Source organism: Hyperolius riggenbachi, chromosome 1 (genome assembly GCF_040937935.1).
Source record: "Hyperolius riggenbachi isolate aHypRig1 chromosome 1, aHypRig1.pri, whole genome shotgun sequence".
NCBI lineage: Eukaryota > Metazoa > Chordata > Amphibia > Anura > Hyperoliidae > Hyperolius > Hyperolius riggenbachi.
Genome location: NC_090646.1, coordinates 514,874,222 through 514,946,310, shown reverse-complemented (window position 1 = coordinate 514,946,310; position 72,089 = coordinate 514,874,222). Strand labels below are relative to the sequence as shown.

The window sequence follows — 72,089 nt, the reverse complement described above, 5'->3', positions numbered from 1 at the left end:
TAAACCGCGAGGAGTAGTCTAGAAAACAAATGCTTCAAAATGACCTGTGAATAGGACGTTGGGCCCCTTAGCGCACCTAGGCTGCAAAAAAGTGTCACACATGTGGTACCGCCGTACTCAGGAAAAGTAGTATAATGTGTTTTGGGGTGTATTTTTACACATACCCATGCTGGGTGGGAGAAATTTCTATGTAAATGGACAATTGTGTGTAAAAAAATCAAACAATTGTCATTTACAGAGATATTTCTCCCACTTAGCATGGGTATGTGTAAAAATACACCCCAAAACGCATTATACTACTTCTCCTGAGTACAGCGGTACCACATGTGTGGCACTTTTTTACACCCTAAGTACGCTAAGGGGCCCAAAGTCCAATGAGTACCTTTAGGATTTCACAGGTCATTTTGCGACATTTGGTTTCAAGACTACTCCTCACGGTTTAGGGCCCCTAAAATGCCAGGGCAGTATAGGAACCCCACAAATGACCCCATTCTAGAAAGAAGACACCCAAAGGTATTCCGTACGGAGTATGGTGAGTTCATAGAAGATTTTATTTTTTGTCACAAGTTAGCGGAAAATGACACTTTGTGAAAAAAAACTATTAAAATCAATTTCCGCTAACTTGTGACAAAAAAATAAAAACTTCTATGAACTCACCATACTCCTAACGGAATACCTTGGGGTGTCTTCTTTCTAAAATGGGGTCATTAGTGGGGTTCCTATACTGCCCTGGCATTTTAGGGGCCCTAAACCGTGAGGAGTAGTCTTGAAACAAAAATGACCTGTGAAATCCTAAAGGTACTCATTGGACTTTGGGCCCCTTAGTGCAGTTAGGGTGCAAAAAAGTGCCACACATGTGGTATCGCCGTACTCGGGAGAAGTAGTACAATGTGTTTTGGGGTGTATTTTTACACATACCCATGCTGGGTGGGAGAAATACCTCTGTAAATGACAATCTTGATTTTTTTACACACAATTGTCCATTTACAGAGATATTTCTCCCACCCAGCATGGGTATGTGTAAAAATACACCCCAAAACACATTGTACTACTTCTCCCGAGTATGGCGATACCACATGTGTGGCACTTTTTTGCACCCTAACTGCGCTAAAGGGCCCAAAGTCCAATGAGTACCTTTAGGATTTCACAGGTCATTTTGAGAAATTTCGTTTCAAGACTACTCCTCACGGTTTAGGGCCCCTAAAATGCCAGGGCAGTATAGGAACCCCACAAATGACCCCATTTTAGAAAGAAGACACCCCAAGGTATTCCGTTAGGAGTATGGTGAGTTCATAGAAGATTTTATTTTTTGTCAAAAGTTAGCGGAAATTGATTTTAATTGTGTTTTTTCACAAAGTGTCATTTTCCGCTAACTTGTGACAAAAAATAAAATCTTCTATGAACTCGCCATACTACTAACGGAATACCTTGGGGTGTCTTCTTTCTAAAATGGGGTCATTTGTGGGGTTCCTATACTGCCCTGGCATTTTAGGGGCCCTAAACCGTGAGGAGTAGTCTTGAAACGAAATTTCTCAAAATGACCTGTGAAATCCTAAAGGTACTCATTGGACTTTGGGCCCTTTAGCGCAGTTAGGGTGCAAAAAAGTGCCACACGTGGTATCGCCGTACTCAGGAGAAGTAGTATAATGTGTTTTGTGGTGTATTTTTACACATACCCATGCTGAGTGGGAGAAATATCTCTGTAAATGGACAATTGTGTGTAAAAAAAATTAACAAATTGTCATTTACAGAGATATTTCTCCCACCCAGCATGGGTATGTGTAAAAATACACCCCAAAACACATTATACTACTTCTCCTGAGTACGGCAATACCACATGTGTGGCACTTTTTTGCAGCCTAACTGCGCTAAGGGGTCCAAAGTCCAATGAGCACCTTTAGGCTTTACAGGGGTGCTTACAATTTAGCACCCCCCAAAATGTCAGGACAGTAAACACACCCCACAAATGATCCCATTTTGGAAAGTAGACCCTTCAAGGTATTCAGAGAGGGGCATGGTGAGTCCGTGGCAGATTTCATTTTTTTTTGTCGCAAGTTAGAAGAAATGGAAACTTTTTTTTTTTTTTTTTTTTTCTCACAAAGTGTCATTTTCCGCTTACTTGTGACAAAAAATAATATCTTCTATGAACTCACTATGCCTCTCAGTGAATACTTTGGGATGTCTTCTTTCCAAAATGGGGTCATTTGGGGGGTATTTATACTATCCTGGAATTCTAGCCCCTCATGAAACATGACAGGGGGTCAGAAAAATCAGAGATGCTTGAAAATGGGAAAATTCACTTTTTGCACCATAGTTTGTAAACGCTATAACTTTTACCCAAACCAATAAATATACACTGAATGGGTTTTTTTTTATCAAAAACATGTTTGTCCACATTTTTCGCGCTGCATGTATACAGAAATTTTACTTTATTTGAAAAATGTCAGCACAGAAAGTTAAAAAAATCATTTTTTTGCCAAAATTCATGTCTTTTTTGATGAATATAATAAAAAGTAAAAATCGCAGGAGCAATCAAATAGCACCAAAAGAAAGCTTTATTAGTGACAAGAAAAGGAGCCAAAATTCATTTAGGTGGTAGGTTGTATGAGCGAGCAATAAACCGTGAAAGCTGCAGTGGTCTGAATGGAAAAAAAGTGGCCGGTCCTTAAGGGGTAGAAAGCCCTAGGTCCTCAAGTGGTTAAAGAGAATCTGTATTGTTAAAATCGCACAAAAGTAAACATACCAGTGTGTTAGGGGACATCTCCTATTACCCTCTGTCACAATTTCGCCGCTCCCCGCCGCATTAAAAGTAGTCAAAAACAGTTTTAAAAAGTTTGTTTATAAACAAACAAAATGGCCACCAAAACAGGAAGTAGATTGATGTACAATATGTCCACACATAGAAAATACATCCATACATAAGCAGGCTGTATACAGCTTTCCTTTTGAATCTCAAAAGATCATTTGTGTGTTTACCTTCTGTCCCCTTCTTCTCTCATGCACTGAACATTACAGGCTTCCTGCAGACAGCTCTGCCTGTGCCTGTGTTTGTAATTCCTCAGTATGTGTCAGCCAGCTACTTTCACAGAGGAGGATTTTTATCCAGCTCTCTTCTATTACTGATAAGATAGCAGAGAAGCTGCTGGCTTATGTAAATAAAACACACACTAGAGTGTGCATAGAGGAACAGACCAGCACTGAAGAACTTGGCAGCCTTCCAGACACAGGCCGACAAGTCTGACACAGGAAAGATACATTGATTTATTACAGAGACTGTAATAGTACAAAGTGCTGCAGTGAGCCAGAACACATTAGAATAGGTTTAGGAACTTGTAGGATGGTAGAAAAAACGTAATTTTTGTTACAGAGTCACTTTAAGCATTAGTGTTTCAGATACCATATCCAGGCCATGCCTAGCGAAGTTCATGCTGACTCATATATTGTTACCCTCTTGCTCTGTATCGTAACACAGACCAGCATATGTTAAAATGCTGATAGAGATGGTATTACTGTTAGTTAAAGAGAACCCGAGGTGGCTTTGTATAACGTTAGTGGGGCACAGAGGCTGGTTGGGCACACTAACACCAGCCTCTGTTGCCCCATCGTGTGTGTCAAAGACCCCCCTGCTCGCCGCTATACCCCCGCAATGCTGGCGACACGCAGCGTGTCGCCAGCACAATGTTTACCCTAGCGCTGTCTGTCAGCGCCGCTCCGCCGCCTCCTCCGCATCGCCGCTACCCGCCCTCGTCCCTTCCCTCACGCTGATTGGAGGGAAGGGACGAGGGCGGGTAGCGGCGATGCGGAGGAGGCGGGGGAGCGGCGCTGACAGACAGCGCTAGGGTAAACATTGTGCTGGCGACGCGCTGCGTGTCGCCAGCACTGCGGGGAGGATAGCGGCGAGCAGGGGGGTCTTTGACACACACAATGGGGCAACAGAGGCTGGTGTTAGTGTGCCCAACCAGCCTCTGTGCCCCACTAACGTTATACAAAGCCACCTCGGGTTCTCTTTAAGTAATTGCCTACTTTTGGGGCAACGCCCAGTTGCTATATCCACTGAGTCATCCTAAATTTGTTATAGTTAAATGGGATAGCTGATAGCTGCCATTTTGTTTTTGATAGCTGACATTTTGTTTTTGCTATTCACCATTTTGTTGTTGGATAAATAGATTCAGCCATTTTGTCTCCACAAGTCCTGTGGTAAATAGCATGATTGACATGCCCTGTCCAGTTTATAGATAGCTATGAATCATAGCTATCATATGCTGTGTGTCAAACACTGTTGCTTCCTGCTTCACCTGCTGGTGTCATCACTAGTCACCAGCAGGTGGCTCTGTTTGCTTTTCATGGTTCTCTGAAGTTAACAGGTTCACCACTAGATGGAGTATCACAGGTTACACATGTCTCTGTTCAACAGGTGTCTGGCCAGGCTGCTGGTTTCTATTTAAGCTGGCCACTCCCTTTACACTTCACAGATCCTCGAGTTAGTGTGACTTCTGTTTGCTGGTCCACTCTCTGCCTCTGCTCTGTGTTTCTACCTTGTCTGACTGCCTGTGTAAGTCTCTGGCTTACAGTCTATCTTGCCTTGTTTCCAATCTGTCTGTCTGCCTGTGTGAGCCTTTCAGCTTGCATTCTGTTCTGCCCTGCTCTATTGCTCCTCTGTGTCCCAGATTAGCTAGAGTGTAGTAGTTATTCCTGTTTAAACATATAGGCTAGCTTAGTTGCAGCTCTGTGTATGTATGTGTAAAACCATTGGGGTTTCTGATTCTAGAGTGTATTTACCTTGGACTGTGTTGATGTTGATTCTGCCTTATGATTCTGTGCTGCGATTGTTTACCATTGTACATATGTATATAGCACTGTTCATTAAAAATACTAATTCATTGCATATCCGTGTCCAGACCTTTTGTATATGCTACTAAATATGATCAGCAAATACCCTGCTAGCAGGAGTCGTGACAGTAGGATCTGCCAATTACATTGATCACTGTGGCTATACAAAGGATTCTGACAGTATCCTGTGTGCTGACTCCAGAGAATGGATCCCACTCAGGCATATTTATATGTGCGCCTGGCTGAGAACCACAAGGCTTGTTGTCGGAAAGTATTCTCTGGACACTCTAAAGACCAATTGCATGAGCTATTTAGTCTTATGCATAGTCGTGTGGAGCAAGGAGTGTTTCGCATGGAGGAGGTCCGACCGTTGTTTGAGATATGGAGTGATTTGTTGTTGTCTCTACCTATTCCTGATGACTATGCACTCCCTTTTGATCAGGATGATATAGAACTTAAAGATGAAATCTTTGCCCAGAAAATTAATCCCAATCAGGTGGATTCATATGTGCGCCTGGCTAAGGAGCATAAAACTACGTGTCAGAACATGTTTTCTGAATACTCTAAAGACCAATTGAGTGAGTTGTATGAGTTTGTGCAAGATTTTGTTGAGTAAGGAATGTTTTGCATGGAGGAAGTTCAACCGTTGTTGGATATTTGGACTGATCTGATGTCGTTTGGTCCCATTATCCAAAATTATGTACCTCCTTTTGATCAGGATGATATAGTTTGTTTGCTGCGTTGGCTGAAGGATGATCAAGCTGAATTCTTTGAGCATTATTGTGATGAAACCAGAGCGGTAGTACTAGAATGTGTGGATGATGTACAATACCTTGTCGATATAGGAGTTTGTGTGTATGAAGAAGTTTCGCCTTTGCTGACAGCTTGGTATAAAAGATTTGTTCTCTCTTGCGTCCTGTTTTACAGGACTCTCAATTTTCCTCTTCTGTTTCTCACTCCTTGTCCTCAGCAGCAGTATGTCCATTAGTTTCTAAGCCAGTAAATGTAGCTGTTCCAGTTTCAAAATCTTCTCGCAGAGCAAAGTCTAATTATAAGAGGTTCTTTCCTACCGCTTCTATACAGCATTTGTCGCCTGTCCATACTGTACTTCCAACGTCGACTGTGGTTGTTCCAGCCATTTCTACTTCAGCTGCTGCTGTACTTTGATCCAATCTGTGACCAACCAGCCTGCTAAAGACGGGGTAATACTTCAGCCTGCAGACAATTTACGTGTGAAAAATTGCAATCTTGTTCAACCTGCAAATGACCAGCATGCTACAGACTGTGTAACAATTCAGCTAACCAACATGCAGGAGACTATGTGTAACATTTCAGTTAACCATTATGCAGGGGACTATGGTAATGGTCAGAATGTGACCAATACACATGCAATTTCATGCAACTCTGATCAATCTACAACCAATCAACATGTTACAAACTGTATTCCACTCCAGTCTGCAACCAATCTGCTTACAAATGATGGTAATAATGATCTGTCTGCCAAGAACTCGCATGCAGTTTCATGCAATCTAGATCAATCTGCAACCAGTCAGCATGTTGTAAACTCTGCTTCAATTTTGTTTGAAATTGATCAGCATACAAATGTTTCCAAAGAAAATCATTCTGCAACCAGTTCACATACAATTCCATGTAATCTGAATCAATCTGTAACCAACCAGCATACTATAGACTTTGCACCAGTCCAGTTTGAGTCCATTCAGCATGTTGTTTCCTCTGCTTCAATTATGTTTGAAACTGCTCAGCATACAAATGTTTCCACAGATAATCACTCTGCAACCAGTTCACATGCAGTTCCATGCAATCTGAATCAATCGGTAACCAAGCAGTATGCTATAGACTTTGTACCAGTCCAGTCTGAATCCAGTCAGCATGTTGTTATCTCTGCTTCAATTATGTTTGAAACTGCTCAGCATACAAATATTTCCAAAGATAACCACTCTGCAACCAGTTCACATGCAGTTCCATGCAATCGGAATCAATCTGTAACCAACCAGTATGCTATAGGCTTTGTACCAGTCCAGTTTGAATCCAGTCAGCATGTTGTGAATTCTGCCGCAACTCTGTTTGAAACCAATCAGCATACAAAGGTTTCCAAAAAGAATTGCTCTGAAACCAGTTCATATGCAATATCATGCAATTCAAATCAATCTGCAACCAATCTGTGTTTCAAAAATTGTGTTTCTGTTCAGTCTGCAACTAATCAACATATAAATGTTTCCGAAAATAATCGCTCTGAAACCAGTTCACATACAATATCATGCAATTCGAATCAATCTGCAACCAATCTGTGTACCAAAAATTGTGTATTTGTTCACTCTGCAACTAATCAGCATATAAATGTTTTCAAAGAAAATCACTCTGTAACCAGTTCACATGTAATGTTATGTAAAAGATCAGTCTGCAACCAGTTTGAATGCCAAAAATTGTACACCAATTCACTCTGCAATCGATCAGCATACAGACGTTTACAAAGATGATCGCTTTGAAACCAGTTCACATGTAATGTCATACAATTCAAACCAATCTGCAGCCGATTTGTGCTTTGTAAGTTGTGCATCAGTTCAGCCTGAAGTTAACCAACATGTAATAAACTGTTCTACATTCCAGCTTGCAATCAGTTTGTATACAATAAATCGTGCTTTGATTCAGTCTCCAGTCAGTCAACATGATATGCATGGTACTTTTATCCAGTTTGCAACCAGTTATTGTGCAACAGGTTGTGTTTCAAGTCCACCTACAGCTGATGGTGTATGGTCTCAGTCTTTCAGAGAGATGTTTGTTTTAGCACAACTACTTCAGCTCCTGCCAATAGTTCTGGCTCTACCATCTCAAATTCTTCCTGCTGTTCCTGTACAGTCGTTACAAGCCTTGCCAGCTGTGCCAGAGCCATCATTGCAGACCTTACCAAATGTCCTTGCACAATCACCACAAGTCTTGTCAGTAGTTCCAGATCAGTTATTGCAAAACTTGTCTGCTGTTTCAATCTCCTCACTGCAAACTGTTCTTGATCAGTCATCACAAATTTTGCCAGCAGCTTCTGCACAACTGCCATTGGAAACTTTGTTAGCCATACTTTTGGGTACTGTGTGCACTTCTGCTATATCACCAGAGACTTTGTGCATGCCCATTGTACCCTCAGAGACTTTGAGCATGTCTGTGGTACCCTCAGAGACTTTCTGCATGCCTGTTGTACCCTCAAAGACTTTGAGCACACCTGTTATACCCGCAGAGACTTTATGCACATCTGTTATGCCCTCAGAAACTGTGTGCATATTTGTTATGTCCTTAGAGATTGGGTGTATGCCAGTGTTACCCCCAGACACTTTTTGCTTTTATTCTAGGTACCCAGAAATTGTGGACATCTTTTCTGCACACATTCAAAGATTTTGTGTATTCCTGCCATTTATCAGGTGATGCTGTTCAATTTTTCCATGGACCCAGAGAATTCTTACATTATTGCTATGTATACAGAGACTATGTGTTTTCTTGCCATACATCCAGAAAAATTGTTCATTTTTGTTCAGCAGGTTGTTGCTTCCAGTCAGCCTTTTTTCCCATTTGTTGCCTACAGAATACAGCTGTCTGAAGATTGCTTTGGGTTTTGCTTATCGGGGTCCTCGTTTCTTATTTTTTGAACAGAGCCATGTTTGTTGCCGGCACTATCAGCAAGCTGCCGGAGCCACCTAACTCTCTCTGGATGTTTTTGATCTGCACGAGCACTCTTTTGCTTAGTCACGTCCCTGTGTTACAGAACATTTGCTATTATGGGGGGGCAGGTAACATTTTGGAGCATCCAGAGGCTGCTCTTGAAAGCGGGGGTAATGTCAAACACTGTTGCTTCCTGCTTCACCTGCTGGTGTCATCACAAGTCACCAGCAGGTGGCTCTGTTTGCTTTTCATGGTTCTCTGCAGTTAACAGGTTCACCACTAGATGGAGTATCACAGGTTACACATGTCTCTGTTCAACAGGTGTCTGGCCAGGCTGCTGGTTTCTATTTAAGCTGGCCACTCCCTTCACACTTCACAGATCCTCGAGTTAGTGTGACTTCTGTTTGCTGGTCCACTCTCTGCCTCTGCTCTGTGTTTCTACCTTGTCTGACTGCCTGTGTAAGTCTCTGGCTTACAGTCTATCTTGCCTTGTTTCCAATCTGTCTGTCTACCTGTGTGAGCCTTTCAGCTTGCATTCTGTTCTGCCCTGCTCTATTGCTCCTCTGTGTCCCAGATTAGCTAGAGTGTAGTAGTTATTCCTGTTTAAACATACATAGGCTAGCTTATTTGCAGCTCTGTGTATGTATGTGTAAAACCATTGGGGTTTCTGATTCTAGCGTGTATTGACCTTGGACTGTGTTGATGTTCATTCTGCCTTATGATTCTGTGCTGCGATTGTTTACCATTGTACATATGTATATAGCACTGTTCATTAAAAATACTAATTCATTGCATATCTGTGTCCTGACCTTTTGTATATGCTACTAAATGTGATCAGCAAATACCCTGCTAGCAGGAGTCGTGACACTGTGGGTTTTTGTATTGAGTCTATTGTTCAATAATATCTGATTAGACAGGCTTGAAGCTTTTGATTCCAAGCCTATTGTCTTGCAAGCATTGTTTGATTTGAAACCAGAACTGTGAATTAACTGTTTTACAAGTAAGCTTACCACCTGAAGTGTTGTTGCATTTTATCTGAAAAACTAGATTACATCTTTTATTGAATTAATATATTTATGTAATAAATTGTTATATTTTTTTATTTGCTTGTTGCATTCTTTCTGTCAGGATCTGTGCCTCTGTTATCCTGCTCGTGGCATCATTAGTGAACTTTGCTGTAAACTTCCACTGTCAACCAGCAGATGTCTCCCTTGTTGCTGAGAACTGTGCAGTTCCCCGGATCACCAGCAGATGGAACTATGTGAACTTTCTGAGAGATCACCTGATCAAGGTGTTGCTATTTAAGACCAGACTTCCTAGCAGTACATTGCTAGGTCATTCTGTTTGCTTGTGTAGTATTGTGACTCTGGCCATTGATCCTGTGTTCCCGGTTTCCTGCCTTACCTTATTTTCTGAATTCCCGGTATCGATCCTTGCTAGCCTGACCTTTCTCTGCCTGATGTTATTGCCTGATCCTGATTTCCTGGTTTGACTCTTGCTTGTATGACCTCACTTTGTGTATGCCGATTCAGATTATTCATTGTTGTATATATTCTGATATTTTGTGTGTTGCTGTATATATTCTGTATAGATAGATAGGGGTTCTGGTATTGTGCTGCACCACGTATTGTTTGATTGTATGATTGTATGTGTATGTGTATGGTGGATGTATATTTGAATTGCTACACCTTTGTAAATAAAACACGTTTTTCACCTTCAAATCCAACCTGTGCAGACCTCAGTATTTTCATATATGTGATTTCTTGCTCTTGCAATGAATTTGCATGTGCGGATCCTTACACTTTCATACTTGTACCAGTATAAGAGGAATAGTTCGGAAAAATAACTCAAAGTGTGCATATCTGTATATCAGAGATTAAACTAACTTGTGAGCCCTATACACAGTGTAATGGAGAAGGATCTTGGTTCTACAAGTGCTAACAGTGATACCTAAGCACAAAAGCCAAACTACCATGAGAAGTCTATAAAAATATAAATCTTTTATTGTAACTACTAAGTTGTGAGCCCCCTACTTTAACAGGGGTCTTAAGTTATTTTGATAGCATAGTCACAGCTTGTGTGACATCATCATAGCGGGTTCATAACCACGCCTTAATTTAGTAAAACACCCGACACCTTGATACACCGCAGCTCCTCTGCTGTAATCCGGGACCCTCTTAATTTCTGCAGCCGTGCTCGTTTCCATGGATGAGAGCAGCCATCTTAGGCAGACGCCAGTGGGTTGGAGACAAAAAAGCCATGCATGAGTGGGTCTTTGCTACTGTGGGGTGGGCCGTATATTAACCCGTACACCCTCATAATCATCAGATTCCCTGCTGGTATGACAAGATGCCATGGAGAGTGCCAATGTGAAAACCCAGAAGCTCTTCACAATATATGGTAGTCCACCTCCAAAGGAGAACACCTACACACACTGTACACTTGCCAGTAGGAGAGTAGGCAGGATCCGATAACTTTCAACACCACTGTCCTGGATGAAAGCCGCAACATCTAGAATTTGGGAAGCAAGTAGGAGGCGCCCGGGAGATGTGAATTAAAAACTCTATATAGCAGTATCCAACAATAATTATAGTAAAAGGTTGTCTTACCTTATAGGCGTCCCATTAGGGATAAAGACAAGTATAGGTTAAATAATAATGGTCAATTTTATTGGTGCACTAAGACAACGTGTTTCATGGCCACAGCTGCTTCCTCAGCTCAATAACAGTGCCTGTTACCAAGAAGAACCAAGTATCCATTATTATTTGAACCTCCACTTGTCTTTATCCCTAATAGGATGCCTATAAGGTAGGACAACCTTTTACTATAATTATTGTTGTATACTGATAGAGTTTTGAATCTACATCTGTACATCTTCTCTCGGGCGCCTCCTACTTGCTTCCCAAATAATTAACACCCCTCCTTATTAGTAGGGGAGATTTTGGTCGATAACCTTCGACCTTCCAATCTACTGTTGGAGCAACGACCGCTTAGGAACCAAAGGCAGAGTGGGGATGGTATTTCCCCACCAGCGGAAATGAGTGGTTGCCTCCTATTGCAACCCAATCTTGTGAGTATAAGCTCTACTTTTTATCTACATACCCCGATCTACTAACAATATTGCACCAGATTGGGCTCCCGGATCTCGCTCTGTGTGTTTTTTCTTCTGCCACTCTGCAGCATCTAGAACAGGCATGGGCAAACTTGGCACTCCAGCTGTTAAGGAACTACAAGTCCCACAATGCATTGCAGGAGTCTGACAGCCACAGTCATGACTCATAAAGGTAAATGCATTGTCGGACTTGTAGTTCCGTAACAGCTGGAGGGCCGAGTTTGCCCAGGCCTGCTCTAGAAGCACATCAGTAAAATGAGACCTAAAGATGAACTGCTGAAAAAGTGCCTGAGACAGCAGTATATATAGAGAAAGGACCAAGTAGAGGAAATCTCATGGGAAGAAAAGGCAATGCATAAAAAGTTTCACTATCAGATAGCTGAGGTGCCATACAATGACATTCTATCAATGGTTTTAACACCTGTGTGTTTCATTCTATACCTGTGTCCTTAAAGGACACCTGAAGTGATGGGGATATGGAGGCTGCCATATTTATTACCTTTTAAACAATACCAATTGCCTGGTGTCCTGTTGATCTTTCATGCATCAGTAGTGTCTGAAATCACACATCTGAAACAAGCATGCAGCAAATCCAGTCAAACTTCAGTCAAATGTCTGATCTGCATGGTTGTTCAGTCTATAGCTAGTAGGTATTACAGGCAGAGGATCAGCAGGGAAGCAGGCAACTTGCATTGTTTACACAGAAAAAAATATGGCAGCCTCCATATTATTATTGTTTTATAAAGCGCCAACATATTCCAGGGTGCTATGCAAACTAAATAACACATGGGGTACAAAAATAATACACACAATGGTGTACACCAACATATGAAATACAGAGTAGGTAAAAAATACAGAATTGGTAATTACAGTGACAAAATTAATATAAATAAATGTGTAACAGATTCCAAGACTCAAAAGTCTAAGAGAGTCCTGCCCTTGCAAGCTTACAATCTAATCTCACTTCAGTTGTCCTTTAATTCTAACAAACTATATTAAAGACAGGGATCCTGGATCTATACTGCATCCTAAAATTATAAATATACTACACCGATTTGTGTACCGCGTCTTCCATGATCTCAATAATATGTGTGTTCTTACCAGATGAGTATCTTACCTCCAAGTCCTGGCAGTGGCTGTGTGCTTCTGATGCTGTGAGAGAGATCTCCTGAAGCTGCTGCTGGGTGCTCTCCAGGGTTGTCCTGTGATCCTGCTGCTGGGCTTCCAGTGACTTTATCCGCTTTGTCAATGACTTGATTATGTTGTCTCTTTTCTGCAGATCACCTAGTGGCAAAATATAATAAGTGACACAATAAACACTAACTTATTACTGTCTATTACCAGTACATTATCAATAATATAATCATGATCAACAGAGATACAGACAGCAAATAAAACCTGTCAGAAGTTCTAAATCTTTCCCATTTTCCCTTTTTTTTTTAATACCTTTTATCATATTTACTTGTGACACATTAACCAGTTCACCCCCAAGGGTTTTTACCCTAACGGACCAGAGCAATTTTCACCAGTCAGTGCTTCTCCCTTTTATTCCCTAATAACTTTATTACTATTTATCACAAGAAAATGATCTATACCTCATTTTTTTCGCCACCAATTAGGCTTTCTGTGGGTAGTACCTTTTGCTAAGATTTTTTTTTATTCTAAATGCGTTTTAATGGGAAAAATACAAAAATAATGTAAAAAAAAAATAATTTCTTCTCAGTTTTTAGCCATTATAGTTTAAAATTAAACATTCTCCTTTGGATAAAACCAACACATTTTATTTACCCAGTTTTCCCGATTATTAAACCGTTTAAATTATGTCCCTATCACAATGTACGGCGACAATATTATTTTGAAGTATAGGTGTTATTTTTCTGTTTTGTTTTTTTTTGTTCTGGCCATAATTACAAGCCCCTATGTAATAAATTGAAATTAATTTTCCCTAATAAAATATAGATTAAAAAAGCTGAGTCCCTAAGGCAACTATTTATTGATTTATTTTAAGCTTATTTTTTTAAGTGTTTTTTTTGGGAGGGGGGGAGGGTTGGAAGTGTAATTTTATTAATTTTATTAATAATGTGTATGTACCTGTATATGTGTGTGTTTGTGTGTGTAATATACTTTTGGCCACAAGATGGCGCTAGTGAACACTCCGGTTATAGGAAGTGATAACTTTTTTTTTTCTTTTTTACACTTTATTTAACTGTAACAGTTTCCTGTTTTGTAAATGGAGGTGGCCGCTGTTCGCGGTCACGTCCATTCACTCCAGGCATTGCGATTGGGTAGAGGTCCTCTTCCCCAATCATTAAACACGGGATCCCGACGGAAACGGCGGCGGTAGCGGTGCGCACACCTGCGGAGCAATCGCGCGACGTATTAAAACGTCGTGTTGCCGTTAATAGGCTAAAGCATGACGTTTTAATACGCATGCTTGTCGGTAAATGGTTAAGACAACATTTTTTATTTTTAAAGGATACCCGAAGTAACATGTGACCTGATGAGATAGACATGTGTATGTACAGTGCCTAGCACACAAATAACGATGCTGTATTCCTTTTTTTTCTTTCTCTGTCTGAAAGAGTGAAATATCAGGTATGCAAGTGGCTGACTCAGTTCAGGAAGTGACTACAGTGTGACCCTCACTGATAAGAAATTCCCCTTTTTTTGTCTATTTTCTGCTAGGAAAGTATTTTATAGTTGGAATTTCTTATCAGTGAGGGTCACACTGTAGTCACTTCCTGTCTGAGCCAGGACTGAGTCAGCCACTTACATAACTGATATTTAACTCTTTCAGATAGAGAAAGAAAAAAAAGGAACACAGGATAGTTATTTGTGTGCCCATCATGTCACATGTCACTTCGGGTATTATTATTATTTAGTATTTATATAGCGCCGACATATTACGCAGCGCTGTACAGTGTATATATTTATCTTGTCACTAACTGTCCCTCAAAGGAGCTCACAATCTAATCCCTACCATTGCCATATGTCTATATTATGAAGTGTAAGTACTGTAGTCTAGGGCCAATTTTAGAGGGAGCCAATTAACTTATCTGTATGTTTTTGGGTATCCTTTAAAGGACAACTATCAAAGAAATCCTAATTCTGTTAACCCCAATAGAGGGCATTTCAGAAGTCTCTTATCACAGCCTAGTGAAGGAAATGCCTTGTGCAATAGGTCCCTGCTTCAAAAGTTGGCGATGAAGGCAGGAAGGTACCATGTAGATAGGTGCCACTTCCCTGTCACTATTCACAGAGGAACGATTTACTGTTTGTTTCTGCCTTTCCCACACACACCACTTTTTTCACAGATCATATGAGAACAGCTGAGAGATTTTTCAACTACAGAGAAAGGATCTGAAGAGAAGCAGTCTTATTTTATTCCTGTACTTGGATGCTTACTCCCACCATTTTGGAATGAGCTCTTCCTGGCTGTAATCTTGACTGTTTACTTTAGAACTGTGTGAAGCAGAGACACAGGAGCAAGGCATGCAGCTGATGAGTTATTTACACACTATTTTATGCTGTATTGCTGCTTTCTGTCATTCAGAAGACATTTCAGCCACATGATTACAGTTAGTAAGGACTGTTTCTGTATGCTGGATATGCTAGACACAGTCCTCCATAGTAGTGCCCACAGGAAAAACTGTAAATGTCATATTTTCTTCACATAAGAAATGAAAAGATGGAAAAAAGCCTTTGTATTGCTATTTGCTAGTATTTACTAGAAATATACTGTATATAGCATTTCGAATTTTAGTTTACTTTGGCAGTTGTCCTTTAAGGTCAGGTAGTTGCTTACCTTAGTCCACCAGAAAATCCCCACATCAGGAAATCAAGGAAACATTGATTAGCATGAGTGATTACAGCAGTTGGCCAGATCCAGACACATCCAATGATTGGCCCCAATGACAAGGCCATGGTGAGCAGGGAGCAGAAATGTGGCAAGTGGTGGGCAATATTGTAACAGGAAGTAAAGCCAAAACACTGGAACTCACTGAGGCTTAAAGTGTACCTGAGGCGACATGTGACATGATGAGATAGAAAAAAAGTTGATAGTTCTCTGGGACACCTAATAGACTGCCATTGAGAAGAAACAATAAAACATTCAATCTACTTTGTACATGTTTAAATATAAAATAAAACCAATAGATATTTAAAAAAGTTATTTTTAGGAGTAGGAGGATAAATACACTTGTTTATCTCATCAGTTTATTTTCACTTTAGGCTCACTTTAACAAGAGTATTCTTAGTGAGAACAGCCAATGCAATATGGAAGGAGCCACTGGCTGAGGCCTTTGTTGAAAAGGTTTCTTGCCTGGCTCGTTGCTCACCCTCTGGCTCTGCTACTTTCTGTATCAGTCACAGAGAATACGTATGCAAGTCAGAGGGCCTGACTCCGCTAGCTACACGCTTGTTCTAGGTGTGCGACTCAGAATCGACTAGCCAATAGATCAGCATGGCTGCCAGTAAACTAAACATAAAAAAAGCAAAAGACAGAATAAAGGCATTTAAAAACCTACTTTCTAGCCTGGTACACTTGTGTTCCAGCGTGAGAATTTTCTGCCGATCATTCTCCCAAGCCAGTAGCTGCCTTTGTTGCAATGACACAATATCATTGAGCTCCTTGTCGCGATCCTTCAGTTCTGCGATTAACAACTGCAATTCTTTTCTTTGTTTCTGGATAGTGGAATTTTCCAGGTCTGTGCAAAGTAACTTCAAGAAAGAATAAAACCACAATTATCACTGAGATATCATGACCCTATATATAAGAACAGACAAACTGAACCCCAGTGGCGTTCTCCAGGATTTTTTTGGGGGGGGGGGTGCTATGCAGGTGCTGGACCACTTTCTGGGGTAGCTGATGACCCGCGTCGCACAAAAATGGGTGTGGCCATGACCAGATGAGGGCGGAGCTAACTGTAATTTAAAGTGAACCCGAGGTGAGAGTGATATGGAGGCTGCCATATTTATTTCCTTTTAAACAATACTAGTTGCCTGGCAGCCCTGCTGATCTATTTGGCTGCAGTAGTGAACTGAATTACACCAGAAACAAGCATGGAGCTAATCTTGTCAGTTCTGACAATATTGTCAGAAACCCCTGACCTGCTGTATTCTAGTTCAGGGTCTATGGTTGAAAGAACTAGAGGCAGACCAACACGGCAGCTAGGCAACTGGTATTGCTTAAAAGGAGATAAATATGGCAGCCTCAATATTATTCTCACTTCGGGTTCCCTTTAAAAGTGCAACGCAAAGACAGTGGTTTGGCCCAAGTTTTGGTGACCCTTTCCCCAGAAAATTCACATAATTGTGCAGGTTTTCTCAAGAAAATACACATATTGGGCTCTATTCATAAAACATTTGTGGGGGAAAAAATCTTGGAGGGAAAATACTGCATCGGTATTTTAGACTTTTGAGTGCAAATTCATAAAAAAGTTTACACTTGCGATAATAGATCGGGGAATTCCCGCACTAAATCATGAAAATACGTTCAATCATGTCGGCAGATTTGACCAAAAAACACATTCAATCATGTGGCAGATTTGACCAGAAAATACTTGCAATCATGTGGCAGATTTGACCAGAAAATACGTGCAATCATATCGGCAGATTTGACCAGAAAATACGTGCAATCATGTCGGCAGATTTGACCAGAAAATACGTCAGCTAATATATATAAAAAAAAAAAAATGTACTCACCTGCAGCAGACCTCCTGTCCCGGCCTCCACCCGGCGTGCAGCTCCCACGATCCTTCCTCTGCAGCCAGCAACTGAAACTCCCGCGCTGAGAGCAGGGCTACAGGAAAATGGCGCCCGAAGCCCTGCACTGCAGACTCAAAGTCTCCAGAGCAGGGCTTCAGACGCCATTTTACCGTATCCCTCCTCTGCCGGAGATGCTGCTACCGGTGAACTGACATTGCGTCTATTATATGACGAAAGTCAGTTCACGCTGGGGCGTCGCCACTGCTGAACCCCATCATGCTCATCCTCAGAAGCAATACACACAAAGTAAATACAGTGTATGCAAAGAAGAACATATAACTTTATGCAGGGCATTATCACAAAATTCATGTGTTAACAGGTAAAGTTAAGCTTACTTTTCATTACTATATGCTTCACTGTATGTGTCGCAACACAGCCATAATGTACGGTACATTTTTCCTGATCTGTTGCATTCCTGCTGTCATAGGGAATGCAATGGCCACTGTGAATGTGTGATTCACAGTGTGATTCAGACACTACTGCAGCCAAAGAGATCAACAGTACTGCCAGGCAACTGAAATTGTTTAAAAGGTAATAAATATGGCAGTCTCCATATACCGCTCACTTGAGGTTCCCGTTAAGTACTTTGTCTCCACCTCCTGTGTACAGGAGGGATGGGGGTCAGGAGGAGGACTTGGCTCATAAGTGGGGACACAGCCAGACACTGCATGCTGTAGTATAACTAGCAGTCAGTGATGGAGGATTCTAAAGCACAGTATAGGAAAAGTCACAAAAGAAAGCGCACAATGTAATAGTGGTAGCGAGAGCATCAATACACACTATCATGAAAAATACTTTTCACAATAGGGAGAACTGTAAAATTTCCAATATCAAAATTTTAAGTATAGGCCCTTATTTAAGTATATTTCTAACTTCCTTATTACGTAAAGAGCGATCATTGAAGTTACCAGGTTTATCCATCTATTTTCATTAATTCTGTTAATTTCTGGTTTCTCCACTAGAGGGTAGCATAATTCCTCAGACGCATTTTTTTAATTTTCTGTAACAGTGAAAAAGTGCATCCTTTATCTTCTCGGCTAAGGAACAGAAAAAAAAAATAGTGCAAGGAAATAAATGTCACAAATTTCTCTCCAAATGAATTGAGAGGGATATGGAGGCTGCCCTATTTATTTCCTTGTAGACAATACCAGTTGCCTGGCATCCTGCTGATATCTTTGGCTGCTATACTGCAGTATCTGGATCACATACCTGAGACAAGCATTTCACAAATCTAGTCTAGACTTGTCTGATCTGCATGCCTATGACAGCCTCCATGTCCCACTCAGTTCAGGTGCACCTAAACTTTCTTTTAAGAGACTCTGTAATAAAAAAAAATCCCCTGGGTGTACTTACCTCGGGAGGGGGAAGCCTCCGGGTCCCAATGAGGCTTCCCCTATCCCTGTAGCAGCAGGCAATCCAGCGCTGGTTCCCCGGAAGCGTCCTGCAATCCTGGCTTGACCAAGCCTGACAAGCCTTGATATATTTACCTTCCCTGGCTCCAGTGGGTGGTACTGTTGCGGCTCTCAGCGTGGAAATAGGCAGAAATAGCCGATCTCTGTCGGGTCTGCTCTACTACAAAGGTGCAGGACACTTGCGCCTGCGCAGTAGAGAGGACCAACAGTGATCGGCTATTTCCGCCTATCTCCGAGTGGAGATCCGATACTGCGCCTGCGCTGGAGCCGGGAAGGTAAATATTTACATCCCCGCTGTTCGGAGGGGCACAGTGAGACAGACGTGGGACACAGGAGGACGGAGGAAGCCTTGATTGGACCCGGGCGCTTCCCCCACCCGAGATGAGTACCCCCCAGGGGAACTTTTTTTAGTTACAGGTTTTCTTTAAACTTTCTTCAGATTTTCCTTTATCTGAAAGAGTGGATTAACCCAATAAAAAAAGGATAGTTTATTTTAAGCCCAAGGAAGTTCTGGTCAGGCCTAACTAGTACAATTACAGTACAGTACAATTGCTTTCCTAAAACAAACAAACAAAAAACACCTTGTGGCAAACCGGTATAAATGTTTGCCAGGAAGTGGAGGCAAAGTAGCTTGCTTGGCCAAGTTCCAATCTTTGCAGTTTATTTGCTCGTCTTCTATGTGACCTCTCATTTTCTGGAAATCATACATGTCATAGATAGTAAAAGACAAAAACAAAAGTGCACTCTTTGAAGTTGATCATTTATTAAACATATTTTCCCTGCTTAAAGGGATACTGTAGGGGGTCGGGGGAAAATGAGCTGAACTTACCCGGGGCTTCTAATGGTCCCCCGCAGACATCCTGCGCCCGCGCAGCCGCTCACCGATGCTGCGGCCCCGCCTCCGGTTCACTTCTGGAATTTCTGACTTTAAAGTCTGAAAACCACTGCGCCTGCGTTGCTTTGTCCTCGATCCCGCTTATGTCATCAAGAGCGCACAGCGCAGGCCCAGTATGGTCTGTGTCTGCGCAGTACACTCCTGGTGACATCAGCGGGAGCGAGGACACGGGCGTGCAGGCGCAGTGGTTTTCTGACTTTAAAGTCAGAAATTCCAGAAGTGAACCAGAGGCGGGGCCAGAGCATTGGGGAGTGGCTGCGCCAACACAGGATGTCTGCGGGGGACCATTAGAAGCCCCGGGTAAGTTCAGCTCATTTTCCCCCGACCCCCCTACAGTATCCCTTTAAAAAGAACCTGAGAGGGTTATGGAGGCTGACATATTTATTTAATTTTAAACACTAGCTCGGAATCAGAATCATTTATTTTGCCAAGTACAGAGGTTTGTACTCTGAATTGGTTTTGGCTCATACAGGTTGTGGAAGGATGGGGGGGATAATGTCTGAAAGTCAAGAGCCAAGGCTGCCATACTATAGCGCCTGGCATCCTGCTAATCCTCCTCCTCTAATACTATTAGCCATAGACCCTGAACAAGCATGCAGATAAAATGTTTCTGACAACAATCTGACAAGATTAGCTACATGCTAGTTTCAGGTGTGTGATTCAGACACTACTGTCTTGGTGTCTTGCTGTCTTGGTGGCAAAAAACACAAGGCCACGTGTGGGCAGAACTTTCGGAGGTCCCAGGGCTGGATCCCCTCTGATAAGTATGGGGGGGGGGGTTCTTTATGATCCAGAGGCTTCCCCCTCCTAAGGTAAGTACCCCCTAGGGTACCAGGAGGAACAAGGAGAGGAATAAACAATGCACAGAGGTTTGTGGATCCAGCATGAATTAGAACTTTACCTCAGGTCAGGTATCCTTTAATGACCAATCCGCAATTAAAGCTGGATTTAGGACAATGGTTACATGTGTGCCCAGAACATCACTCATTGCAAACATTTCTATATACACACACAGCTGTGTACCTTTGGTGACGGAAGGTTTGAGAAGTTCATAAGACTTCCGAGGTCAGTTCTTGTGAGGTTGAAGCATCTGTTGCAAACGCTGCAGATGTTAAAGACAGAAAACACACAGTTAACACTCTTGTTAGAACCACAAAAATTAAAATGTAACCCCAACTAGAACTTTACTATTAAAAGTTTTGGTTAATAAGAAGTAAGCTCAGGAACTCTCAGATTTTATTGCTGTCCTTGCCCCCACTGTAAACATGTCAAATCATTCCAGTAAAGCAGGGGTGTCCAAACTTTTTAGGCCAAGGGCAATATCGCCATTTTTGAGAGCACTACAGGGCCAAAGTAGCAACATTATATGGTTTATTTCCTGTAGAAATGTTTTGTTTGACAAAATGTCACAGGAATAGCGTATCTAACAGCAACCAGCAAAAAATGTGCTTAAATTATACGTGAGATGAAAGACATCCCAGGTTCTATACTCACCTCTGCCTCTGACACAGGAGACCAGGGTTCGAATCTCGGCTCTGCCTGTTCAGTAAGCCAGCACTAATTCAGTAGGAGACCTTTGGCAAGTCTCCCTTACACTGCTACTGCCAATAGAGCGCGCCCTAGTGGCTGCTGCTCTGCTCTGGCGCTTTGAGTCCGCAAGGAGAAAAGCGCAATATAAATGTTATTTGTCTTGTCTTGTCTTGTCACCTGGAGCTTCCTTAAAGCGGAATATAACCCTGCATTTCATCTTTGCTCTAAAACATTATTTACAGCATATTATATGCAGTCAGCATTTTTTTTTTTACTAGACCAGCATTCGAAGGGTTACACACAGAGTTTGAAAGTTCAGTGCAGTGAAATGTGGACGCATCCGAAGTTGTAGATTATGTTATCTTGTGTTTACTTACAGTGCCTTGCAAAAGTATTCGGCCCCCTTGAAGGTTTTACACATTTTGTCACATTACTGCCATAAACATGAATCAATTTTATTGGAATTCCACATGAAAGACCAATACAAAGTGGTGTACACGTGAGAAGTGGAATGAAAATCATACAGGATTCCAAATTTTTTTTACAAATCAATAACTGCAAAGTGGGGTGTGCGTAATTATTCAACCCTCTTTGGTCTGAGTGCAGTCAGTTGCCCATAGACATTGCCTGATGAGTGCTAATGACTAAATAGAGTGCACCTGTGTGTAATCTAATGTCAGTACAAATACAGCTGCTCTGTGACGGCCTCAGAGGTTGTCTAAGAGAATATTGGGAGAAATAACACCATGAAGTCCAAAGAACACATCACACAGGTCAAGGATAAAGTTATTGAAGAATTTAAAGCAGGCTTAGGCTACAAAAAGATTTCCAAAGCCTTGAACATCCCACAGAGCACTGTTCAAGCGATCATTCAGAAATAGAAGGAGTATGGCACAACTGTAAACCTACCAAGACAAGGCCGTCCACCTAAACTCACAGGCCGAACAAGGAGAGCGCTGATCAGAAATGCAGTCAAGAGGCCCATGGTGACTCTAGACGAGCTGCAGAGATCTACAGCTCAGGTGGGGGAATCTGTCCATACAACTATTAGTCGTGCCCTGCACAAAGTTGGCCTTTATGGAAGAGTGGCAAGAAGAAAGCCATTGTTAACAGAAAAGCATAAGAAGTCCCATTTGTAGTTTGCCACAAGCCATGTGGGGGACACAGCAAACATGTGGAAGAAGGTGTTTTGGTCAGATGAGACCAAAATGGAACTTTTTGGTCAAAATGCAAAAAGCTATGTGTGGCGGAAAACTAACACTGCACATAATTCTGAACACACCATCCCCACTGTCAAATATGGTGGTGGCAGCATCATGCTCTGGGGGTGCTTCTCTTCAGCAGGGACAGGGAAGCTGGTCAGAGTTGATGGGAAGATGGATGGAGCCAAATACAGGGCAATCTTGGAAGAAAACCTCTTGGAGTCTGCAAAAGACTTGAGACTGGGGCGGAGGTTCACCTTCCAGAAGGACAACAACCTTAAACATAAAGCCAGGGCAACAATGGAAATGTTTAAAACAAAACATATCCATGTGTTAGAATGGCCCAGTCAAAGTCTAGATCTAAATCCAATCGAGAATCTGTGGCAAGATCTGAAAACTGCTGTTCACAAACGCTGTCCATCTAATCTGACTGAGCTGGAGCTGTTTTGCACAGAAGAATGGGCAAGGATTTCAGTCTGTAGATGTGCAAAGCTGGTAGAGACATACCCTAAGGCTGGTTTCACACCAGGACGTTGCGTTTTAAGGGACGTTATGGTCGCATAACGTGCCCCTAACGCAACGCCTGGTGCTCTCTAAGGTGGACGTCAGAGTGAGCCGCGTTGTGCAGCTCACTCTGGCGTCCGTGATGCGTACTCTTGTGCGCATGCGGCATCACGTGGTCCCGCCTGGCCAATCGCCGCACAGAGCGGCCGCTCCAGGAAGTAAACACTGCACGTCACTGAGTGCAGTGAATATTATTTAGCCATGTGCTTGGCCGCTCTCCGCTCCTCCCCAACATTACTGCGCATGTCCAAGCAGTCTAACGCGGCTCTGCCGCTTACAAAGTACTGCATGCAGTACGTTGTGTAATGGCGCAGCGTTACTGTGTAACGCAACGTGGGCACTGTGAACAGCCCATTGATTTTTCATTGCTGTGCGGTGGGGTGCGTTACAGGCTGCTCTAACGAGCGCCGGTAACGTCCCACTGTGAAACTAGCCTAAAAGACTGGCAGCTGTAATTGCAGCAAAAGGTGGTTCTACAAAGTATTGACTCAGGGGGCCGAATAATTATGCACACCCCACTTTGCAGTTATTGGTTTGTAAAAAATGTTTGGAATCATGTATGATTTTCGTTCCACTTCTCGCGTATACACCACTTTGTACTGGTCTTGCACGTGGAATTCCAATAAAATTAATTCATGTTTGTGGCAGTAATGTGACAAAATGTGGAAAACTTCAAGGGGGCCGAATACTTTTGCAAGCCACTGTAAATGTATCAAGTGAGGAATGTGACACATTCTCTGACTGTGCTGAAGCAGCTGGAGACAGAGAGACACTGAAAGCATGTCTGCCTTCAACACATAATGAATAAAGCCAGTTATTAATAAAATGCAAAGTCAGCTCACAAAGCAAAAAACTGTACTTTTGGGAACCTATAATTTCTAAATGAATATTAATACTTATGCACAAATGCAAATATAATAACCGTATGGAATATAAAAAGTAGGAAAACATGTTTTTTTTTAATATTATGTCAGGGTTTTAAACCGCTTTAAGCCCCCTTGAGGCTGCTCAGGCCGTTGCCGTCTCCTACTGTGCAGGTACAGAATGCACCCGGGGACAGGAGCGCGCCTGGCCAGACCGTGCAATGAATTGCAACTTGGCCAGGCTTTTGGGCCATATTGAGGGGCACAGGAGCCACCCGGGGAGACAGTGAGGGACTGAGCGGCCTCAAAGGGGCTTAAGGAAGCCCCAGGTAGGTATAGAACCTGAGATGTCTTTCATCTCAGGTACACTTTAAGCACAATTTTTGCCGATTGCTGTTGTCACTATTCCTGTGACATTTTGTCAAATAAAACATTTCCACAGGAAATAACCCATATACCACGTGCAGGTAGCACAGTGGTAACTGCTAATCAATGGCTGTTAGGGCTTGTCCACACTAAGGGCATTTTCGGGATTTTTTAAATTGCCCTAAAAGCGATTGTGCAATGATTCCCTATGAGAGTGTTCACATATGAGCAGTTCGATTCCGATCCGCTCACCAAAGCACTGCCTGTACCATATTTGGGGCGATTTCCTTTAATGGAAGGTATAGGGAAATCGCAAAGCACTTTTCCTGAGGCTGCTTACACACTAAGACGTTACAGGCGCACATTAGTGCGCCTGTAACGCTCCCCCAACGCACAGCAATGTAACACAAGTGGGCTGTTCACACAGCCCACGTTGCGTTACATGTACGCTGCACGTTCTCCGGAAAGTGCAGCATGCTACGGCGTTACAGCGGCTATAGCCGCGTTAGACTGTTTGCACATGCGCAGTGGGGGGCAGTGAGGAGGCCGGGAGAGCCAGCTACAGTAGCCGCGCACATGGCTACTTAATATTCACTGCACTGGCGGCCGCTGATTGGCCGGCGGGACCACGTGATGCGGAGTGTCTCGCTCCGCATCACGTGGTCCAGCTGGCCAATCAGCGCCACTCTGGGAGACATTATAGGAATCGAGCCGCCTAACGCGGCTCACTCTACCGTCCTCACTTGCAGCACCATATGTTGTGTTAGGTGCACGTTATGCGACCTTAACGTAGCACCTAACGCAACGTCTTGGTGTGCAAGTAGCCTGAGAGCTTTTAAAAATAAATACATTGTATTTATTCTTTTCCGGGTCAAAGAGTTCACTTCCTGACTGAAGTGAAAAAACAATTCGCTCTTAGAAAAGCACTGTACAAAAAAAGCTAAAGCGCGGGTAAGTGCCAGAAGGCTAAAAAAGAATTGCGCACAAAATTGCAAAACACTGGCGTCAGCAACTATTGCGGTGTTATCTGCAATCTTCAGAAAGTACACCTGAAGGCAATCTTGGTCAAAATGTCACTTCACTCGGAAGATTGATTTCCTACATGCTACACCACACTGCTAGAAAACCCTTTTTGGCGTACATTTTTGTAGTCTGTACTTAGGGCCCTTTCACACTTATGTGCATTATGACTTGACACGCAACTTAAAGGAGAACTGTAGTGAGACATATGTGGAGGCTGCCATATTGATTTCCTTTTCTGTAGTGAGAGGTATGTGGAGGCTGCCATATTGATTTCCTTTTAAGCAATACCAGTTGCCTGGCAGCCCTGCTCAGCTTTTGGCCTGGAGTAGTGTGAATCACACCAGACACAAGCATGCAGCTAATCTTGTCAGATCTGACAATAATGTCAGAAACACCTGATCTGCTGCATGCTTGTTCAGGGGCTATGGTTAATAGTATTAGAGGCAGAGGATCAGTAGGACAGCCAGGCAACTGGTATTGCTTAAAGTGAAATAAATATGGCACCCTCCATATACCTCTCACTACAGTTCTCCTTTAACATGAAAGTCCATTGACTTTCATATTACTGTTCACAGTAGATGTGTTCCTGTGCACTGCCATGTAACGCGGGGGCTCTGATGAGTCGGCTGTAGAAATGCTTAAGGCATGGCTAACGGGCAGGAAGTGACCAGTGTGTAAAATGGAAGAGACATCCTCTGCAGTTTATTAATACAGTATGCTTGATTTATTCTGTTTGTGAGTAGGGAGTGAATACTGAGGACTGCTAAGCAGAGGTGTTTGCCCTGGGTTGTCTCATATGCACATGACGCGGACTGTAGGCTGGGACAACTATTGCAATAGGTGAGCGTGTAATCCGTCCGGTGGTGGATGTTCTAGTGGTGAGGACCCTCATAGTAACCACAGAGGAGTGAGCTACCAAGAGGAAGTCCCCCTGTCAAATATAAAGGCAACCTGCAATATTATTATTATTTAGTATTTATATAGCGCCGACATATTACGCAGCGCTGTACAGTGTATATATATATCTTGTCACTAACTGTCCCTCAAAGGAGCTCACAATCTAATCCCTACCATTGCCATATGTCTATATTATGTAGTGTAAGTACTGTAGTCTATCGCCAATTTTTAGTGGGAGCCAATTAACTTATCCGTATGTTTTTGGAATGTGGGAGGAAACCGGAGTGCCCGGGGGAAACCCACGCAGACACAGAGAGAACATACAAACTCTTTGCAGATAGTGCCCTGGCTGGGATTCGAACCAGGGACCCAGCGCTGCAAGGCGAGAGAGCTAACCACTACGCCACCGTGCTGCCCTACTATGATATGATTTTTTGTTCCCCTTCCGAGCATATGTGGATGCAAACATGTGTAAAGAGGAGAAAGAGCAAGGAATTTGCAGACTGAAAGGGTGCACAGAGACAAGAGCAAAGATAGGTCTAAAATTGGACTATCTTGAGGAAGCGCACTCTCAAGTAATGTTTTAAAGCCCAACGCTGTTGGGTCCACTTTTCAGCATCTGTAACATTGATGTGTTGCTAAAAAGCAGATACAACTGTGCACAACTGCGTTAGTGGGCTCAGGCCCTTATGGTTATCACACTTGTGTATATATGTGACATTGAGCAGAAGGTGCAGCAGTCCTGAAAACATTAGGAAATAGGAACTGTGTTGGAAGGGCAGCGCACCATTTCAAACATATTACTTGTGTATACAGCTGCATATCGCGTCCCATGACAAAGTGAACTGATCTGCAGGAATGTCTGCAACTACAGCTGATGGGAAAGAAACGATGGGTGAATTTTATACACAAAGCATAAAATTTACACACACACAAAGCCAGCAAACTTCAGAACTTTTCCCACTCTGTTAATAAAAGCTCAACTTTAGTGCTACATCGGATGTTTCCTAAACATACTTTGCTCACCAGCGACGTTTATAAAACAACCACTATCACTATAGTGTCCCGACTCCCAAACTAAAAAGTCTGTAATTTGAGGGGACAGCACAGAAGTACTTGCACAGTTATATACGATGCCTTGTGTAGTGGAGGCTGTACAGAGCACAATGCCCACGTGTATATCAGGATGATCGCAGCACTCAGCACCATCCCGCCCCTCCCGTCCACAGTATGTGTACATACGCTGCACCGAGTCGGGGGATCTTCCAGCAGCAACTACAAACCCCAATCACGTCAGCTAGCCAAATATCGCGTTGCCAGGCCGACATCGCGAGAGTTCATATCCTTGCTTAGGATTAAAAGTTTTTCACACATTAGTTCCCACTGTAAATTAAGACTAGTTATCAAGTTACAAAACATACATGGAACCTCAGCAAATTCACAACATAAATACATGTGAAGGAGTCAGCTGCATTACAGTTCGGAATTTATCTTTAGGAGAAAAAAGCATAAATGTATGAGACTCCTTCCTGTGCTTCCTGTCTATGTGAGACACTTTTCCACTAGCATAGCTCCCAACTGTACATCTTTCAGGACTCATGTAAACATATGTGTAAATATTTTTCCTACTGAACTTTCCTACTGAAAAATGTGTTTAATTGACTAACTTTTATTGTCATGCTTTAAATTGATTTGTATCTGATTTTCACATTAATATGAAGGGAAATGTACCAGGGTAGAGAAGTCCAGTGTGGTTTGACTTATAAAATAACATATTTTTGTTATGAAATCTTTCTGGTATTAGTGACTAGGGGTGTATCGGGGGCATGATTAGGGGTGTGCGAGGGGTGTGGCTTAAGTATCCCTCTTTCTTATCCCAAAAAGTTGGGAGGTATGCACTAGGCGAGATCGCAACAGCACACATCGTAGTGTTGTGCCGTTTTCTTACTAGTGCATTTTCCCCCAAATCTCAATCGCCGACCTGCACATTTTTTGGTGCGTTTGTGCTCGTAAGTGTAAATAGGAAGCGCGATCACATCGCAGAGCGATTTTGCTTGCAAGGGCGTTTCCTATTGAAAGGCTGTACTCCCACCTCACCGCAAAACTGACAGTGGGCTGGTGCACAAGAACCTTTAAAACGCTAAAGATTTTGAAAGCTCTTGCTAATGTAATGCTATGGGGGATTTTTACAAAATTGCATTGCTCCACACACATATAGAATAACATTAGCAAGAGCTTAAACGCTTGGAAAAGCTCTTGTGGTGTGAACAAGCCCTAGCTTAGAGAATCGCACCAGCATGCGATCTAGATGGCATGCTATTATTATTATTTAGCATTTGAATAGCACCGACATCTTCCACAGCGCTGTACAGAGTATATTGTCTTGTCACTTAAAGGAATCATCAGGCAAAAAAAAAAATTTGAGTTTCACTTACCTGGGGCTTCTACCAGCCCCAGGCAGCCATCCTGTGCCCTCGTAGTCACTCACTGCTACTCCAGTCCCCCGCTGGCAGCTAGTTTCGTGTTTGCCGACCGAGGTCAGAGTACATTTTTACGCATTCCCGCTAGTGCAGGAACATTAACACATACATTTTTACACGTTAGTGGTGCAATGCGTAAAAATGTATGTGTTCATGTTCCTGCACCAGCGGAAATGCGTAAAAATGTATTCTGACCCCGAGGTCGGCAAAAACAAAACTAGCTGACGGAGGGGGACCAGAGCAGCAGTGAATGACTACAACAGCACAGGATGGCTGCATGGGGCTGGTAGAAGCCCCAGGTAAGTGAAACTAATTTTTTTTTTTTTTGCCTGACGACTCCTTTAACCTCCTGAGCGATATTCCCGAGTTGAGCTCGGGGTATATCGCGCAGGAGGATTTCTCAGGCCCTGGTGGGCCGATTTGCGTGTAACTTCCGATCGCCGCCGCTCGCCGTGCCGCGCAGCCCCCCCCGACCCCTTGTGCAGCCTGGCCAATCTGTGCCAGGCAGCGCTGAGGGGTGGATCGGGACTCCCTCTGACGTCACGACGTCCAAGACGTCAGTGACGTCATCCCGCCCCGTCGCCATGGCGACCGGGGAAGCCCAGCAGGAAATCCCGTTCTGAACGGGATTTCCTGCTTACTTTGATCGCCAAAGGCGATCGGAGTGGGTGGGGGGATGCCGCTGCGCTGCAGCTATCATGTAGCGAGCCCTGGGCTCGCTACATGATTTAAAAAAATAAAAAATTTAAAAAAAATAGTGCTGCGCCACCTCCTGGGCGATATAATTGTATCGCCCAGAGGGTTAAAGGAAACATCTGAGCTTGAAAAAAAAAAATCTACTTACCTGGGGTTCCACCAGCCCCTGGCAGCCTATCTGTCCCTCGTCGCTGCTCTGCTCCCAGCCGGTGACCCAGTGTCCCCTCCGTTACAGATGCCGACCGGCATCTCCTGCGCCTCACATAGCCTGGAGTGTTCCGCCTGTGCAGAACGCTCCCGGTGACAAGATCAAGAATGTGATCTGCGCAGTCACATGCCTGCGCAAGCGCAGAAGATGACAACCACCTGCAACGGAGGGGACCTTAGGCCACCATTTGGGTGTGGAGCTGCAGCAAGGGACAGATCGGATGCCAGGAGCTGGAGGAATCCCCAGGTAAGTAGATTTTTTTGTTTGTTTTTTTAAGCTTGGACCTTCCCTTTAACTGTCTCTCATAGAAGCTCACAATCTACTCCCTACCATAGTTATATGTCTATGTATGCATCAATGCGATATTGTTAGTTGCAAGGGATTCAGTGTGAAAGAAGTCCTATAAGTCCCAGGCCAGTGACTTGGTTTTCTTTATTGACCTCCAGACTAAGTTCTCTTGTGTGCATTGCATAATGCAACTCACACTTAGCACTAGCATACACATTATATTTCACAGCACAATTGCTATAGAAATAAACATTGTGGACATTATCTCACACACACACATTATTCAAACACAGTGTAGAATGTGCAATGAAATAACACGACAGACAGATTCCGAGAGAGGAACTTAGAACTCTATATGAAGGATGGTTGTGTTTAAAAAGTGCATTTTTACTTTGGAAATCTGAGTACAATGGGTTTGTTTAATCTTTGGAAATATACTTTGGAGTTATTTGAAGGTTCAATACAGCAGCAGGGTGAACATAGCTGAAGCTTATTAAGGTGGCCACTAATGATACAATTTCTAGTGAAAAATCATTCAAGCAATCAGATAATTCTGATTGGAAGTGAAATGTAATACATTGTTCACTATATTCCTCAAAACTGTCCTCGTGATTCCCCAAAGGTGCATGTTTTGCAGGCAATCTCACCTATGCAACTAATGTAATTAGTGTGTCAGCTGCATAGAATCCACTTAGCTGAGCGTACAAGAGGAATTGGAGCGGGAGACTTGGGCGCAGGATTCAGCCGGTATATGGCTGATTCTGCTGCTGCACAAGTTCCCGGCCGCATTAAATACTATTCCCCCTCCAGGCCGCCATGGATAGTGGGGAATGAAATCATTTGGCTTCCAGCAATTGCTGGAGGCCGAATTATAGCGTTTTAAAAGTAACTCCAGCTCCGTCTTCTGACGGCGCCAAAGTTACTCCCTGTGTGCGCTATAGCCGTAATTCCAATTACGGACTATGGTGGCGCCCAAGTCTCCTGCGCTGGAATAGCAGTGTTCGTTAGCTGAGACATCAATTACCCCACCTGTGCTTAGGTGAGGTTTCCTGCAAAACATGCACCACTGAAAAGTCACAAGGACAGGTTTGAGAAACACTGCACTACACCATCAACTAATCAATCTTTGCTTCCTATCTAACACAACCAACAAGAAAATCCAAATTCCGGTTCAACGAAAATCCAATCACACAACTGCTTTTATAATAGTTTGTAATCGATTGTGCCCATCAACTGAGATTAATTACTACCATTCCAATCAGGATTATCTGATCGCTAGAAATTGGACCGTTAGTGGCCACCTTTAGAGGTCTTGCTTGGCAGAGGTGGCTTTACTTCAAAGGTTGATGAGACACGACGGAGTGGGCAGAGCCCGCAGCGTCGGTCTAAAATTTTTATCATATGCAATTTGAGTGGTCTCATGTTTTTTGGGGTTTTTTTTTTTTTTTGTGAGCACACTGAAAACACATGTTGGTGAAGGGGTGGGAACACTTGTCTGCCAGCACTTCACCAAGGAACCGAATTGTGCTGCAGGACCAGCATCACCAGTAACAATATTTTAATTTGAGGGAATTTGAGATTAGTGACAAAGCCTAGAGAGAAGAAAAAGTATTTTAGTCCTGAAAAACCGTGATTATTCCTTAGTCTTCTGTGTACCTCTTTAAGAGGAATTTTAGTGAAAAGAACATTGAATAAAACGGCTTATTTTTTACAATATTTATTTAGTCCATGTTTCCCCACTGTAAAATCGTCCCTCTCCCCGATATACATTCTGAAATTTATCACTGATGCCATCTTCAGTTTTGCCAGGTGATCTGTACGGAATGTTCATTAGCTAGAGTTCTGTGCACAGAGGGAAATATTGCTTGATTGGCAGTTGGAAAGAGACATTACTTCCCACAATGCAAAGAGGTTTACAGGCAGCAACCTGTCAGGACCATGGTCAAGACATCTCACTGTGGGAGGAATTTCCACAATATCAGCCACACAGATCCCCGATGATCTGTTGAAGAAAAGGTAAAGATTTCTAGTTTGGGGGGGCCGGAGGAGAAGAGGCTAGTTGTGCTATGAATCCAATTTTGATTGGCCAATTGTACCACTTTAGTATGAGAGCCTACCTACATCATTTGTTCATAGTATTCAAAATCTGTTGGCCCTAATACTTGGAGGTGGTAAAATTGGGCAGTGAATAGGTTCTCGTGGCCAAGCTCCCGTTTATGCATCAGTGCGGCCACACTGCACAGTTGCAAGTCTGTTTTTCCTTTGTGCTACAGTGCAGGCCGTTCTTGTACACGGATGGCAACACAGCCACAAAGAAGAAAAGTCCCAGGTGGGGTAGTAGAGGATCAGAGAAGCCTCTGCATCATCCAGAAGCTTTCCTCTACCCCTCCATCTTATTTTTCTTTAAATGATGTTTACTCTGTTATTCCACAATGGCAAAAAAAAGGGGGGGGGGGATTTTAGCTTGCATGGATGGATGGATTTGTTTTGTGTAAGACAATGGGCCTGATGGAACTCCAGGGAGCACATGGCAATGATACTTTTACTAGCGCAGGGGGAGCACTGGCTGTTACCTTTAAAAAGAAACTCCGACCAAGAATTGAACTTTATCCCAATCAGTAGCCAATAACCCCTTTTACTTGAGAAATCTATTCCTTTTCACAAACAGACCATCAGGGGGCGCAGTATGGCTAATATTGTGGTGAAACCCCTCCCACAAAGAGATTCTGAGTACGTACTCTTGGCAGTTTCCTGTCTGTGAACCTTGCTGCATTGTGGGAAATTGCGGTTTACAGCTGCCAAAAAAAGCATGCAGCAGCTACATCACCTGCCAACAGTAAAAATGTCACCATGTAATAAATGTCAGAATGTAAATCAGGGATTTAAAAGATTTTACAATGGGCAAACACTGGCTAAAACATTTATACATAATTATTGTAAAAATGAAGCTTTTTTTTTTTAAATTAATTATTTTCACTGGAATTCCTCTTTAAGGGCCCATTCACACCGGGGGGGGGGGGGGTGTTATCGGCTTTTTACCACCAATCGCTAGTGTAATAAGTATATGTCAGTGATCTTACTGCTGTGATTCTCAGTAAGCACAAACACTGTGCATTCAATGCTTTTTCACAATTTTAGAGCAATTGCAATGTTAAGGAAGTGCTAAAAAAAAAACAGAAATATTCGACAGTAAAAAGTAAATGTTCATCGCAAAAGAACCCAGCACAAAACGCTAGTGATTTTGCTTGCATTTTATGATCAGCAGTGTGAATGAGCCCTAAGTGCCATGCACAATGCCATGGTAAGGCTTGTTACTCTGCACATCACCACAGCAATGCACTTTAACCAGATAACGCACGTGGCGCTAAATCAGTTCATTGTTGGTGCTTCCCCTGTGCTAACGGAAAAAATGTCCTGCGCACACAAAAACTTTACTGGAGTTTAGGGTATCGGGCTCAATATGTGACTAGATCACAAATCCTGCTGCAAGCAGGGAAAAATAAACTCTTGTAGCAGCAGCAGCATCTCTCTACTACAGATTTTGTTGCTAATATTCTACAGTAGAGATGTTGCCATCTATGTTATGCTGGGTACACACTGAGATTTTCTGGCCAATCAATTTCCAACATGTCCGATTTGATTTCCGATCGATTTTCGAGCATTTACTGATCGATTTCCGTTCGTTAATAGGAAATCGATCGGAAAGCAAATTGGACATGTTGGAAATAATCGACCTGACAGTAAATCAGCCAGAGCATCTCATAGTGTGTACCCAGCATAACACCAGCAGAAACCCGAAGCTACACAACTTGAAATACCAGATATGGATAAAAAGGAAGCGGCTATGCTATATATCTGGTAGCATTATCTTCCATCAACAAATGTCTGTGTGTGACAAATTCCTTAAAGTGTAACTGTCGAGCATAAAATCAAAAATAAATTCTTTATTTTTATCTGGTAAACGAGTAATAAGGATGCTAATCAGAAAATCCAAAAGTTAAAAAATCACTATTACTTTTCTTGTTGATAAATGATTGTTCCCCAGTTTACCTGACACTTATTTGGGAAACACAAAAGGAAGTTGCAAGGCATGCTGGGTTGTCCTTTTTTGCTTCTGTACTTCCCCTCAGACTTAACTAATGCAGCCTGATTGGCTGAAGCCTTTTTCTCTCCTCTTTTCCCCTCCCACACCTCTGTTCCTCTCTGATTGGCCAATATTTCTCATGCTGAGACAATGCACTTTCTATAGTGAAGGGCGGACAAATCAGGCAGAGGAGAGTAAGGGTGGCCACTAATGATCCAATCTTTTTCATCCAATCTTACCATTTCTATGTAATATAAGGTAACTGCCTGAAGTATCCATTCAGCATATTCACTCAATTTACCCTTATACTACATAGATTTGATAAGATTGGATGAAAAAGATTGGATTATTAGTGGCCACCAGGAAATTACAACAGGATTGGCTTCAAAATAGCCATACTTAAAATGGGGAATGCTAAGAAGGACTTTCTCTTTTTTTACCGTAGGAAAAAAAATTATTAAAATTAAAACGTGGACAGTGCAATACATGTTATGCAAGTTGAGCAAGTATTTATCTACTTATGTGGGTTTTTTTTCTGAGATAGTATGGCTGACAGTTCCCCTTTAAAGAAAACCTGAACCAAAAATACAAAAACACACACACTATACTTATCTCCCGTGTAATCCCCTTTTCAATCTCTTTCTCCTCCTGCTTCCTGTTTGTCCAGTGTGATCAATGGAATTTTACGTCCATTTTAAAAATGGTGATGGCCCCATCACAGCTTCCAGATCAGCACTTAATCAGTACTATCACTTGAGCCATAGTGAAACATGGCCATTACCTTGCACATTAGATACATTGCGTTTATTTTAAATAATTTTACTTGGTTCGGGTTCACTTTAACCCATTCACGTTCCATCGTTTTCACTTGAGAAATGTTCACCTCCCATTCATTAGCCTATAACTATCACTACTTATCACAATGAACCGATCTATATCTTGTTTTTTCCGCCACCAATTAGGCTTTCTTTTTGGGGGGTACATTTTGCTAAGAGCCACTTTACTGTAAATGCATTTTAACAGGAAGAATAAGAAAAAAAAAACGGAAAAAAAATTATTTCTCAGTTTTCAGCCATTATAGTTTTAAAATAATACATGCCTCCATAATTAAAAGTCACGTATTGTATTTGCCCATATGTCCCGGTTTTTACACCGTTAAAATTATGTCCCTATCACAATGTATGGCGACAATATTTTATTCAGAAATAAAGGTGCATTTTTTCCGTTTTGCATCTATCACTATTTACAAGTGTAAAATAAAGAAAATCTAGAAATATATCATCTTTACATTGATATTTAAAAAGTTTAGACCCTAAGGTAAATATTTACATGTTTTTTGTTTTTATTGTAATGGTTTTTTTTTTATATATATATTAAACATTTTATTTGGGTAGTTTTGGGAAGGTGGGATGTAAACAATAGGTTTAAAATGTAAATGTGTGTTGATTTTAATTTTTTTTTTTACTTTTGGTTGTAGTATTACTTTTTGGCCACAAGATGGCGGCCATGAGTTTGTTTACATGACGTCACTCTAAGCGTAACACAAGCTTAGAGCGACGCATGGGGGAGGTAACAGCCAGAAAAGGCGAAGCTTCCGAGAGAAGCTGTTTTTTTCAGCGGGGGAGAGGAATCAGTGATCGGGCACCATAGCCCGATTCACTGATTGCCTGGCTAACGAACCGCTGGCCGGGAGCGCGATCGGCCGCGGTAGCGTGCATGGTTCCTGGACGTAGTTTCTACGTCCAGGAACCAAAATAGGTTAATGAAGCACAATTGCAAAAAAAATTGTAAAATTTAAAATTAAAATGTAAATGAATATATATAAGTTGTCCCAGAGTAAAATGCACTATGAATTACCCTTTTTCCTATGATGCTGTCTCTTTAAGTAGGTAGTAAAAATTTGATTGGACAAGTGCATCTCCTCATTGGGGATTTTCACGGTTTTATTTTCAAAAGGACTTGCTAAATGGCATTGGCTCATTTTATATTTTCTTTCCAGGGAGCACTTTTGTAAAGAATAAAGGAAATACCGAGAATCCCCCATGAGGAGATGGACTAGTCCACAACCTCTCAATATGTCTAATACCTACAGGAAGTGACAGATACATAGGAAAAATAAAAAAAAAATACATTTGTAGTGCATAATACTCTGGGAGACATGTATATCTAGTATGTATGTGCACAAAATGTACAATGTTTTGGAATAGTGGTTCACTTAACCACCTTAGCGGTATGGACGAGCTCAGCTCGTCCATTACCGCCAGAGGGTGCCGCTCAGGCCCTGCTGGGCCGATTTACATGAAATAAAGAGCAGCACACGCAGCCGGCACTTTGCCAGCCGCGTGTGCTGCCCGATCGCCGCCGCTCTGCGGCGATCCGCCGCGAGCAGCGGCGAAAGAGGGTCCCCCCAGCCGCCTGAGCCCTGCGCAGCCGGAACAAATAGTTCCGGCCAGCGCTAAGGGCTGGATCGGAGGCGGCAGACGTCAGGACGTCGGCTGACGTCCATGACGTCACTCCGCTCGTCGCTATGGCGACGATCTAAGCAAAACAAGGAAGGCCGCTCATTGCGGCCTTCCTTGTTTATTCCGGGCGCCGGAGGCGATCAGAAGAACGCCTCCGGAGCGCCATCTAGTGGGCTTTCATGCAGCCAACTTTCAGTTGGCTGCATGAAATATTTTTTTTTTTATTTAAAAAAAACCCTCATGCAGCTGCCCTGGCGATCTTAATAGAACGCCAGGGTGGTTAAAGGACAACTGAGGGGTTTGGTGTGTGGAGGTTGCCATATTTACTTCCTTTTAAGCAATACCAGTTGCCTGGCTATCCTGCTGATCCTTTGCCTTTAATATGTTTCTGACATTGTCAGATCTGGCAAAATTAGCTGCATGCTTGTTTCTGGTGTGATTCAGACACTACCACATCCAAATAGATCAGCAGGGCTACCAGGCAACTGGTATTGTTTAAAAGGAAATAAATATGGCAGCCTCCACATACCTCTCACTACATCTGCCCTTTAAAGCAGGCCTGAACTCATAACTTCCTCTCTGCTCTAAAAGATAGCCAACAGCATAATAACCTTTGAAGACAAACATTTCTTTGATACGAATCCTGCAATAAATTTACAGTTTCTACTTCCTGCTTTCACGGAAGCAGACAAATTGTTAATATCCTGTGCTTTCAAGTTAGCCTCTCTGCTGTGGCAGTCAGCTGACGGATCAAATTACAACTTGTAAATAATCACAGATAACGGGGACGTAGACAGGCTAAACTCTAAATACATACTTGGTGCATTTCTCGGTCTTCCTTCTGTCCTGTGCAAGAGATCAGGTCCACTTTAACCACTTGAGGACCTAGGGCTTTCTACCCCTTAAGGACCGGCCACTTTTTTTCCATTCAGACCACTGCAGCTTTCACGGTTTATTGCTTGCTCATACAACCTACCACCTAAATGAATTTTGGCTCCTTTTCTTGTCACTAATACAGCTTTCTTTTGGGGCTATTTGATTGCTCCTGCGATTTTTACTTTTTATTATATTCATCAAAAAAGACATGAATTTTGGCAAAAAAATGATTTTTTTAACTTTCTGTGCTGACATTTTTCAAATAAAGTAAAATTTCTGTATACATGCAGCGCGAAAAATGTGGACAAACATGTTTTTGATTAAAAAAAACCCATTCAGTGTATATTTATTGGTTTGGGTAAAAGTTATAGCGTTTACAAACTATGGTGCAAAAAGTGAATTTTCCCATTTTCAAGCATCTCTGACTTTTCTGACCCCCTGTCATGTTTCATGAGGGGCTAGAATTCCAGGATAGTATAAATACCCCCCAAATGACCCCATTTTGGAAAGAAGACATCCCAAAGTATTCACTGAGAGGCATAGTGAGTTCATAGAAGATATTTTTTGTCACAAGTAAGCGGAAAATGACACTTTGTGAGAAAAAAAAAAAAAAAAAGTTTCCATTTCTTCTAACTTGCGACAAAAAAAAAAAATGAAATCTGCCACGGACTCACCATGCCCCTCTCTGAATACCTTGAAGGGTCTACTTTCCAAAATGGGATCATTTGTGGGGTGTGTTTACTGTCCTGACATTTTGGGGGTGCTAAATTGTAAGCACCCCTGTAAAGCCTAAAGGTGCTCATTGGACTTTGGACCCCTTAGCGCAGTTAGGCTGCAAAAAAGTGCCACACATGTGGTATTGCCGTACTCAGGAGTAGTATAATGTGTTTTGGGGTGTATTTTTACACATACCCATGCTGGGTGGGAGAAATATCTCTGTAAATGACAATTTGTTAATTTTTTTTACACACAATTGTCCATTTACAGAGATATTTCTCCCACTCAGCATGGGTATGTGTAAAAATACACCACAAAACACATTATACTACTTCTCCTGAGTACGGCGATACCACATGTGTGGCACTTTTTTGCACCCTAACTGCGCTAAAGGGCCCAAAGTCCAATGAGTACCTTTAGGATTTCACAGGTCATTTTGAGAAATTTCGTTTCAAGACTACTCCTCACGGTTTAGGGCCCCTAAAATGCCAGGGCAGTATAGGAACCCCACAAATGACCCCATTTTAGAAAGAAGACACCCCAAGGTATTCCGTTAGTAGTATGGCGAGTTCATAGAAGATTTTATTTTTTGTCACAAGTTAGCGGAAAATGACACTTTGTGAAAAAACACAATTAAAATCAATTTCCGCTAACTTTTGACAAAAAATAAAATCTTCTATGAACTCACCATACTCCTAACGGAATACCTTGGAGTGTCTTCTTTCTAAAATGGGGTCATTTGTGGGGTTCCTATACTGCCCTGGCATTTTAGGGGCCCTAAACCGTGAGGAGTAGTCTTGAAACGAAATTTCTCAAAATGACCTGTGAAATCCTAAGGCCCGGTTCACATTAGCGGTTGTTTGCCAAACGGACCGGATGACCTGACCGGATCCGGATCGGAACCGTACGGTTCTGATCCGGATCCGATCCGGATCCGGTCAGGTTGCATCAGGTGGTAATCAGGATGCGATCCGGATCCGTTTGGCAAAATATACGTAAAAAAAAAAAAAAAAATGTTGGGGTCTGGGAGGTCAGCAGAAGGGGGACCTGTGGAATCAGGCCCTCTGCTGTTTAGCACTCACCTCCACCTCCGACATGCTGCCAACATCCTGCCAACACCTCCAGCTCGTGCTGCTCCACTCCAAAATGCTTGCCCATGTGTCCCCAGCCAATATCGCCGCAAAAATCCGCATAGGAAGTGGGGTAGAAGATCCGGATTTCTCAGCCAGTGTGTTGTGCGGCCTCCGGTTCCCATTTGTTTGTATTGGCCGGATGGTGCAGTCCGGCTCCGCCCCGGATACGGCTGCGGGAGGGGCCGGATGAAAAAATAGCGCATGTTGGAACGGAGGCCGGAGTCCGGATCCGGCCCCGGTTCTGCAGAACGGACCCATGTGAACGGACGCATAGGCTTTAATTGCTATGCCGTGCGTCCGTTCCGTCCGTTCTGCAGGCGGTGCGGCTCCGGCACGGCGATTCCGGAGGGCCACCGCAAGTGTGAACCGGGCCTAAAGGTACTCATTGGACTTTGGGCCCTTTAGCGCAGTTAGGGTGCAAAAAAGTGCCACACATGTGGTATCGCCATACTCGGGAGAAGTAGTACAATGTGTTTTGAGGTGTATTTTTTACACATACCCATGCTGGGTGGGAGAAATACCTCTGTAAATGGACAATTGTGTGTAAAAAAAATCAAAAGATTGTCATTTACAGAGGTATTTCTCCCACCAGCATGGGTATGTGTAAAAATACACCCCAAAACACATTGTACTACTTCTCCCGAGTACGGCGATACCACATGTGTGGCACTTTTTTGCACTCTAACTGCACTAAGGGGCATAAAGTCCAATGAGTACCTTTAGGATTTCACAGGTCATTTTTGTTTCAAGACTACTCCTCACGGTTTAGGGCCCCTAAAATGCCAGGGCAGTATAGGAACCCCACTAATGACCCCATTTTAGAAAGAAGACACCCCAAGGTATTCCGTTAGGAGTATGGTGAGTTCATAGAAGTTTTTATTTTTTTGTCACAAGTTAGCGGAAATTGATTTTAATAGTTTTTTTTCACAAAGTGTCATTTTCCGCTAACTTGTGACAAAAAATAAAATCTTCTATGAACTCACCATACTCCGTACGGAATACCTTTGGGTGTCTTCTTTCTAGAATGGGGTCATTTGTGGGGTTCCTATACTGCCCTGGCATTTTAGGGGCCCTAAACCGTGAGGAGTAGTCTTGAAACCAAATGTCGCAAAATGACCTGTGAAATCCTAAAGGTACTCATTGGACTTTGGGCCCCTTAGCGTACTTAGGGTGTAAAAAAGTGCCACACGTGGTACCGCTGTACTCCGGAGAAGTAGTATAATGCGTTTTGGGGTGTATTTTTACACATACCCATGCTAAGTGGGAGAAATCTCTGTAAATGACAATTGTTTGATTTGTTTTACACACAATTGTCCATTTACATAGAAATTTCTCCCACCCAGCATGGGTATGTGTAAAAATACACCCCAAAACACATTATACTACTTTTCCTGAGTACGGCGGTACCACATGTGTGACACTTTTTTGCAGCCTAGGTGCGCTAAGGGGCCCAACTTCCTATTCACAGGTCATTTTGAAGCATTTGTTTTCTAGACTACTCCTCGCGGTTTAGGGCCCCTAAAATGCCAGGGCAGTATAGGAACCCCACAAGTGACCCCATTTTAGAAAGAAGACACCCCAAGGTATTCCGTTAGGTGTATGGCGAGTTCATAGAAGATTTTATTTTTTGTCACAAGTTAGTGAAAAATGACACTTTGTGAAAAAAAACCAATAAAAATTAATTTCCGCTAACTTTTGACAAAAAATAAAATCTTCTATGAACTCGTCATACACCTAACAGAATACCTTGGGGTGTCTTTTTTTTCTAAAATGGGGTCACTTGTGGGGTTCCTATACCGCCCTGGCATTTTACAGGCCCAAAACCGTGAGTAGTCTGGAAACCAAATGTCTCAAAATGACTGTTCAGGGGTATAAGCATCTGCAAATTTTGATGACAGGTGGTCTATGAGGGGGCGAATTTTGTGGAACCGGTCATAAGCAGGGTGGCCTTTTAGATGACAGGTTGTATTGGGCCTGATCTGATGGATAGGAGTGCTAGGGGGGTGACAGGAGGTGATTGATGGGTGTCTCAGGGGGTGGTTAGAGGGGAAAATAGATGCAATCAATGCACTGGGGAGGTGATCGGAAGGGGGTCTGAGGGGGATCTGAGGGTTTGGCCGAGTGATCAGGAGCCCACACGGGGCAAATTGGGGCCTGATCTGATGGGTAGGTGTGCTAGGGGGTGACAGATGGGTGTCTCAAGGTGTGATTAGAGGGGGGAATAGATGCAAGCAATGCACTGGCGAGGTGATCAGGGCTGGGGTCTGAGTGCATTCTTAGGGTGTGGGCGGGTGATTGAGTGCCCTAGGGGCAGATAGGGGTCTAATCTGATAGGTAGCAGTGACAGGGGGTGATTGATGGGTAATTAGTGGGTGTTTAGGGTAGAGAATAGATGGAAACACTGCGCTTGGGTGGTGATCTGATGTCGGATCTGCGGGCGATCTATTGGTGTGGGTGGGTGATCAGTTTGCCCGCAAGGGGCAGGTTAGGGGCTGATTGATGGGTGGCAGTGACAGCGGGTGATTGATGGGTGGCAGTGACAGGGGGTGATTGATGGGTGGCAGTGACAGGGGGTGATTGATGGGTGATAGGTGATTGGCAGGTGATTGACAGGTGATCAGTGGGTTATTACAGGGAAGAACAGATGTAATTAATGCACTGGCGAATTGATAAGGGGGGGTCTGAGGGCAATCTGAGCGTGTAGGCGGGTGATTGGGTGCCCGCAAGGGGCAGATTAGGGTCTGATCTGATGGGTAACAGTGACAGGTGGTGATAGGGGGTGATTGATGGGTGATTGATGGGTAATTAGTGGGTGTTTAGAGGAGAGAATAGATGTAAACAATGGATTTGGGAGGTGATCTGATGTCGGATCTGTGGGCGATCTATTGGTGTGGGGGGGTGATCAGATTGCCCGCAAGGGGCAGGTTAGGGGCTGATTGATGGGTGGCAGTGACAGGGGGTGATTGACGGGTGATTGACAGGTGATCAGGGGGATAGATGCATACAGTAAACAGGGGGGGGTGGTCTGGGCGGGGGGTCTGGGGAGAATCTGAGGGGTGGGGGGTGATCAGGAGGGGGCAGGGAGCAGGGGGGATACAAAAAAAATAGCGTTGACAGATAGTGACAGGGAGTGATTGATGGGTGATTAGGGGGGTGATTGGGTGCAAACAGGGGTCTGGGGGGTGGGCAGGGGGGGGGGGGTCTGATGGGTGCTGTGGGCGATCTGGGGCAGGGGGGGAGAAATCAATGTGCTTGGGTGCAGACTAGGGTGGCTGCAGCCTGCCCTGGTGGTCCCTCGGACACTGGGACCACCAGGGCAGGAGGCAGCCTGTATAATACACTTTGTAAACATAACAAAGTGTATTATACACTTTGTATGCGGCGATCGCGGGGTTAACATCCCGCCGGCGCTTCCGTATAGCCGGCGGGATGTTGCGGCGAGTGAGCGGCGACAGGCGGAGTCGGAGGATCGCGTCACGGATGACGCGATCGCTCCGCCCATGCCCTTAAATGGACCGCCGCCTCTGTGGGTGAGCCGGTCCTGAAGGGCTCCACTTCCCCGCCGCCCCTGTGTAGTGGGCGGTCGGGAAGTGGTTAAAGAGAATCACAAAGCTCCCTATACCCTTGCAGCCGACATGTCCCTCGCAGAATCTCCGCTCGCAGCCGCCAGCCCAGGGTCCCTGCCTGTACAGAAGCCGACCTCAAGGTCGTTCTTACTGTGCCTGCATGAAGCGCCGCTGTCAATCAAGTCCACGTTGTCCGCATAGTACTGCGCAGGGGCAGTAGTTCTGTGCCTGCGCAGTACACTGCGGACAACGTGGACTTGATTGACAGCGGCGCTCGTGCAGGCGCAGTAGAAGTCAGCCTCTGCACCAGCAGGGACCCCAGGACAGTGCCTGCGAGTGGAGCAGCGGTGTGGGACATGTCAGCTGCAAGGGGTTGGAGGAAGCCCCGGGTAAGTATATCATGGGGTAGCACATTTTGCTTTAGGCTTCCTTTAAGTTGGCTTGACAGTATACAAGTCTTTTGACTGATTAAACTTTAGATTTGAAATCAGACTTTACCCATCTACCACAAAAATGTATGGCCAACTTTTGTTTGATAAGTAAAAATTATTTTTTATACACATACTTCTATGTGAATTCCCATTCTGGTTTACAAAGCCCAACAACTTTTATTTCACTGTGTAATAATGCAACTGTAACAAGGTAGTGACCAAAACCCCATTTAATAATCTAAACACAAATCATGCACTTGCATGAAGGAACTTGGTTACTTAAGCATTTAAAAATAAAAACAAAGATTAGCTTTCTACAGTGGTGCAAATGCCATAAACAGGGTAGTAAAATTTGACTGAGGACACACAAAAGCTCTTCAAATCCTCGCTCACTTTGGCTGTATTGTCTAGGATTTAACAGGCACGATGTTAGATCACTTCTTTACTTCTCCAAGATCATCAATGCTGTCATCATCAACCTGTAAAGAGAGAGAAGATATTTAGAGATATCTAGCATTTTTTTATTATGCTTTACATATAAGAGATAAATAATTTCAAGAGCTAAAAGCATTGTCTGTAATTTGCGGTTACAGTAGTAAGTAAATTTAGTAGCAGAACATCTGTGGCATGTCACCATTTTCACCAACTACTCAGACCAGATCTCTTAACCACCATGGCGTTCTATTAAGATCGCCAGGGTGGCTGCGGGAGGGTTTTTTTTAAATAAAAAAAAAAACTATTTCATGCAGCCAACTGAAAGTTGGCTGCATGAAAGCCCACCAGAGGGCGCTCAGGAGGCGTTCTTCTGATCGCCTCCGGCGGCCAAAAGTAACACGGAAGGCCGCAATGAGCGGCCTTCCGTGTTTTGTTTACTTCGTCGCCATGGCGACGAGCGGAGTGACGTCATGGACGTCAGCCGCCTCCGATCCAGCCCTTAGCGCTGGCCGGAACTATTTGTTCCGGCTGCGCAGGGCTCAGGCGGCTGGGGGAACCCTCTTTCGCCGCTGCTCGCGGCGGATCGCCGCAGAGCGGCGGCGATCAGGCAGCACACGCGGCTGGCAAAGTGCCGGCTGCGTGTGCTGCACTTTATTTCATTCAAATCGGCCCAGCAGGGCCTGAGCGGCACCCTCTGGCGGTAATGGACGAGCTGAGCTCGTCCATACCGCTAAGGTGGCACTGTACAACTGGTTTCAGTGTCAGGAACCTTTCCCATATCTATATATTGCTGTACTGTATATTGGTATGTAACCACGCCCTCCCAGCGATGCCTAGGCTATGATGTCATGCAGTCTACGTTATAGATCATGTGATGTTCCTGCTCACTTTACATAGAGAAAAAATCCACAATTTTTGCCAGTACTATAGATGCCAAAATGAATTGCAGAAGACTTTTCCCAAGCGATGATCAAACAAATCGCTCTTCACCTCACAACATGTGCTTCACTTGCTTAGCATTATAACTTTGCCATCTGCATTACAAATTACCCTTTTATAATGAGCTGGATAAAAAGGGCCTGTGTTACATTTGCTTCAGGCAGCAGAAAGTCTAGGACCTGCCCCGAGTGTCCCATCACAGTTTATGTAGCTGTATAGATGTCGGGGCTTTGGGTACCTGGAGTCGGTGGTTTCATAAACTGAGGAGTCGGATGATTTTTGTACCAACCTTACAGCCGTAGCCACCCTGGCGTTCTATTTCCCCAGGATTTCCGTGCAAAAAGTGGTTCCATTAATTTCAAATAATTTTCTAGCATTTTTTTTGTAATCAATTTTTTTAAATATTGAATTCAATACAGGTTATTGTATTGAATTCAATAAAAAAAAAAAAAAAAAAGTGTTTGCCGCGAGATGTTGACGCTGTGTGACCCTGGTGTCATCAACGCCGATCGGCGGGGGACAGGTCATCGCTGAGGGAGAAGCAAAATCCGCCAAGGGACATGGAAGAATGCACTGGGGAAGTTATCAGAGGTACGCGATGAGGGATCAGCAGGCCAATGGTGAGTGAGTATATGTATAGCCAGGTGTATAGGGAGCCAGATGTTTTGCTAGGTGTATAGGTAGCCAGGTGTATAGGTAGCCAGGTGTATAGGTAGCCAGGTGTTTTGCTAGATGTATAGGTGCCAGGTGTAGCAAGATGTCCGTCCCTCCCCCCCCCGTTACCCCCTCCCTTCCTCCTCTATCGCAAAGTCTCGTGGTCTCTGCAACTACAGTTACGAGCAGGGATGCTCAACTTCGAATTTGAGTGAAACACGGATAGTTGCTATCCAGATTTCACCCTGCTAATTACTATCGGGAATAGGGTAGGAGGGAGAGGCCACCCAAAGCCCACATAAAAGGGACACCCCCGCCACAGGAGGGGGGGTCCCCACCAGCCTGAACAGAAGGGGGACACCCCCTCCTCCCCCCACAGAAGGGACCACCCTGCCACCCGCCACACAGAAGGGGAATCCCACACACAGCTGAGCACATTCTCTGCCCGTCGGCTGCCCAGGGATTCCCCAGGGTGGCTGGATGCTAGTTCTGCACGCTGTGGGTAGCACAGATCGCTACCCACAGCCTGCTGACAGGCATCCAGCCATCCTGGGGAATCCCTCTGATGAGGAAAAGGTGGAGCCGGTGAGGCAGAGAAACAGGAAATCTCCCCAGCGGTACACCGCTTTCAGCATGTTTTTGCTGGACGAGCTAGGCTCGCCCATAACGCTAGGGAGGTTAATCTTGATTGTACAGAGCCACAGAAGATGCTGGCATTATGAACATCTAGACTAGTAATCATTTGCAGAAATATAAAATTCCCCACTTTATAGTGAAATCTATCTTCAGTCACGGAAGTGAGACAATGTTACATTTACTAAATATATTTATACCCACAACCAGACACTTCAATAAGAAGATAAGTGGTTCTCTTAGAAACACTTAATTGTGTTGATGGAAGTGATTCAACTAAAACCTAGCTTTAAAATATTAATGTTGATAGAACTGTGCCCATAGGTTAATACATCTACTGCAGCAATAAGCACATACGCTTGTAGACAGTATTAGTTCATATTTTACATTCATGCTGAACTCCGCAGTACTCCACTTTTATACATAAAGAACCTCATTAGGACAAGTATACTTCCCCAGTCCACATTGGCTTCAATCCACTAAGCTTTATCAAACGTTTGATAATTTACCTCATGGGTAAAATCTAATTTTCAATTCACTAAGGTTTTATCCATTTATCGATAAAACATTCAATCCTATACAATAAAATCCCTGTGTCGCTGTGTCCAGCTGTCCCTGTTTTTTGCTACTGCACATGTGCGCAGTAACGGACAGCTGTACGGGACCAGGGAACAAGGCGGACAGGTGGCGGGCGCGCGCATGTGCACTGGCAGCAGCAGAAAAAAATACCTAGAACCTGTTTTTAAAACGGGCTTGGGTCTACTAGTGAATCTATAACACCTTAGTGAATTCAAAAGTAGATTTTACCCATGAGGTAAATTATCAAACGTTTGATAAAGCTTAGTGAATTGAGGCCATCGGGTTCTTTGCCAAACCTGTCCTGGAGCGTTGTCGATTTATCCAATATAGGTTGGGTACGTAGCAAAGCATTTTACCTCAATAGGTGCCGAGAAAGAATGACAGAAGGTTGTTCAAAGGAAGCAAACGATAGGACCTAATATATACCACTGAACTAAAAAAAAAAAAAAAAAAAAAAAAAAAAAGGGTGTGGCTGTCTGACAGCATTCCTGTGACTGAAATCATGTGTGGTTGGTAGAGAAGGTTAAAGGGGAACGTTACACAGGGCCATATGGTAGCAAGGGTTAAGGTCTTAATGTGAACTCTATGCCAGCGTCCACAGGATATTTTTTTTGTAGAGATCTTTTTTGTAGAAGAGGTTATATTTGTCCCCTTTCTTTGCCCAACAGTGCACTGCTACCATGTGCATATCTGACTTCACACTACTGTAGTTGGCTCTCATAAACTATGGAGACTGCACCAATGATCACTACCATGTACAGGCAGAAGCTAGGAATTACCCATGTCAAGGAGAGATTTACAGTGTAAACTGGCAGAAGGAAGTTCTTAAAAAAAAAAAAAAAAAAGAAAAACCTCACACAACTTGCTTTGAACAATGCCCTAAAACAAGATGACACTTTACTTCAAAGGAAAGCGTATATGAGGATTTTTTTTTTGGGGGGGGGGGGGGGGGCAGCAGTGGCGGGTCAAGCATGGCGTGGCGTGTCACATGCGCCGCTGGGGTTAGTGTAACAGACCATTAATGCAGAAGTAAAGAACCAGGAAGTACAGATGACCTGGAGCTGTATAGCAGCAGGTGGCCCCAGTGTCCCAATAAATTGCCAACAGCTGCAGGAGAAGAAGGGGAGTGTGTCTACATGAGCAGGACCAGAATGAAGGGGAGAGGAGCGTGGAGACCAGTTTAGGTGCAGTATTGAAGCGTTAGGGTAGTGTAGCATTAGTGCATTACAGTTTAGTGTTGGTGCAGTGTAGCAGCAGGGGTTAGTGTAGTATGTAGTGTAACTGGTGGATGCAGCAGAACTAAGTGTAGTATAGCTGGTCAGTGCAGTGTAGATAGAGTAGCTTAGAGACTACTTGAGGAGAAAAGGTCCATAAAATGCCCCTGCACTATAGACACACCAGGTTTAGGCATTCCCCCCCCTCCCCTCGATTTATTTGCCCTCTAAACCAAGGGGCGCCTTATAGTCCAGAGTGTCTTATAGTCCGAAAAATAGGGTACCTTAATGGGTGGTGATATAGACAATAATACATAGCATCATAGTTCTTTGTACCACTCTACTAAACAAGTCTGAAAGGCGAATACTTTTAAAACTATGAGTTACCTCTGGCCACTTTTCCTGGATGACATCAATAATATCATCTGTGAAGTCTCCCTGAATGATGATTTCATCCTCCCCTGTTACTGAGGCACCACATGAGAATTTCTGAGCGAAGAATCTCTGTGCTTCCTTGAGATCAATTTCTGGAAACAAAAACAAACCAAAAAAGTTAAAAAAAAAAATTAAAATAAATGATATGACCAAAAACTGAAAATGAGCTTTGAATTATTATAATTACCAAATGTCGCCAGGCCGCACACCCTTGTCACATATTTCTTCTTTGCTCTGGGGATTTTGGCTATCGTAACCTTCTGCGGTACAGTTTTTTTCTTCTGTTTGATTTGACCTCTACCACCTGTGAGATAACAGAACAGATGACTAGTAAAGAGACCAAATCAGCACAGCACCTCACATCCAACCCAAGTACGACAGTGCTGGTGCTACTGATTGAAACACTGCTATGAGCACACAAATGAATGGTCACTGTACTGATCCAAATGGCAGCTTAACCCCCCCAAGCTACCTCCCTTTGGCCAAAACAGATTCCTGCCCAATGGAAAATGTAATGACAATTCACAATAGTTTTGACTGTATATGATGAAATATAAACCAAGATTTGTACAAATCTTGTTTAAATATGGATCTATACAGAGTAGATAGCAGAACACCCCTTCTCCCTGTGTAGCCTAATAAAAGTAAAGGAAACCTAAAATAAGAGGGATATGGAGGCTGCCATATTTATTTCCTTTTAAACAATACAAATTGCCTGACTGTCCTGTTGATCACTTTGGCAGCAGTTGTGTCTAAATCACACACCTCAAACAAGCATGCAGGTATACTAATCAGACTTCAATCAGAAATTTCTGATCTGCTGCATGCTTGTTCAGGGTCTATGGCTAAAAGTATTAGCAGCAAAGCATCAGCAGGACAACCAGGCAACTGGTATTGCTTCAAAGGAAATAAATATGGCAGCCTCCATATCCCTCTCACTTCAGGTACATTAAAGTGTGTCCTGCCCCACTAATTGTTCTCCACACTCCCTAAGGCAGAGTACATAAGCAGAGCATGTTGGAAAGTAATTACAGTCATGGCTAAAAGTTTGAAGAATGGCACAAATACTAGTTCTCACAAAGTTTGCGGCTTTAGCGTTTGTAGATGCGTCAGAGGTTTCTTTGGTTTATTCAAGTATACTGTATTTTTCGGAATGTAAGAAACCTTTTCTTCCCCAAAACTGGGGGGAAAAAGTGGGTGCACCTTATATTCCGGATATACAGTAAAATGTTGAGAAATGCATTTTCAGGTTTTACCCATCCAGCACCGCACTCCTCACGCTCCTCTCCCATCTCACTCCAGCTTCTCCAAGGGTTCCTCTCCAGCCTGGCATCTTCCGACATAGCTGTACACAGCGGCCGTCTGCTGATGTACAGCTCCAGGTCCCTCCGCATACTTCCGCATTTGTTCAGTAACTGAACCGCAAGCCACGCACATGACTATGGTGGAAGTGCACAGCTTGCAGTTCAGCTATGTCGGAAGACACCAGGGAGGACAGGAACCCCTAGAGAAGCTGGAGTGAGGTGGGGGAGGATCATGGCGCTGGATGAGTAAGACATGAATTGTTAGTGCAGTGTAGCTTAGTTGGGAGGGTGGCAGAGGAAAGTGTAGTGTATAGTCCAGTGTAACTGGTAAGGGCGGCAGGGGTTAGTGTAGTTGGTCAGTGTAGCTTAGATAGACTAGCTTAGAGACAGTTTTGGGGGTTAAAGGTCCATAACACGTCATTGAACTATAAACACACCTAGGTTTAGAATTATTATTTTTTTTACCTCTAAACCTAGGTGAGTCTTATATTCGGAGTGTCTTATATTCCAAAAAATATGGCAATTACAAGCATTTCATACCTATCAAAGGCTTTAACCATTTAACGGCATCCTATCGTATTAAAACGTCATGCTTACCGCTATTAACGGCAACATGACGTTTTAATACGTCGCGCATTCCCGCCGCTGCTACCACCGTGTGCGCGACGCTACCGCCGCTGTTTCCGCAGGGATCCCGTGCTGGGTGATTGGGTAGAGGACTGTTCGGTCTTCTTCCCCAATCGCAGTGCCTGGAGTGAATGGACGTGACCGCGAACAGCAGCTACGTCCATTCACAAAAACAGGAAATGTAACAAATAAAGTGTAGTAAAAAAAGTTCCTATAACGTGTTCACTAGCGCCATCTTGTGGCCAAAAAGTATATTACACCTACAAAATACATACATTTTCAAGTATATACACATCATTAATAAAATTACACTTCCAACTTGCCCTGGCATGCTGTCAATCAACTTCTGGGCCAAATCCTGAATGATGGCAACCAATTTTTTTTAATAATCAATGCTAGGAGTTGGCCAGAATTTGTTGTTTTGTGTTTGTCCACCCACCTCGAGGATTGACAGGTTCTCAATTGGATTAAAGTCTGGGGAGTTTCCTGGCCATCAACCCAAAATTTCAATGTTTTGTTCCCTGAGCCACTTAGTTATAATTTTGGCTTTATGGCATGGTTGCTCCATCATGCTGAAAAAGGCATTGTTCTTCACCAAACTGTTCTCGGATGGTTGTAAGAAGTTGTTTGAGGATGTTTTGGTACCATTCTTTATTCATGGCTGTGCTCTGAGGCCTAGTGCACACCGAGTGGTTTTTGCAGTGATCCGCATACCGCTTCTGCCAGTGAAAACGCTTGGCTAATGTATTTCCAGGGCTGTGGAGTCGGTCCAAAAATCCACCGACTCCGACTCCTCGACTCCGACTCCTCTAATTTGCATATTACAATTTTGTTGATTAAATGTAACATGAAATTCGTCTCTTAACTGCCAACGCTTAGGAATTTTACAAGACAACTGAAGTGAGAAGGATATGTAGACTACTATATTTATTCCCTTTAGACTAAAACTAGTTCTTGGTAAGAGTACTTGTAAAAGGTACAAACCGGAACAAAGAACATCTATCAGGCCCTAGGCAATGTAAGTGTGGGTACATGTAAGAATGATGCGCAGGTACTCTGCAGGGGAATGAGGAGATTGTAAACAGACAACACCTCTGTGTTCAATGTACACGGCATTCTCAGTGGATTCCCTGCAGCTCTGTGGGGAGTGCATATGTAGAGTATAGTACTACTGTGTAACAAAGTAAACCTGAGACAGATGAAATTAAAGTTTTATACATACCTGGGGCTTCCTCCAGCCGCCTTCAGGATAATCAGTCCCTCATTGTCCTCCTCCACCACCTGGATCTTCTGCTATGAGTCCAGGTACTTGAGCCAGTTGGGCGTAGTGCGCATGCACACACTCCGCCGCCAGGAGCGTACTACACCTGCGCAGCACTATTGCGCAGGTGCAGAATTTAGTATATATAAGAGATTCCTGTGTACACATCATATATACAGTCACAATCAGATATGTATATCTGACCTTAAAAATACGGGGACTGCTTTATTGAAGCATCACAAGTAACTAATTTTGATTGGTTTATTTCATTTTTGTGGACTAAGCACAGCTATTACTGTATATATACATTGTTTTTAATGACTTATCTGAGAACTAGAACATTTTATCATATTTTCTATTTTAATTACAGTTACAAATTCATTAGGAGTCGGTGCATTTTTTCCCGACTCCGACTCCAGGCACTCAAAATTGCCTGACTCCACAGCCCTGTGTATTTCAATGGGATAGTGAACACCAGCAGTTTGAGGTTTTTAGCAAACCGCAAACGTGCCCCCCTGCTGCACATTTGCGGTTTGCAGAAGCGATTCTGCCTCAATGTAAAGTATAGAAAAAACGCAAAACGCTGTGGAAAACGCTACATCAGAGCGGTTTTCCAGGAGTTTTTGTTACAGAAGCTGTTTAGTAACAGCTTTTACTGTAACAATATTTGTAATCTGCTACACAAAAACGATTAGGCATGTTTAGAAAACCTCTCTAAACATGCCTAGAATCGCTCTGAAAATCTGCTTCAAAAACCTCTAGCGTTTTGAGGATCTGCTAGCGGTTTTGGTGTGCACTGGGCCTTAGACAACATTGTGCTGAGCCCACTCCCTTTGATGAGAAGAAGCATGTCAGGATGCTTTACTGTTGGCTGCGACAAGACTGATAGCAGGGCTCCTTTTCTTTGCTGGACAGTCATTGTGCCAGATACCCCAGACATTCAGAAAAGGACTTCTTTAGAGAAAATTACTTTATCCCAGTCATCAGCAGTCCAATCCCTGTACTGTTTGCAGAATAGCAGCCTGTCCCTGATGTTTTCCTTGGAGAGAAGTGAAGTCTTTGCTGCCCTTCCCGACACCAGGCCATCCACACAATAAAAAGTCTTCAATCTCACTATGTATGCAGATGCACTTATGCCTGCCTTGTTGCCATTCCTGAGCAAGCTCTGCACTGATCCCACAGCTGAATCTCATCTTTAGCGCACAGTCCTGGCACTTGCCAGACTTTCCTGGGTGCCCTGGACCCTTCTTCACAACAACTGAATCTTTCTCCTTGAAGTTCTTGATGATTCGATAAATGGTTGATTTGGGTGTAATCTTAGTAGTATCCTTGCCTGTAAAGCCCTTTTTATGCAACACAACTGGTGTTTCTCTGCAGGTAACCAAAGTTAACAGAAGAAGCAGCAATTTCAAGCATCACCCTCCTTTTAAAGTATCCGGTCTTTTTACCTTCTTTCTAAAAAAGTGCTTACTTAGGCTATAATGTACACTTATATTCAGCATTTCAAATTCGGAACACCCAAACACCACACTTCAGCACCAATTTTTTTTTTTGTACCAAACAAGTGGACAGGGTCAGGGGGAGTTCAATTACTCGACTCCGATACATCCTCCTTCCAGTTATGGAAGGTGAAAGCCTCAGAGTCACGTGAAATGCACCGTGTAAACGCAAGTAAACAAACTCCACTTGACTCAGTTTATTAAAAAGCATCTTATGGAAGATAACCAACAGCAGCCTTGTCTCCACATAGATTTAATTGTACCAAAATATCAGAACAGCCAGACCACATAAAACCTCTAGTTTTATTTAAATATATCACCAGATGAAAATCTTACTTTTAAACATGGTGAAAATGTAGATTTCAATAAATGACAGTTCTATTAAATATGGGAGGGGGGGTGATAATATTGAAGTGTTTACAGTACCTCTTTTTTGCTTTTTCTTCTCCTCCTCTTCACCTGCTGTTCCTTGCCCCTCTCCTACAATTTCTTGGTTAGGTGAACACCCTTTAAAGCCAAACAGAACATACTGATTATTAGAAAGAATCACAGTAGCATGTTCTCTAGAATCAGTAATGGCCTTTCGAGAGTAGTCAGACTTGCAGACAGACCAGATTGCCTTTAGAGACTTCTTTTAATCAACTTTAACATAAACTATCATTTGTATCCAAGTCAAGTAGGTAGTGGGATTTTGACAGACAAAGCAGATACTCCTGCTTATTCCAGGGAGGAACAATATGAATCAGGCAAGCTTTTGACATATGCTTGACTAATGACTAATGGCGGTATGATTCCTTCCTGATTTTAGAGTCTAAAAGCAGTACAATTTTCTCATTAGCTTTTGAACTGTAAAGGCAATGGATTTCCAGCCCTGCGTCTGACTAAGGGTTAACACTAAGGAGGTTATTTCAAACCCTAAATCCATCCTGACACTCCAATACTCTCAATCCTCCTTGACATCCTGGTGACATTGTTCCAGTGTACAGTATCTCTCAATCCATTATGTCAGAATGAAGAGTGCTACCTACAACCATGATCACTATTATAGGAAATGACAGGACAGGGAGGTAGGGAAAGTGGCAGTTGCAGCGAAGACCTCTCAGAGTAAAGTGCAGAAAAGTAAGTGGCATAGCGTGCCACATCTCATCCCAGAAGGCAATGCAAAAGGTCCAGCCACTGCAATGTGGTAGCCAGCTGACCACCACAAGGCTCCAGAGAGTAGGCTGGCCAAACAATTTTAGTTTTGAAAACGCATTCTGAGCAGCCGTCCCTGTTGCAGTTTTCATCATATGGCAGCCACGGCATATTGTTACGCCATTTTAGGTGACTTGCCTGTCAGTCTCTCAGTCCAGTCGCCAGTCTATCCGGACAGTCAGTCCTTTTTAGTCATTCCTACCATACCTACCCACCAGTCTTTTGTGTCAATTCAAATACTACCATTCCTACCCACCAACTCTCCCTGTCTATTCATCCAGCCATTCCTACCCGCAAGACCTCCCATGCCTACCCACCAGTCCATCCTTCCATTCCTACCCGCCAGTCCTCCGTGTTAGTTTGTTCTAGCATCCCTACCAGCCAGTCCTATTTGTAGGTTTGCCCTGCCATTCCTATCCACCAGACCTCCCTGCCAGTTCATCCTGCCTTTCCTCCATGTCAGTTCATCCTATCATTCTTACCCACCAGTCTATCCTGCCATTCCTACCTGCCAGTTTGTTCTACCATCCCACCAGCCACTCTAGTCAGAATTCACTCATGGTCACTCCTGCCAGTTCCTCTCATTAGTGCCTCCCATACTGTAGGATTTGCCCACCTGTTCTTCCTTGCACCTTTGGGGCAGTCCCAGGGGTCATAACCAAGTGGCCACTGGGCAGCAAAGTAGATCATTACTCATTAACCCTTGCAGGATGCTCTGGTGAAAACCCATGGTCACTTAGACTCCACACCAACCACTGGTTCCGGGATCAACGGGCACCTGAACGTGAATTGCACAGTTGCTTATACTGTATCTATACCTGAATGTTTCCCTGTCAGTGCGCTATTCTTTTACACCCATACCCATCTCACTGCAACAGTATTCCCGCATCACACATATTGGAATGAGCGCAAAAGAGTACAAAAGGCCTGCTTAAAGGAGTCATCAGGCAAAAAAAACAAAAAAAAAAAAACAGCTTTATTCACCAGGAGCTTTCTCCAGCCCCTTGAAGCCGACTGTCCCACGCTGACCGATCCGCTCTCGGCCTTACTGCACCTGCGTAAAGCGCCGCTGTCAATCATGGCCACGTTGCCCGTGGCGTACTGCACAGGCGCAGAATGGCCATGATTGACAGCGGCGCTTCACACAGCCGCAGTAAGGAGGATCTCGGGGTCGGCCTGAACAGGCGCAGAATGGCCATGATTGACAGCGGCGCTTCACACAGCCGCAGTAAGGAGGATCTCGGGGTCGGCCTGAACAGTGTACAGGGAGCCAGGGACGGCAGCGGAGAGCAGGCAGTCAGCGTGGGACAGTTGGCTGCAAGGGGCTGGAGAAAGCCCCAGGTGAGTAAAGCCTTTTTTCCCCCATTTTGCCTGATGACTCCTTTAAGCAGTGGTAATTATGCAATGTTCCTGTGAACTATCCAGTGCTGAGAAGCTTCAAAATCACTATAGTATCCATCATACACAAAGTTGATGTGTACAACTGTGTAAATCATGATAAAATGCATACAAATTTGCCCTCTCTCTCCACTGCTATTTGCTCTAGCACTTGAGCCACTGGCGGTGGCGATTAGACAACATCCTGATATACACGGGTATGGCACCGACAACGTTAAACTAACCCTTTATGCTGATGATGCACTTCTGTTCTTGACCAGACTTTTAACCTCTTTGCCCAGTTTGTTTCAGCTGTTAGACCTATTTGCTAACTTTTCGGGTTTAAAGGTTAATCCCGCCAAGTCCTCAGCCCTTTCTGTCAACTTGTATCCTCAAACGATCAAGTGGTTGAACTCTGAGTATGGTTTTAAATGGAACAATTCCAAATGTAAATACTTGGGAATTTTTCTCACACCTTCTTATGGGGATCTGTTTGGAGTTAATTTTGCTTACGTAGTTAATAATATCATTCAACTGTTAAAGTCCTGGTCTACATATAAGGTCTCATGGCTCGGAAGATCCGTAGCATGCAAAATGATTATCCTTCCTAAATTATTATACTTGTTCCGCATGCTCCCAATAATCATATTTAAAAAAATCTCTATCTGGTGTGCAATCACAAATCGATAAATTTGTTTGGGATGGCAAACCAGCTAGAGTTCGAGCACAAATCCTCTACAGATCCCCTTTACGTGGCGGCATTGGGTTGCCAAGTTTGTGGCACTACTACCTAGCTTCCAAGCTTAGTCAAATCTTAGATTGGGGAATCAATTCCAGCCCTCCTGCTTGGTATCGGCTTAAATCGGCTTCAATTTTTCCTTATCATTTATCTTCGTTGGTCACAGCTGTAACTAAAAGGGATATCGTAAATCTAACTGGCAAGAACAAAATAGTATCGTCGCTGGTTAAGCTTTGGACTTCCATCGCCACTTCGTATAATCTCATGACCTTTCCCTCCTCCAGGATTTCCATCTTTGGTAATCCTCGTTTTACTCCGGCCTGTAGAAGTCCGCAGATTTTTTCCTGGTGGAGAGATAAGGGCTTCTTTACAGCTAATACATTTTGGATTAGTGACGTTCCAGTCACATTTACTATGCTCCGATTTGCTCACGATGCCCCCCTGGAAGAGGCGTTCAGATTTTGCCAAATCAAACATTATTTCGCATCTATTTTTCCTTCACCCCCAGTGTACAACCCCACTACATTTGAATCCTTATATTTCAATTTTTCCCGTTGCAAGGGCCTAATATCTCTACTGTATGCCGTACTGCTTGGAAAGGATAATGATAACAAACTACCATACATGAGGGCCTGGGAACAAGATTTGGGAATCCAGTTAGATAGTGCTGATTGGTCTCTCATTTGGACTGCTGTTTCCGGGATAGTCAAATCAAATATGGTGAAAGATACTGCAATTAAGCTTATGTGTCGGTGGTATTTTACCCCATCTAAAATTCATAAAATCTACCCCTCAGCTTCCTCGTTATGTTTTCGAGGATGCAATTTAGACGGAACTCTAATGCATGTTTTTTGGGATTGCCCTATTGCACAGCGGTTTTGGAACACATGGAGAATACTAATCCGGGAAGTGTTTGGCTTTCCGATCTCCTTGACTGCCCCACAGGCTCTCTTGCATGCCCCTAATGATAATGTCCCAGGCAGATTTCGAAGATTATACAGGTATATGTTACTGGCCGCTCAGTGGTCAATAGCCATTAAATGGAAGTCCACCGACCTAGAGTTAGCCTTGGTCACCCAACGTCTAGACCTAATGATGTTAATGGGTCGTGTATATTACTATAGCATTGAAAATGTTACTAGGTTTGATCTTATTTGGGAAGCCTGGAAAGAATATAGGCGGTTTTAGTTTCCTCTGGACTATGTTGTAGGGTTTCCTCTGGACTATGTTGTAGGAATCGTACTTAACATCGATTATTTTTATGATCCACAGAACTCTTGTTTGTATATCTATATTATGACAGTATAGGCTACTTCTCTTTTGGAGGTTTTCCTCCCCCCCCCTTTTTTTTTTTTTTTTTTTTTATTATTACCAATTTATTCTCTGTTTTACTGAGAGCATTTATAGGCTATAATGAAGATTTAAGAGACGGGCTGACACCTGGGATCTCAGCTGGAGGTATTTTTGCCCCATTTCCCGGGTTGAACGGCCTGGCGGACTAGATTTTGCTCACTGGGGGTTTTTTTTATTTACTCTTGTGATAGGGTTTGGTTTTTTTTTTTTTTCCCCTTCTTTTTTTCCCTTTTTATGTTCCTATGTGTGTTAGGAGTAAGTTGTAGCTGTTATTTAAGATGTCATCTGCCTCCTAAGCTGACTTTTATATCTGTCTAGCTACTTAAGCATTCTGTATTTGTTGCTCATTTCAATAAAGCTTTTAATACAAAAAAAAATGCATACAAATTTCACTTACCTAATGTAAGTTTTGAAAACTCGTTTGGGAAATTTTTCTCAAGCCATTGTCTGCATTTTGTTACATCTGGCATGTATTCACAGTACTGCAACAAAAAAGGTAAGTGCATTGCCTTTAAAACACACGCAAAAAACTTTAAATGGTAGACAGTAGTTCTCAAAGAATAGATACTTTCAAAAGCAAATAACCTGATTATTACAAGAAGAGCAATTTCTGCAGCAAAAGAAGAAGAAAAAAAAAAAAAGAAAGAAAGAAACAGGGAAAAGAGTACCTCACTGATATTTCTAGAAAATGGAACAATAGCTAAAATAGACAAATATTTTATTAGCATTTGCAGACTAATAAAAAGACTAACATTTAATCAGTTATTTAGAACAGTGTCATCAGGGCAATGTTTGACTGTCGTAATGGGTTTCCGCGCTCTCCTCTTGTGCCACGCAGCAAGCTCAGCAGCCAATCCGGCCACACAAACATGTCAGCTATTCAGGGGGGTGTTACGATGGGGCAGGTCCCTAGCAAGTGTTTTGGATTGTTATATCTCATTGAAAAATTGCTTGACCTTCCGAAGATTTTCAAAAATGCCTACGAGTTTATTTGGAGGTTGTATGTTGCTGCTGGATACCCCACTCTGGATGGTGACCATTATACAAGCTCTGTAATAATAGAGGACACTCACCTAAGTGATGTGGTATACAAGAAACCCCTATGATTGCAATCCAACAGAAGGACCTCTTTGCCTATTCAGTTGATACCTGTGACTTACATACATTTTTTACCAATTATGTGAGTCTGGCGATTTACTAGCTGTTCTCTGGCACGGATTACATAAAGATACAAAATTCTCATACAATCTAATTTTTTAATTGGTCTACAAATACTGGTATTATTATTTCTGTCTATTTAAGCGGCTATTCTATTTTCTATTAACATCAGGGAGGTACTCTGTCTTATCCCTCCCTTCCCCCCCCCCCCCCCCCAATACGTAGAAACAGAAAACCTGTAACTAAAAAAAAAAAAAAAAAGTTCCCCTGGAGGGTACTCACCTCAGGTGTGGGGAGCCTCCAGATCCTATCAACGCTTCCTCCTGTACCCAACGGCGGTCTCACTGTGCCCCTCCGAGCAGCGGGGGGGATGTAAATATTTACCTTCCCAGCTCCAGCGCAGTATCGGCTCTCCGCTCAGAGATAGGCGGAAATAGCCGATCGATGTCGGTCCGCTCTACTGCGCAGGCGCAAGTCTCTTGCACCTGCGTGGTACGAGGACCCGACAGTGTCTATTTCTGTGCTGAGAGCCGCAACAACGCGACCCGCTGGAGCCAGGGAAGGTAAATAGATCAAGCCTTGTCAGGCTTGGTCGAGCCAGGATTGCGGGACACTTTGGGGGAGCCAGCGCTGGATTGCCTGCAGCTACAGGGATGGGGGAAGCCTCATTGGGACCCGGAGGCTTCCCCCTCTCGAGGTGAGTACGCCCCAGGGAACTTTTTATTATAAAGGGTCTCTTTAAAGTGTACCAGAGACTAATAAAAGATACATGTGGTTGAAATGAGTTCCTCAATAAGAAGCGCTTCCTGTATGGGTTTAAAGGAAACCAAAGACTAATAACAAAAGTTTTATACATACCTGGGGCTTCCTCCAGCCCAATGTGCACAGATTGCTCCCACACCGCCATCCTCAGTCTTCTGTACCGGCTCCTGTAACTTCAGCCAGTCGTGGCCAGTCTACGCAAGAGAAGTGTGCCCTCTACATACCTCACCAGCAGCCGCCGGAGAGATACATAGAGAGCGCACTTCTCTTGGGCCAGACTGGCTGAAGTTACGGGACCCGGTACCGAAGCTGGAGAAGGCTGAGGACGGCGGCGTGGGACTGGAGGAAGCACCAGGTATGTATAGAACTTTTGTTGTTATTAGTCTCTGGTTTCCTTTAAACCCATACAGGAAGCGCTTCTTATTAAGGAACTCCTTTCACCCACATGTACTCAGATGAAAATAATTTGACACAGCAGCTTATCAAATCTTTATTCTGTATTTCTACACATTATTCTTCTGTGTAAAGTGTACATATCAGCTTTTACACCAATCCCAAAGATATAGTTAAATGAAATACATTCCTAAATCACTGAATAAGAAGTTTAAAATTTTCCAGCTAAAGAAAAACAAAAGTTTGCCGTCTTAAAACAGAAGGAAGGTATTTGCAATAATTCAGAAGGCAGACTTTTGTTTTGCTTAACATTTTAGTAAGGGGGCTTTTTGGTCCTTTGTAGCCCCTTATACACTCCTAGCCCGTTCACCATGAGCTTTCTAGGTAGTCTGTAACCCAGCTCAAGTAACAAATTATATTTGTCCAAGCATCACATAACCTCCAATTAGTCAGTAACTGGATAAATTGTGATCAGCAGCATGTGGCCATGTCATACAAGCTGCACCTTACAGAGTTATTCAGCTGTCATCTATAACAGGATCTTATAACCGCCAACTGCAGAGAGTGCTCCAAGACGATTGACAGGGTGGCATGATTGGATATGTGCACTTGCCAGTAATAGATGTATCTGAAATAGCTACACCCGTTAATGAGAAATGACGTCTACACAGTTTTGACCATGTAATGTCTTGATGGTCATACATTTTGCTGAGTGGATATGAAATACACCAGGATAAAAAAGTAATGAAGACGCCAACAACATACTATACAACAACAACAACAACATGTAGCACAAAATGTTGCTAGTCAAAACATGCTGATGCACACTGCATTCTGTGACAGTTCCCCTTAAAAAGAGAACCTGAGGTGAGAGGGTTATGGATGCTGACATTTATTCCTTTAAAAATAAAGGGCCTTTTGAACAGGTTTACGCGCAGCTTCACTATGCAAGCGCAAGGCGACTCGTGCCTGTGCAGTAGTACAGAGTTTCTCAGTGCTACTGGGCAGGCCATCAGTGTGCCTGCACTGTGCAGCCACGCTTGTTCATGGGCAGGCGCACGGCTGCCACCTTCCAGAGGATCATGGGGCAGAGGGGGTGGTCTCTAAGAGGACGAGGAAAAAGTCTATGGAGGATGCAGAGCTTTCCCTCTACCAAGGTATTTATCTAACTTTTCTTTATGGAAGTCATAGGTTTGCTAGCATTGCCCTGCTGATCCTCGGCCTCTAATACTTTTAGGTATAGAATCCTAATAAGCATGTAGATGAAGTGCTCTGATTTAAGTCTGACTAGATTAGCCACATGCTTGTTTCAGGTGTGCGATTCAAGCACTACGTATACCAGAAAGATTACGGGTTCTGCCAGGCAACTGATAAAGTGTAAAAGGAAATAAATATGCCTTTAATGCCTCATCTCAGGTTCCCTTTCACATTTTCTACTTGGCTATTCAGTAAATTGACAAGAACTGTGTGAAGTCAGGACCCCTTTAGCCATGTGACAGCAGCTATGTACTTGGATAAGTATGCTGTAAAATTAAAGTTTATCCTCTTTTCCCCCAAAAAAGCCATGTAAAGGCCCATACACACGTCGGATTTCCGTGAACGACGGGTCGTTTGAACGTCCCGTCGTTCGCCCGCTAAATCGGGTGTGTGTACAGACTGTCGTTCACTCTTATCACGCGAACGAAAGTCTGTACACACGCCCGATTTAGCGGGCGAACGACGGGACGTTCAAACGGCCCGTCGTTCACGGAAATCCGACGTGTGTATGGGCCTTAATGCTTTAGCGTAGGCTTTACCATTGCTGCACATCACTACTGAAGATTTGTTTTTTTTACTGAATTATAAATATGATGAGGAAGAAACATAAAAGTGTAGTGGAAGACCAATTTCTAAAGTGGCTTTTTACTGCTTTACAGCGTTTTTATTACTAAGAAGAATAAATGAACTTACCTCTACTGGCAATGAACATACTGTAAAAGGGAACAAAACAAGAAAAAAAAAAAAAAAAAGAAAAAAAAAAGCATAAGAATTCCACGGAAATAATTTTTCAGTAAACATGCATAAGGTGACCTGTACAGTGGAGCATACAGTCCATAGACTTTATGCTTGCACTGTGTACATTGCCTGGTAACGTACTCCATGCTGTGCGTTACTCTATCAAAAAAATTGTCACACTGCACAAGTACTAGTGCGAAAGCCCCCATTGAAATATAATTGCATCGCACTACAATGCAATTATATTGTCCATTCTGCCATGAGGCCTCATTCGCACCGGAACGCTTAACTAGCGATTTCAGCATGTCTGTAAATCGCTAATCGCTTAGAAAGGGCTGTGGCAATGAATTAAATAAATGGTAGTGTTTACATTGTAGCAATCACCAATGATTAGTGATTTGCTGAAATCTCAAACTTGGTGCGTGCAGTTTTTGGAGCAATTGCATTTCAGTGTTAAAGAATCAGAAAACGCAATCACTCCTAAATCACTTTCATGTCCTGTGTTACACAGGAAAATCGCTAGTGATTTTTTTTCTAGCGTTTTGAGACTCCCAGTGTGAATGGGGCATGACAGATGTAGTGTGAAAGGAGCCTAAAGCGGTAAACTGGACCCCCAACAACAGAAGTATTGCTTTCCCACTTCCAGGCTTTATGCATGGCTATGCTACATCAAGGATGAATTACAGCTATAGCGGCGCTCAGTAATTTGGGCACTGCCAAAAGACTGACCCCAAATTACTATACAAACAGCACAATTCGTTGTCAGGGTAAGGAAACACTGGTTTAGGTCTGCTTATGCACTTAAAGTGTACCTGAGGCAATATGTGACATGATGAGATAAACCTGTGTATGTACAGTACAAAACATTAATAATCAGGCTGTTTTACTTGTTTTATTTTGCTGCCTGAAAGAGTTAATTTCTAGGCATGGAAGTGACAGCTTCTGGATTATCGGGAATATAGTAAACATCACTGATAACCAAGTTACAACCATAAAAGTTTTCCTGGCAGAATACAACTGAGGGCAGGGAGAGATAAAATACTCAAATTATTGACCTTTTTCTAACTCTGGGAAACTTAATATGCCACCACTGATAAGAGACCATAAAACATTCAACCTACTTTGTAAATCATTTAAATATACAAGAAAAACTTTTAGGAGTAGGAGGATAAACATAATGGTTTATCTCAGTTTACTTTTACCTCGGGTTCACGTTAAAGTATGTCCCAAACAAAAGTCATGGTTAGCGTGCAAAGTAAGTACCTCCACAATAAAGGACTTTCATTGGATAGTCACCATCCACCTTGGGAATTCTGGAGTCTGCTTTGCCTTCTGAAACTGGCTCAGGATTCTCAGTTGCTGTATTTGCCATTTCTGAGATTCTGAAGAAGAAATATTACAAGACTTCAGATTACAATATAAAAAAACATAATGCAGTTTGTGCTGAAAGAGAAACTGAGGTGGGCAGATGAGACACAGAAGCATGTTCTCTGCCTCATAACATGCCTCTTTGTCACCACACTACCCCCGCCCCCCCCCCCCCCCCCCCCTCCCGAGATTGGCAACATTATTTGTCCCCATTTCGGAGGTAAATACAGGGAGAGGGATTCTCTGTTCAAAATGCCTGCAAGGAGCATTCTTATAGAATTTCCAGAGCTGCTATTGGGCAGCTCTCTCTCCCTGGCCCCTTGCCACCCGCCTGCCTCCCTGCACACTGGGTGAGAGAATGAATCTCCCATCCCTAGTGAAAGTGGGCCAGTGAGGCCCACAGGAGCAGCGTGGAGCGGCAGTTTTTGTGGCTACCTGATCAGGTTAGCCTACTTTTATTTTTAATTTTTTTGAGCCCACCTTGGGCTCTCTTTAACATAGCGATTTATAATATGTTCATGTAAAAAACAAGCAAAAAAGATGAATGACTTTACTGTAAAATGGTAACAAATTTCAGATGCAAGTTCTAGAACACATACTTCAGGGATCAAATATGCAAAGTAGAAAAAAATGAGCCTACCCATAAAGTGAAGAAATACATGCAGTAAAAACTTAGCACACCTCACATGTAAATTTCTGAAGTGAGAAGACTATGGAGGATGCCATATTTATTTCCTTTTTAACAATACCAGTTGCCTGGCTGTTCTGCTGATCTATTTGTCTGCAGTAGTGTCTGCATAAAACCAGAAACAAGCATGCAGCTAATCTTGTCAAATCTGACAATGTCAGAAACACCCGATCTGCGACATGCTTGTTCAGGGTATATGGCTAAACGTATTAGAGGCAGAGAATTAGCATGATAGCCAGGCAAATATTAAAAGAAAATAAATATGGTGGCCTCCATACCCCTCTTGGTACAGTTGTCCTTTAAAGAGAACCTGTAAGGGGAAAAAAAAGCACCTGGGGGTACTTACCTCAGGAGGGGGATGCCTCTGGTTCCTAATGAGGCTCCCCCCTTCCTCCTGTGCTGCACGGATCCAGCGCTGGGACCCCCAGACAGCACTATTTACCTTTTCCATCCAGAGCAGGCGCAGTACCATCTTCCCCTTGGGCTCCGAGAGAAATAGCCGAGCCTGAACTCTACTACACTGAGGTGCCAGTGCTGAATCGAGGCTAGTTACACTATTAGAGCCACGCGTGTTACCATAGCAATGCCCGTTACCGGGGTAACATGCATAGCAGTGAGAGTAACGGATGCTGCTCCCCTGGTGTTAGGACTAGTAAAATTGCAATGCATTACCTGCGCACAGCACAATTACCAGCCTTTTGTGCACCAGGCCTCATCCTCTATAATAAAACCTGTGTCCCTGCGTCACGCTGTCCCTGTGTAGCTTGGTCCATACTTTTTGCTACTGCGCATGTGCCCAGCCTCACAGAGACAGGAGGACGGGGCCAGGGAGCTAGGCGGGCGGGCGTGTGAGCAGGCGGCCGGGTGTTTGGCTGGTGTGCGCACGCACACAGTAACATGCGGCGGCGAGAAACAGACCCTAGAGCCCGTTTTTTAAACAGGCTTTTTAGTATTATTAGGCCTCTATCAGTTGGACAACTGAACTTTACGCTTGCTAAGTGGTTTAGCATCCCGTCTGCTGTTCCACAAGTGTAATTCAGGTGCAATTTAAATGCAGCCCAATGGCAATTGTAACACCACGTGTGTCAGCACTTGACAAGTGGTGCCGTTACCTAGCGGTAGATGACTGTGACATGTTGCGTCCGACCATGGCTATGGTCACGTTCAGATGGGACTCCATGGGCTGCCTGTCCAGTGGTCCATGGGGGCCTGCTTGTCCAGCACCGAGCACTAACAAGCACCTGGCCGGTTCACGAGATCAGCTGACAGGCTGTGAATTCACTGCCTGTCTGAAAGAGGCCTTATACGTGCGCTTATCTGCAGCTCTCCACCTATTCAGGCACTTCCAGACCCCACCACTTAAACCGGATTCACATTACACACAACGGTGCATTCAGAGTGCACCTGCTCTACCGCCAATTAAACTACCAGGCAAATAATTTTTTTATAAGGCTAAGTTCTCAATACGCACGTTGGCACAGCACTCATGCTGAAACACAGGCATAGTGCAAAGCACACCCTGCTGCACATTATAACACATTAGCACAAAGAATTGCTATGTATTGTTATCTATGACTGTACTGTATAAAGTAGATTGCCATAATATGTTACAATGCAGATATGAACACACCCATATATTTACATGCAGCAACACCAATAGTGTGAAAATACCCTAGGTGCTTACTGATACAAACTTTTTTTTTTTAATCCAATCTTACCATTTTTCTGCACCATTTTTCTGACCACATAAAATTGCCATTTAAAGTATATTCACTTAGTTTATCCTACTACATATATTTGGTAAGACTGGACAAAAAAGGCATGGTTAGTAGGCATCATTAGACCTGTGAAAGTACCAGTTCAGTCCCCAATAAGTTTAGTTATTTTAGAGTAAAAATATTATATAATTAAAAACGGTTAGCCCAGTTTTAGACCAATCTCTAGTAGCCACAGGTGGCTTTGCTTCTGCTATATTAACCTGTCATTATGTAATAATATGTGTTAGGGAATGGCTGATCTCAAATCCAGTATCATAAAAGGCCTAATGCAGGGAACAAGATCCTAGCCTTATGTCCAGTACATGAAGAATGGGCAGCCTAGGGACCCATCCTAATGGTAATGAATTACGACAGCTAATGGGCCCATGCAGGCTTGCTGGAACTTATAGTTCCATAACAGCTGGCGACTGCATGTAAAAAGCCCAGTGTGTGCGCCTGTGAATTCCGGGCCTGTGCTGTGATGATGGAACTCCCATGCTGGTGGTGGCACAGAGTGGGCACCACTCCTCGCCCCACTGACTGAAATGCACGGAGAACTGCTTGTGCTATTATACACCACCTGCCATTCATTCATTACCCAAGCAGCTGGCTGCCACCGTCCTCTCAGCCCCCGAGATCCCGATCACATGCAGATCACTGCCCCGTCCCCACGCCGGGGAAGCCGTCAAATGCTGCTTCTCCTGCGCTTTCACCACTTCCGCCACCGTGACCAGGACTTGCTCCAGTTTAAGCTCACTTCCGGTTGCCATCTTGGTACTCCCTTGCATCAAAGGAAAGCTGACTGCTGTGAATGTGCAAGCTGTGTGATGCGCTGCTTTATCCCGAGCACTCAGCACACAGCAATGCTGTACTTACCGAATCCAACATGATGGCTTTTTGTTAGTAATGCAGTTCTCTTGCTTGGCTCTCCTCCTCCCTTTAAATTGGTTCTTTCTGGTTTAACATATAGAACTGTATCAGTTTCGTAGCTAAGGAGCTGTGGGCCCCGATGCAAGTTTTACAATTGAGGCCCCTAAAGCACTCTATACATAACAATTGATACAGTGCACCAAAACCTGCCAATGGCAACTACAGTGTCATAGGTACAAGAAGGGGGTGGGGGGCAGTTTGTTCATGATTACCACTATTCAAAGTATAGAAGTGATTATTATGAGCACAGGACCAATAGAGAGCTAATACTGTCATTGAGGAAGGGCCCCGAAGCGGTCGCTACCTCTGCAACACTATTGCTACGCCCCTGAACTGTATATATTACTAGAAAGGTATAAGTCATACATTTTTATCTAACATCTGTGTGGTCTATTTTGTTTTTGCAAAACTTTAGCGTTATAATGAAAAGACAATGCTATGCCACCGAATGATCTTATGTCTGTATGGGAGCCATCCATCTAAAGATGCATACACATGTTGTCGCTGGCAGTGATTGGGATTTGATCGATGGAGTCAGAGGTGGCCTTAGAGTACGCAGGGCCTAGGGGCGATTGTCATATGTGGGGCCTAGAGACACAGATATGCTGTAGAAACACACACACACACTGTACAGGTTAGATAGGTAGGTGCCCGAAGTATAGGTTAGATAGTTAGGTTCAGTGCTACTATAGGATAAAAAGTCCACAGAACTAAAAGTTTAAAAACTTCTATTTTCATCATATCTTGAGACAATTTGTGACACCTGTGGGTTTTTCTACAATCGAGTGAGCACCACCACCAACCCCTAGAAGGGAACACTCACCCTTATAAGTAGACCCACTGTAAGATTGGGTCAAGAAGCGCCTGCTGGGTCATTGAAGGCCACCCTTCGCCTGTTACGATCTCATGATGTGTAGATATGCTTCACAGTTGATTCAGCACATAACACCTCAAAAATAAAAAAAAACGTATCCCTCCATAGCGTAAAACCATTCACAATTTTATTAAATGTTCAAAAAGGCCACTCACATACAGGGGCGGACTGACAACTCATGGGGCCCCCAGGCAATAGGAGATTATGGAGCCCCGTACCAGTGTTGCCCACCTTATTTTTCACACGTTATTTTTTACAGACTCAGGGCCGGATTTGTACTGCTTAGTGCCCTAGGCCGAATAATGCCAGCCGCCCCCTGACAACAGCATCCAACCCCCCCACACACATCTCTGTTTTAAGTGTGCACAATAGGGATTGCGCAGGACAGTACGCTTCCCAACAAGTGATGTAATTCAGGGGCTGCTCTCACTCTATCTGTATCTGCTGGTGTCCTGGCAGGTAGCACACATAAAGGACACCAAGGGCTAGAGCAGGGGTCAGAAACCTTTTTGGCTTAGAAGCCATAAACGCCACGTATTTTAAAATGTAATTTTGCGAGAGCCATACAATATGGTTCAAAGTGGGACAGTGTGCATGCGCAGCAGAGGGTCCTGTTGACCTGTTGCCATGGTGATGTGTATTCAGTTTATCCGCTGGGCAGCAGAAGGTGTCAGATACATCTTCAGCTTCTCTTGGGTTTCAGCAACATCAGCAATTTCCCGGAGAGCCAAACAGGAGAAATACCGACTAAGAGCTTGTACAATTAGCTAGCTGACTTGGGGATTGATTCACTTTGTAGGACGAGATCCCCACACTTTGTCCCAAAGGCTGACTGTCAAGTGACAGGCAGCCTACTAGGCCAATCAAAGTGCGGGGGTCTCGTCCTGCAAAGTCACTAGACCTGACAAAGTCCAGAGTGGGACAGTTGGAGCAGCTGTTTGTTTTGGGGGTAACGTGAGTAAGTTAGTAGTGCATGCTACAGCAGTAGCGTGCCTACTTTGAAAATTGTATTTGTGCTGTCACACTAAGCTGTGCTGCTTGCACAGTGTAGCTTCGTGAATCAACCCCTACTGATTTGTATGTGAGACAGATGTAACCATCAAAAGAGCCACATCTGGCTCCCGAGCCATAGGTTCCCTACCCCTGGGCTAGAGTGATGTAGATAGGTATTAGGAAGGTAGGGGTAAAAAAAAAAAAAAAAAAAAGACAAGGAGGGAGGGTTGGAGAGAATTTGCCTCCTTGCACAAACGTTTAGTCACGGAAAGGAGATAAACCTGACCTGTGTTTTATAGACCTCGCTGATATAAATGGGGCTTTGCCAGCCACCACAGTAATAACCCTATTTTTATTGATCAGAAACATTGGAATAGCAAATATTAAAAATATATACAATTATGCACAGGTATAAGCTAAATGAATTAAAATAACAGCACTGCTGCAAAATAGCAGATGAGCCCACAAAATAGGATGCAAAAAGGGCTATTGTACAGTGCAACTTCTGAACTCTTAACAAATTCCAGCTGGGAACAGTTCTCCACAATAGAGCTCCATGTGACAGAGTTCATGCTCAATCTTTACATAGGTTACATATCCAGATCACAATTTGGAACACAAACGCAGACATCAGAGCAGCTATTCAGCATATTTTGTATGCAGTGAGGTGTAAGCAAGGCAAAGAATATGCATGTCACGAGCGGGGCAGCTGCGGAGAACAGCACCGCCGCCGCAGCTGCCTCCATGCTGCCACCCATCCTCCCAGCGTCTAGGACGCCGAGGACGGAACGTTCGTTTCAGCAACAGGTCACTGTCTCGCGTGGGCGCGCGCACAGACGGGACCTTTATGCTGGGAGGAAGCCTGTCAGCTGACCTGCTGGTCAGCTGACGTCAGAGGAGTCTCACGGCGCCCAGGATTGGCTGATTCCGAGGGGCTAGTCAGTGAGGTCTCCTTTGCTTCTTAAGCCTCTGGGCTTCATTCAAGAGTTGTCTGCTGTCGTGAATACCTCGTGTGTTAGCGCTCAGACCTTAGACTAGATCCCAGGTGTTGAAACCAAGGACTTCACAACCCAGACTAGGATATTGTTTATATTGTTATTGATTTCCTGTGTATGATTCTGGCTAAACTCTGACTCTGATCTAGCTTACTGATTCTGTACCTCTGCTTATCTGCCTAAAGTTGCTGAACCTCTGCCCGATTACTCTTCTGCCTTACGATTCTGCTCTGATACTATCCTCTCTGTTGCCAACCCTTGCCTGTCTGACCACTCTGCTCACCAGTGGGCCCTCGCCACTGGTGAGGTGTTAGCTTCACCAGCTCCTCTGGTGAAGTTATATGCTACTGAACGATTGCTCCTAGCCTGCAGTACAGTCTGAATCGCCTACTCCTTAGGCGACCATCAGTTACAGTACTGTTTGTGTCTCCTGCTCCGCAGGCTACAGTACGCTCTGAATCGCCTGCTCCTCAGGTGATCATTAGCCAGTACTTCCGGTATCTCCTGTTCCGCAGGCTGCTGTACAATCTCAATCACCTGCCCTCAGGTGATCCCTAGGCTGTAGTATTGCCTGAATCACCCGCTCCTCGGGAGGTTCTATCTCTTTAGTCCTAGTGTATCCAGCTAGCTGGGGTTGGTACTTTATTACACGGTCAGTGTACCGATAGTACCTCACCAGCCACTCTAGTGAGGTCTCGCCAAACTATTAAAGTTACAGTTCTCTATCACACGGTCAGTGTACCGATAGTACCTCACCAGCCCCTCTGGTGAGGTCTCGCCAAACTATTAAAGTTACAGTTCTCTATCACACGGTCAGTGTACCGATAGTACCTCACCAGCCCCTCTGGTGAGGTCTCGCCAAACTATTTAGTACGGTTGCACCAAGCACTACATACTCAGCTCCTTGTACTGCTATACTGGTATTATTGGTGATTCTGCAAATCACACATAATCAGGTATAGTGTCTGCATTATTGGTGATTCTGCAGATCACCTAATAATCAGACATCTGAGTTGCGACACTCAACCGTTACAATGCACAGCAAAGCCAGCATTCAAAGACATATGCCCTCCATACTCACAGATCACGTCATCTGCAAGTTGCTTGTGTTTACGTGCATAAGTTGAGTGCAAGTGTCCCAGCTCAGGTGACCACAAATGTCCATAGGAAGGGGCCCCACTAGCTTCCATATTGCATGTGTCGTGGACCCTTGTACACAGTACCGCTGATAGATGCCCTCCGATCAAGAGCTAAGCAGTGACTCTCCACAGAACAGCTGACAGATCAGCTGTTTCAATCACCAGTCTGTGTGGCCGCCGGGCTTGTAATTTAGTGCCGCTCCTTCCCGCTCGCTAACCTTCCTGCACTTTGCAAACATAAATCCTCCTCCCTAAGGTTGCTTTGGCGTGCAGGGCTGCCCGGGATCAAACCAGCAGCGGCAGATAAATAGCGGCGCTTCTCTCATCAGAGCGATGAGACAGCGAGCAGTTCCCAGTGACGTGCCGTGTAATTCAAATACAGGAAGTGACATCACCGCTCACTTCCTGTACACGGCGCGTCACTGGGAACTGCTCGCTGTCTCATTGCTCTTATGAGAGAAGCGCCGCTGTTTATCTGCCGCTATTTGTTTGATCCCGGGCAGCCCTGCAAGCCAAAGCAACCTTAAGGAGGAGGATTTATGGTTGCAAAGTGCGGGAAGGTTAGCGAGCGGGAAGGAGTGGCACTAGATTACAAGCCCAGCGCCCACACAGACTGGTGATTGAAACAGCTGATCTGTCAGCTGCAACAGCGCCCCAGCCATGTTGCCGCCCTAGGCTATGGTCTTCGTGGCCTGCCCACAAATCCGGCCATGTACAGATTAAGATATAATAATTTACTGACAACAGATATTTTATACTGATAAAAACCCCTGGAAAAATGGGTCTGGTCATGCTGCAGAATGTGGGCGTGGTCATGGGTGGGGCAAAATATACATGACCTTAGCAGTGGTGTAAAAGGTCTGCAGTGGAAGTTTGAGCTCTGCCATAGTGTTTCCCCCAAAATACATGTAATCTGACAGCATTTCACCAAAAATCCATGCAAAGTTCCTCCAAACATGCCCGTTTCTAGGGCGTAAGGCCCGTGCGGGCGCCCTGCGCGCTGTTGAGAGTGGGGCGCTGTAATGGAGGGGGGAGCCGCGGGGAGGGCAGCCCGACCTCTCCCTCTCTTCCCCTCCCCGGGCCGCCCTCCATGCTCCCCCCTCAGATGCAGAGTGAGCGCGCAGCAGCGAAGCGCTGGAAATAGAGAAATAGACACAACTCACCTGCCTGTGTTCCAATCGCCGCTGATCTCCGTCTCTGCATAGATGCTGATACACATGCTGCTTCCTGTTTAGCCGGAAGCAGCGTGTGTATCAGCGTCTATGCAGAGACGGAGATCAGCGGCGATTGGAACGCAGGGAGGTAAGTTGTGTCTATTTCTCTATTTCCAGCGCTTCGCTGCTGCACGCTCACTCTGCATCTGAGGGGGGAGCATGGAGGGCGGCCCGGGGAGGGGAAGAGAGGGAGAGGTCGGGCTGCCCTCCCCGCGGCTGCAGTTCCCCACTCCATTATGGGGTGGCACCTACCTACCGCACCTATACTTGGGGGGGGGGCACCTACCTAATCTAAACTATACTGGGGGGGGCACCTACTTAAACTATACTGGGGGGCACCTACCTAATCTAACCTATACTGGATTGCACCTACCTATTCTAAACTATACTGGGGGGGGGGCACCTACCTAAACTATACTGGGGGGCCACCTACCTAATCTAACCTATACTGGAGGGCACCTACCTAATCTAAACTATACTGGGGGGCACCTACCTAATCTAACCTATACT

At 43.8% G+C, this 72,089-nt stretch overlaps 2 protein-coding genes across 4 annotated transcripts in view; both read right to left on the bottom strand.

Annotated features, from left to right (window-relative positions):
* CCDC62 (coiled-coil domain containing 62) overlaps positions 1-27,417 on the bottom strand; it is an 81,415-nt gene extending 53,998 nt beyond the window's left edge. For 2 of the 3 annotated variants that reach the window (XR_011022676.1, XM_068244186.1), the window contains exons 1-4: positions 27,304-27,353; positions 20,708-20,786; positions 16,138-16,330; positions 12,729-12,895 (exon numbers count right to left, since the gene is read on the bottom strand). Coding sequence is in view for 2 of the 3 variants with exons in the window: in XM_068244186.1 (XP_068100287.1) it covers positions 12,729-12,895; positions 16,138-16,330; positions 20,708-20,786; positions 27,304-27,338 (474 nt within the window). In the remaining variant the exon portion in view is untranslated. The other variant, XM_068244192.1, reaches the window with a different exon arrangement.
* A 15,868-nt stretch (positions 27,418-43,285) lies between these two features.
* DENR (density regulated re-initiation and release factor) lies at positions 43,286-66,168 on the bottom strand. Its single transcript, XM_068271609.1, has 8 exons — positions 66,033-66,168; positions 62,885-63,003; positions 61,577-61,596; positions 57,711-57,795; positions 53,077-53,157; positions 48,147-48,263; positions 47,912-48,051; positions 43,286-43,549 (listed from the first exon to the last, which is right to left on the bottom strand). Exons 2-8 carry the CDS (start codon positions 62,991-62,993, stop codon positions 43,505-43,507), a joined length of 597 nt encoding a protein of 198 aa, XP_068127710.1. The 5' UTR covers positions 62,994-63,003; positions 66,033-66,168; the 3' UTR covers positions 43,286-43,504.
* Between the last annotated feature and the right edge of the window lie 5,921 nt (positions 66,169-72,089).

Coding starts and splice junctions, on each gene's coding strand:
- DENR (XM_068271609.1), bottom strand. CDS start 62,993: ATGGCAAATACAGCAACTGAGAATCCTGAGCCAGTTTCAGAAGGCAAA. Junction 57,796..61,576: donor TATGTTCATTGCCAGTAGAG/GTAAGTTCATTT, acceptor TTTTTGTTGCAG/TACTGTGAATACATGCCAGA. Junction 48,264..53,076: donor GAAGAAAAAGCAAAAAAGAG/GTACTGTAAACA, acceptor GTTATCTCACAG/GTGGTAGAGGTCAAATCAAA.